Source organism: Notamacropus eugenii, chromosome 2 (genome assembly GCF_028372415.1).
Source record: "Notamacropus eugenii isolate mMacEug1 chromosome 2, mMacEug1.pri_v2, whole genome shotgun sequence".
Taxonomy (NCBI): Eukaryota; Metazoa; Chordata; class Mammalia; order Diprotodontia; family Macropodidae; genus Notamacropus; species Notamacropus eugenii.
In genome coordinates, this window is record NC_092873.1 from 297755475 (window position 1) to 297827563 (window position 72089).

At 40.4% G+C, this 72089-nt stretch overlaps 1 long non-coding RNA gene across 1 annotated transcript; it reads left to right on the forward strand.

Moving 5' to 3' along the window:
* Positions 1-30411: 30411 nt before the first annotated feature.
* Positions 30412-40917, forward strand: LOC140523920 (uncharacterized). Its single transcript, XR_011973510.1, has 3 exons — positions 30412-30588; positions 32175-32229; positions 38978-40917. It is a non-coding gene; the product is annotated as an uncharacterized lncRNA (long non-coding RNA).
* Positions 40918-72089: the final 31172 nt, after the last annotated feature.

The window sequence follows — 72089 nt, forward strand, 5'->3', positions numbered from 1 at the left end:
ATTAAGTGATTTGCCCAGGGGCACGCAGCTAGTGTCTTGAAGGAAGGGGTGAACTCAGGTCTTGGGACTCCATGTCCGTACTCTGAGCCCACCCAGTTGCCTCACAAGTTGCAGAGAAACTACTGACATACTGGGTAGTTTTTCCCTCTGGCAGTTCCCAATCACAGTCCAGTTTATAAGAGGGATAAGAATATAGTAGTAGGTGGACCTGGTGAAGAAGAACATTGGTACCAATTTACTGAGCTTGTTGAGAGTTATTTCTCCCATGTAGTCTGCATGAAGAAAAAGCAATGGCGAATGAGATGGAGATAGAGGGGCCTCATTTTTTCCTCCTTTCTACCCAAGGAGCCCAAACCCCCTATTCATTTGATTAGCTGTGCTCAGAAAGACCTGAGGATAAGGCCTGACATGAGCCAAAGGTAAGAGGGGCCTTTCTGAAGTTTTCTCTCTGTGGCCGGCAGTGATGGAAAGGAAGTTCGTTTCTAGCCCATTAAGCACAGTCTCCGTGTTCAGCTGAAGATTCCCCTCCTCCTTTGGTGCAGATCTCAGCAGATTGGGGACAGTTTAGCCAGGGTTTGTTTCTATTTTAGCTGACAGCAATTTGCGTGCCTACCAGGAAACCAGGGGTGGGATGAAAATAGAGAATTGCTCATGGGCTCTTGCCCTCGTGATCCAACACCTGGCTGTTTCTTGGTGTCCATTCCTGGCTTAAAAACAAGACAACAAAGGTAAAAATGAAAAAAAATGCAGAGCAGAGACTCCCCAGTGTGCCAGTTGCTGTTGAAAAACATGGGGGCAGCTCTGAAGGAGAGACTATGAGCATGATGAAATTCCAGTCCCATCTGGAGAATATTTATAGGTTTACAGCATTATAGACTTAGGTCTGGAAGGGACCTTAAAGGCTCCTCATTTACAGATAAGGAAACTGAGGCATGAAGTGATTTTTTTTTTCTTTTCAGAATCACACAGCAAGATTTGAACACAAAATCTGATATTGACTCAATGCTGCAATTCTTGCTTCATATGAGCTGCTATTTTAGTGGTGTGGGTATTCCTTGAATCAGATCACAGACTCCCTATGCCTTACTGGACAGTGTAATAGACATACCCAACACATCTAAACCTCAGACTACAAGGATGACAGTTTTAGAAGATATATACTCTCAGTTCTAGTTTACATTAGTTTTCTAGAATCAGCAAGTCATAGAACTTAAGGGTGGCCTAAGATATAATCTATTCCATGGGTTCTAACTTTTTTCTGTCATAGATCCCTCTGGCAGTCTGATAAAGACATTCTCTGAATATCGTTTTTACATATATAAAAATTAAATATATGGGATTACAAAGGAAACCAATTGTATTGAAATAATCATCTATAATAGATTGTATATTGGGTATGGCTAAATAAACACAGGTTCATGAGCTCCAGGTTAAGAATCTTGAACTAGTTCAACTCTCTCATTTTATAGATGGGGAAATTGAGACCCAGAGAAGGGAAATTACTTTTCCAAGGTTGACCTAGACCTAAAAACTCAGATCTTCTGCTTCTTATTTCAGTATTCTTTCTCTGATGTTGTAATTCCTTGTTTCTAAAAAAAAAATGAAAACAGAAAACAAGTTTCTAGATTTTAAAACAAAGTAACTTGTGTGTTCTACTTCTTCAACATCTCTTAATATCTGTCTACTTCTCTCTAATCAAGCCACAGCTACCCTAGTTTGGGCCCTAATTATCTCTCACTTTGACTGTTGACTCTGGATTGATCTTCCTGTAATCAATCTTTTTCCTCTCCCATTCATTTTTCACACAGTTTTCAAGTGATGTTCCTAAAATACAGGTCTCTGTCTGTGTCACTACTATGCCCCAGAAATTTTACTCACTCCCTATTCCTATCTGCTGGAGCCTTTTCTGCCAAAAATAGAGCACCTAATAACTTCTTGACCCACTTCAAGACAATTTCATCCTTCAGAAGGTGGAGGAACCAAAAAGAGGGAAATTCAATACAGCATCTTAATGTGATAACTAACAGGGAATAACTAGTTTCTGGGAGAATGAATAATGACAATCATGGGTAAAGACAGAGAGGGAGGGGGTTGGAGAAATGACTATTTTCTCCTGGAATTTATGAAGTGTAAGGAGAAGAAATCTTCAACGTAGACTAGAGGATAGTGTGATTATATGGATTCAAACCTGGTTGGATGGTTAGACTCAAAGGTATTCTTCAAAGGTAGAGTTCAATGTTGACCTAGCAGGAAGTCTCCAGTGGAATGTCCCAGGGATCTGCATTTGTCTCTGTGCCATTGTACATTTTTATTAATTACTTAGACAAAGGAATGGGTAGCATGCTCATTAAATTGACAGATGAGATTCATCTGAGAAAGACAGTTAATGCCCTGGATGACAGAGTCAGGATCCTGAAAGATCTCATCACACACTAATGTTGGAGCTGAAATCTAATAAAATGAAATTCAGTTGGGCTAAAAGGTAAAGTCTTACACTTGGGTTAAAGAAACCAGTCTAAGGAGTGTAGAATAGGGATGAGAGGGCATGTTTAGAAAAGAGTGGGTATGAAAAAAGATTTCAGTCTTTCTCTGCAATCAAATATAGACTGCTCCATGCGGCATTTTATGGAGTTATATGCTCAGTATGAGTCAGTAGTGGGGATGTGGTTGCCAAAAAGAGTCAAGGCAACCTTTGACTGCTTGTTTAGTTCTACTGTTTCCAGAAATGAGATGAAGATTCTGCCACACTCTCCTCTGGTTAGAAAACATATGAAAGTTCTGTTCAGTTCTAAGCAACATAGCTTAGAAAGGACAGCGATAGACTGGATCTCATTTAGAGGAGCTCAGCTAGGATGGTGAAGAATCTCAAATCCACACCTTATTGGGATTTGGTGGAGGAAATGGGCAACAGAAGATTGAAAGGGGGGGAAAGGTAAATGATACCTGCATTCAGATATTTATAAGGCTGTCATGTACAAGATGAAACTGACTTTTCCTTCTTGTCCCCCAACGGGTACCACCAGCAGCAATGAATGGATGTTGTAGAGGCAAATCTTGGCTTGATACTAAGAAAACCTTCCTACCAGTTAGAGTTGACCCAAACTGAGCTGCTGCTGAAGGTGATGGGTTCTCACGAGAGATGTCCTGGTAAATGTTTAACAACTGGCTCTCTCAGAGGAAAAGAAAAAAAAAACTGTACTTTGGTCATACTTTAAATTTATTTTGCATTTTAAGGTTTTCTCCTAAATCTAGATAATCAAGAAAATGACAAAGCAAGCCCTGATTTGTAGTTTGCTGATTTCCAAAGTGTAAATGCTTACAGTGAATATTTAACTTTCTAGAATTGGTAGGAACTACTCTGGAACATCTCTGGTTCCTTCTCACCAGAAGTCTTTAAGGCAAGGCTATATGACCACTACTTGTATACATTAAAATTAGGATTCTTTTCGGGTTTAGGTTGGATTGAATGGTTGCTGAAGTGCCTTGCAACTCTAAGTAAATTCTATGACTGTGAATCTCTAAGACAAAATATAAACTCTCATTTGGCATTTTAAGTGCTTCAGAATCGATTGCAGCCTAACTTATCCCTATGTGCACTCTATACTCCAGTCAATCAGGCCTCCTATGCACAACCTGTTCCTTTAATGACCTCCCTCCTTGAGTCAGTTAAGTCCAAGTATTCTCTTCTTAATGAGAGAAGGAACTTGAGAGATAACCATCCTCCCTCCCCCTCTCGCTTCCCCAGGTCATTTTGTATTTATTCTGTGTATATCCTGTATTTACTTTCCTATGAACATGTATGGCCCTGCAGTGGAATGTAAACTCCTTGAGAGCTATCTTATTTCTGGTGTTTTATTTCCTAATGTCTAGCCCAGTGCCCAACACATAAGAGGTGTTTAATCAGTAAAATTACTTAAATTTAGGTTTAACTTTAGTAAATAAATAAGGCTGTTTTCAATTGGAGTTTAATGATTATTATTATTTTTTGGTCAAGGTCCCACGACCTGAAGTAATAAATAAGATCTCTGTGTCTAAGACCTCAGGGAGTTTATAGAAGAGAATGTCCCACAGTATATCTCCAGCAATCTATGCAATGCAGAAGAGTACAAACTTAGATTTGAAAAAACAATGCAGGTGCCTAGCAAGCCTCACTTCTCTTTGTCATCATGGAGGTGTCTCCTGGAACATGATTTCTGTTATTCTAGTACAATGATCTCTGACTTCAATCCAATAGGGACTGCAGAAACCATCAAGTCCACTACCCCCATTTTACAAATGAGGAAACAGAGGCCCAAAGGAAACAATGAGAATAAATAGCAGTACTCAGATTCAAACCCATATCCTCTAACTCCAGGTTCAGGGCTCTATCTTTTTCATCACTGACAACCTAGCACAGGTGCAATCTTAGAAAATGCTAGTTGCAGCTGCAGCTTTCCTGCTCCCACAGTTCAATAATTTTGCCTCCATAATTGTGGCAAGATGGTTCCAAAGGGCTCCATAGAGGACAATTAGGATCAATAGTTGGGAGTCCCATAGAGGAAGTTATTGACTCAGTATTGAGGAGAACTTCTTAACAATTGGAGCTGTCCAAAGGTAGAATGAACTGTTTCATGAAATAACAATTTCCCTGTCCAATCTGTCAAGCTTTAGAAACTGGACAGCCACTTGATAGGAATTTTATAAGGTAGATCCATGTAGTAGATAAGATAATCTCTAAGACCCCTTGTGGCTCTGGTATTCAATGAGATTCTACCCTAAAGACTAGGGCAGACTATTTTTCTTTAATGACACCGTCGACTTCCTGCTCCCTGAAAGGCTCTCCTGGCCCCCGTGGCACACCATATGAAGAGTAGGTCATGCTCTACCCAGATGTCAAGGGGGGAATATCCATCTTGTCATATGAATGGGGTCTCCAAAAGGAGAACAAGGCCAGCTTCCTTCCAGAGTGAAACAGCCAGCTGTGAACTGAACTTGGGTTTCCCCAGCTGCAGGCTTCTAGGGGTTGCACCTGAGAGTGTCAGCATGACTAATATCTCATCTCTTTCTAAAACTTTCAGACAGACAGGTGTAACTTATTAAATCTTCAATACATATAATGAGTCTCACTAAGAGCAGCTGGCATTTTCTGTCTTGTAATGAAAAAAAAAGTGAGGATAACTAACTCCACCACATGCAGTGTGTTCATGAGACTTCCTTGTGCAGAGTTAGTTATCACTTGGACATCTCTCAGTATCTGATTCTCTCTCATGGGAATGCAAAGAGTGTTTGTAAGGACTGATGACTAAGGAGGGACTGTACTCTCAAGGCAATATGATACACTGGAGAGAGAGAGCTGGATTTGGAGACAGAGGACCTGATGTGAATCTTTCCTCTGTCTTTTGCTACCTATAAAATCCTAAGCAGGATACTTCCTGTCTCTGAGCCTAATTTTTCGTGTCTGTAAAATGAATGGATTATAGCCATTCTGGAGAACAACGTGGAACTAGAACCAGGGTATCACTAAACTGGGCACCCTCTTTGACACAGTAATACTGTTACTAGGCCTTTACCCCAAAGATATCAATGGAAGAGGAAAAGGACCCATAGGTACAAAGATATTTTTATCAGCTCTTTTTATAGTGGCAAACTACTGGAAGCTAAAAAGATGTCCAATTTGGAGAGTGACTGAACACATTATGGCCCTGGAATGTTGTGGAATATTATTGTGCCACTGAAAATGGTAAAAGAGATTGTTTCAAAGAAACCTGAAAAGACTCATATGAACTGATACAGAGCAAAGTATACAGAACCAGAAGAACAATGTATACAATAATAGCAAACTATGGCAAAGTAGCAAATATGTAATAATGGCAAAATAACAGCAAAAATAATAACAAAAATATTTTAAAATTATTGAATAATGGCAAACATTATAATAAAATTATAATTATATAAAATTGACATATTGTTACATTTCAAACAGCTTTGGAAGACTTAAGAACTCCAGTTGATATAATGATTAATCATGATTCCAAAAGATTAATGAGGAAGCATGCTACTCACTTGCTGACAGAGAGGGGATTGGCTAAAATACCGAAGGAGACATATCATATGGTCAATGTAGAAATCTCTTTTAATTGTGCATATTTGCACAAGGATTTTGTTTTTATTTTTTCCCCAGTGGGGGAGGGATGGAAGGGAAACAAAACAAATGCTTGTTAATTAAAAATAAAATAAAATTAACATTTAAAAAACCAAATGGGTTATACTGATGAATTCTAAAAGTATGTTGCAGCAAAAATCTATGATCATACAGGATTTCACTGCTAGAGAGAAGTCCATGATGAACAAATTCTTCCAATGCAGGTCAGCACCTTTTATGCAGTCCATAGTCTTATGGAGTAACCCAGAGCACCGAGTGGTTAAATAACTTGCCCAAAGTTACATAGCCAGTTTGTATCAGAACAATGTCTCCTTAATTCCATGGCCAGATCTTTGTCCTTTATACCACATTGCCTCACATGTATTATTTTATTTATGTTTAGTAATAAAAATTTGTAGTTAGCAATATTTATGTCTTGTTCCTCTATTGGACTGTAAGTTCTCTGAGGGTAGAGACTTTTTTTAAAAATTTAAACTCTTAGAAGGGAAGATATAAACTTCTCTTAAATTCTCTGATTACTTTAAAGGTTTCTTCTTGATAGAAGACTCTGGTCCTATTACCCTATGACTTCACCCAAGGACATATAGTTCGATTGACTTACATCCTCCTCCTCCTCAGACCTCACCAGACTAACTGATCTCCATGGGCACAGCTGGATGGAATGATTTTATGCCCCATAGAACTGACCCAGATTCCTCACAGATACATCTGGTTAGAAGGATCCTGGTGTTCATGCAGACAGACCAGCTCAAGGATATGGACAGACTGCCTCACTCTCCCTTCTCCCTCACAATGGGCATGACGCAATGGACTAACACAATGAAAATGAATCATCTTTGAGGAAAGAGATTGTTTTTGTATCTCTACCCCCGTTATAGTGCTCTGCATATAGTAGACTCTTAGTGAACACATTTAATAAATGAACCAGGAGATTTTATTTTTATTAGACCACCAGAAAGAGAAAACTCAGGAAGAGTTTGTCTGTCTACTTCCTCTGTGATCACAAAGGTGATGTACCTTCCTGACTACCTCTATCTTCTGTGCTACCCCATATTGTGCTTACTTTACAATTTATTTGTAAGAAGCTAAAGGACACATAATATCTTACACTTTCTTGTCTCCTTTACACCCAATGCAATGCCTTGTGCATAGATGATACAGATAATGCTAAGGAAAAAAGACTTCATATAGACACAAATGAAAAAAGGGAGAGACTATGACTTTTCCTCAGATGTTAACTTCACAGAAAATATAACTTTCATAAAACTATGAAGCATAAAATTTTTAATGTCTAATTATTATATGTAAAAAGTGACAAACCACTTAGAACTTAAACATGAACACCCACTCTACACTCTAAGAGTAGAGTCTCTACTCTATCAACTTTCTTACCCTTGATTAAAAATAATCATGACATAATTTAACCTTTGCTGTCCCACAAGTTTAAGACTATATCACTTTTCTAATTTGATCTGAACTTTTTCTTAAGAGATAAAAGTCTTCCTCATTGATTACAGAATTTTGGATCTGGTCTTTTGTGGCATCAGAGATACTTGGAGTTCAAAGGGCTTGGACAAAACTTCTGTTGAGCCTTTCCTTTCATTAGCAAGGACTTTTCCATTAAATTTTTTTACTCTTCGCTTACAACTTATTAGAGTGAAGTTGGTAGGTTACTTTTGTTGGCATTCCCAGGTAGTTTTTTGAGCATCGCCTATTGATTCTGTTTTGAGACTTCCTCCTTGCAAAAGTAGAAAAAGAAAAGAGGAAAATCGAGGTACAGCGTGAAGATCTTTTTACACTCAGAAGAGAATTTAATAATAAATTTACCAAGATATGTTGTCTTCATATAGAAGGAGTGAGTGGAGATGGAGAAGCAAGAAAAAAAGCATTCATTCACCCATGTTTTGGTTATGTGAAGAATGAGGTGGCTTCACTAGCTAAATGAAACATCACCAAGGACTAGATTTCTCAAAGTGTGAGCATCTAGCTCAATCCTTACTGCTGAATGTGCGGCAAGAATGTTGTATGATTTCCCTTCTAAGAAGGGAAAGATGTAAACTCCGTTTAAATTCTCAGTGAAGGGGCCCCTTTCACTGCTGTTTTGTTGTTGTTTAGTCATTTTCAGTTGTATCCAACTCAGTGGCTTTTCTTGGCAAAGATACTAGAGTAGTCTGCCATTTCCTTCTGCAAATCATTTTACAGATGAGGAAACTGAGGCAAACATAGTTGAGTGACTTGCCCATGATAATACAATTAGTTAGTATCTGAAGTCAGTTCTGAACTCAGGAAAATGAGCTTTTCTGACTCCAGACCTGTTGCTCTATCCACTGTGCCACCCACTCATTATTTCTTAGCGCTTCCTCTTTATGATTCAAGAGGGATGATCATCCTAGGTCCTCAGTAATTTGGAAGTTGCTTGTGTTTAGGGCAGTGCTGACAGCTCTCAGAGCAATACAGCTTCTATCATACAACAAGCCCTTTGGCTATAAGCTCCCTGCTGAATTACTGCCTGACAACTTCATTATCGCAGGAGGCTGAGACCCCAGTGGCCAGGCAACAGTACCACAGAGCTCAACATAGCAACAGGGCCAGACTAAACATTCACTGACCTCAAGGTTGTTGGCATTTAGTTATTGAGAAGAGAATCCACGGGTAGTCTCAGGAGGTACTGCCATTCAAAGACTGGTTCAGATTACTATTCCTAGCCGTTTCTGTATGGACTGGCCACTGATGACCCTAATCAAAAGAATTTCTAAGAAGGAGAGATCCCTCCCTGCAGAAACCTCAAGATCCTATAAATAGTAGCCTTATTTTGCTACTTTATGGGTAGAGAATATGCCTGCCCTGGGTCAGTTCTCCTTCCTGAACTCGCTCAGGTCTTCTTGACTCCAAGCCTGGTTGTCAATCCATAATTCTACCTAACTACACAAGCTCAAACGACTAAGGGACCTTGCCTCTCTCCCCTCTACTCTATTTAGACTGAGATTTGCCTGTTCTCTAGCTAAGAGAACAAAGTGGGCAGGAGTGTGAACTCAATTCAATTCAACAGGCCTTTCTAGAGTGCCCACTATGTACTAGGTATTGCGTTAGACCCTGGAGATATAAAGACAAAAATGAAATAGTCTGCCCTCAGGGGGATTGCATTCTGAGGGTAATATAATACAGGCATATCTCAGAGATATTGCTGAGGCTCAAAGACAGCTGTGGTTATTTGCTTTGGATAACTGTCTTTGTCCTGTCTTCCAATTTGCTTATGGGAACAGGCCAAAAGGCAAGGGCATTACTCACTTAGGACTGAGAAGCCCCATGGACTCCTAGTCCCGATCTATTTCCCCCAGATTGAAGCTCTGCTCCATTTTACTAGGATTGGTTGGGGGAGGGGAAGAAGGGGAATAAGGAACAAACAACATATGTTTAGAGAGAATAAAGAAATCAAATCTCTATAAAATATCATCCAAGGAAGGAAAGTTCCATTTCTTGGGGAGTGGGGGTGGGGAAGACTTTGCATGGTATTCATCCAAGAACAATGTGGTAGTGAAGTCATGCCAAGTGGGAACACATTGGGTGGGATGCTCTTCATAAAAGAGAGGGCTGCTTACCCTGAAAGACAATGCTGCTCTTGCTCTCTTTCCCTCTAGCTGACAACTGCTCCCAGCAGTTCTTTTTGTTTCCCCAGATGGCCTGTTCATGACTAGTGACCAATAAAATACTGTGAGCTAAAGGTATGACTCAAGGGCAGTTGCACAATGGATAGAGCCCTGGGCCTGGAGTCACAAAGATGAGTTCTTCCTGAGTTCAAATCTGGCCTCAGACAGTTACTAGTTGTGTGACCTTGGGAAAGCCACTTAACTCTTTTGGCCTCAGTTCCTCATCTGTTAAAAAAAAAAAAAAAAGAGCTAGAGAAGAAAATGGCAAACCACTCCATTATCTTTGCCAAGAAAATGAGGCCAGGGAGAATGACTGAAATTAACTGAACAACAACAATCATGACTCCAAACTCTAAAACCAATGTCAGCATCTGAAATTTGGAGTACTTTTTGAAAGAAAGAAGGAAAGGAAGGAAAGAAGGAAAAGGAAGGAGGAAGGGGAGAAAGAAACAAAGAGAGAGGGAGAGAGGAAGAAAAAGAAAAAAGAAGAAAAAGGAAGGAAAGGAGAAGGAAGAAAGGAAGTAAGGAAAGAAGAAAGGGAAGTTTCATCAGTGCTTAAAACATTTTGTTTAGCACTTCCTAGTGCCTTCCTCCCTCTGCCCCTACCTTCAACCAATGAAACCTCTTGCAATAAGGAAAGTTAAGCAAAACTAGTAAAAACACTCACCATGTCTGAAGATGTATGCCCCACTCTGCACCTATATTCCACCACCTCTTTGCCAAGAGAATGGGGTGTGCTTTACTGTCAGGTCTCAGAAGTCATAACTGGTCCCTGCATTGATCAGAGTTCTAATGTCTTGAATGGTATTTTCCTTGACATCAGTGTGGCCACTGTTCTTATGGCTCTACCTGGCTTCTTTCTGCATCAGCTCATGCAAGTCTTCTCAAGTTTCTCTTAATTCTTCTTATTCAACATTTCTTATGAATAGGATGTTTTATTTCATTCCTATAGCACGATTTGTTCGGTCATTCTCCCGTTGATGAATACCTACTTCCCCACCCTGGTCGCCACTTGTCTGCTACCACATACCACACATACACAGACACACACACAGATACACACACACACACAGACACACACACACGACACACACATTTCACTTTTTTCCTAGGGTGTCTGAAGCATTGTTAGGGACTACACTGCTGCTGCTGCTACTCCTTCTCCTGTTAATAATAACAGTTGATCTTTGTAAATCACTTTAAAGTTTGCAAAATGTTTTACATTCATAAACTCATTGAACCTCACAATAACTGTGCATGATGAGTAGAATGCTGGGACAGCTACATCATATAGAAATTGCTTATGTAGGGTCATGGTCTTGTGGTGGCAATAGGATGGACCTCAGAACAAATCATTTGTGTGTCCTAGGCTAGGTTTGAAAAATGTATTACTCTCCAGTAGAGGCTTTGAATCCCTGGTATTATACATGCAACTTGACTTTTCACAAAATAAATACCTTATTGGTCAGAGAGTAGAATTTTCTAGCATTAAAAAGATATTTACTTACAAATAAAATCATAATGAAAAGATTCCTTTGTTGTACTTTCCACTCTGCCCATGTACAATCCTAGTTTTGGCTCCTCAACTTTTTTTTAATACTTTGATAATATTACAACAGAATTGATTTCCTTTGTAATCCTATGTATTTTATTCATTTAAATATTATTATGAGAGGTGGTTCATAGGCTCCAACACAATAAGGTTAAGAAGCCCTGGTCTTAGATGATCAGGGTACTAAGCCTTGCTGGGCATGATCAGAGTATGCTACACCTCTGAAAGGATAGTGAAAGCCATGGCATGAGTGGATGGGAGGAAGTATGATATATAAAACAGAGAATGGGCTCAGGCAACGATGGATGGATGAATAAATGAATGAATGAAAAAAACATTTGTTTAGTACTTGTTATGAGACAAGCACCATGCTAAGTGCTGAAGACACAAAAATAAGCAAGCAAGATAGTCCTTGTCCTCAATCTAATGAGGAACATGATATATAAAGAAGAGAGTTGGAAACTTGAGGGATGGTAATTGGGTAATGTTGAGGAATTGTCATGGTGGTCTGGTTCCAAGCAAGATAAGTAAAAAGCTCCTCTGTTGGAGCCCAGGGTCTGAGAGGAAATGTTTTGTAAACCATAAAACACTATGCATAAGCTGTTATTATTGAGTTCCTAAATTGGGCCTTAGAGAGAACATTTCCATATATACATGGCATATGGTCATGATTCAAATGAAATGTAACATTCCCTTTTCTTTTCTTGTTTTATGGAAACAGGACAATCTTCAGTGCATGATAGGCATCTGGAAGGGGCTACCCATTTTATATTTTTCTGTAACAGGTTATGTAACCATAACAGACTTCTGACTTCAGCCAAAACTCAGCATTTTGAGATCATATCCTTCATGGATGATTTATCCCTAATGGTCTTTTAAGGAGAACTTAGTGATATTTGGAGCACATTCCTAACCTTTTGAAGTAAATGTCCCAAAGGGCAAATACCACGATCTTCAATTAAACCTTCCTGGGTGCCATTGTCAGGAACAGAATGTTGTGCCAGCTACATCACTGGTCTGCAGCATTTCTTATGTTTCCATGTAATCTAATCCTACTCTGGGCATGAAAGTGAAAAACAAAAAAAACTTTCCCATCAAAAAGAAAAAAGAGGATAGACCTTGTCAGACCCTGCATGAAAAAGGTTAAAAATGTATAGGAATATTTAAAATATATAGAAAACAAACATATCTTATTTTACAGAGTAAAAGTAAACCATTACAATAAACCTATGCCGATGGATCTGTTGACATTAGCATCAACTGTTTTGTTTTTATCTGTATTTATTCTCCTTCTATAGATATGTATATGTAGACACATAGGCACACACCTAAATTATGTATGCGTCTATATATGTGTATGTGTTTGTGTATATGTATGTTTCTCTCATTAGACTTGTAAGTTTCTTGTGAGTAGGGTTTGTAACATTCATTACATTTTTATCCCCAGTGCCTCACACATAGTAAATGCTTAATTTATTCTATCATATAAAAGAGGTCATTTTTGTCTACCTATGTCATAGTCTGTAGAACATTAAATAGAAAAGAATAATAAGTGGAGAGTCACTTGTCTTAGCATCATCTCTAGCTATATTTCATCAGAAAAGATATAGAAAAAAAGAACCAATGATAAAAAATGCTGTCCTCCTGCAGACAGAGATCTGATAAACTTTAAGGAAAGATTGAAGCATACTTTCCCCCACTTTCTTTATGTTTCTTGCTTTTTATCACATGGGGTTTTTTTTGCAACATGGCTAATATAGAAATATATTTTGCATGACTTCACATATCATTTTGCTTGCCTTCTCAACGGGTGGGGAAGCAGGAGGAAGGGAATTTGAAACTCAAATGAAAAAATGAATGTTAAAAGTAAATAAATTCATTGTACTTGCAAAAATCCAAACAAACAAAAATGATAAGCAAAAATTTGAGGAAAATGAGATGATGGTAATAATAAAGGTCACTTGATGTTCACATATAACATCAAATTATATGATTCCACTGGAAAAAAACACACCAAACAGCTTTAGTAACTTTTTCTAGTGGTATAAAGAAATGTCACTTGGACTTGAAAAATGCAAAATCCTTAATGTGTGCCAAGGAAAAATAGAGACTGAAGGCTATGAATTAAGAGGTCAAATTTAACCAATGGAAGAAAATCACACTTACAAATGTTTCCATATTCTCTAGGCAAGATGCATTAAACACAGGACTATCAAGGCTGAAGTGATGCATATTAAGAGCCTGATTGGCAACCTGTAGTCAAAAGTTTGTAGGCAGAATACATTTAGAGTAGTTAACATCTAAGCAACAATGAGTCTAAGACATGTCTAAATAAAACCCATACAATGTTAATGAAACACAGGATTCATCACTTCAAGACAGCCATAAAAAGATCTGAAACTTTTTTCATCAAAAAGAAAAAAGAGGATAGATGTTGTCAGACCCTGCAATAAAAGAGGTTAAAAATGTATAGGAACACTTAAAATATATTAGAAAACAAACATATCTTATTTTACAGGGTAAAAGTAAACAATTACAATAAACCTATGCCAATGAATTTGTTGACCTATAACTGAATCTGGGCAGTATATAAAATGGTTAAGATCCAAGAGTCTAATCAAAAGGGCTTCCAAGATTGACATCCACATGAACTTGATCAACAACTTAGAGTGCCAGATCTGGAATAAGAAATTCTCATCTTTCTAGTTTAAATCCGACCTCAGACACTTACTAGCTGTATGACCCTGGGCAAGTCACTTAACCTCATTTGCCTCAGTTTCCTATCAAATGAGAAAGGAAATGGCAAACCACTGTAGTATCTTTGCCAAGAAAACCCCAAATGGGGTCATGAAGAATTAACAACAAATCCACAGAAGCAATATCATTGTTAATTTCTCTTATTTGTGTCACCCTTTTCTCCTAGGGAGATGAGGGATTGGAATAGATATTAACAACCACATTTATATGGCATTTAATAGTTCACAAAGTATTTTCCTTATCACCCCCTGTAAGGTAAGTAGAACAAGTATTCCCATTTCACAGATGGGAAAATGGAGGCACAGAGAGTCTAAGTGATTCATGCAAGATCACATGGCTAGTAAGTGGCAAGGCTGAATTTGAACCCATGCCTTCTGAGGTCAAACCTAGGTCTCATTCTGTCATGTACCCCTGCTTCTCCAATATTGCACTTCCTTTCTTGACATTAATTCCACATGGAATTTTCCACATTTCCTTTTTTGCCTCTAAGGTTTAAATGAATACCAGGCAAGAAACCATACCATAAGCTCCTCTTGTAGGCATAAGGAAAGGATATCATTATAAATATAAAACTGTTTATAAAGTTTTTACTGTCACTGGAAGAAAGAAGCTGGAAACATAACAGCTAAGTCCCAGATCAGTTTACACTTCATTAAACAATAGCTCAGAAGCGCTTCTCAAATGGATAGAAATAAAACTCAAATCAAGAGCAGGTCTGAAGGCTGCAGATGTCCAGGTATCCGTAAAAGATCCTACAGCTCCAAAGTCAGGTGCATGTTATCATGTCAGGTCATAATCTGGACTCTGTGTCACATCTCTGAACTGAGAAAAACCAAGTATTTAATTATAGCCTTCATAAGTTAACACTGGGACCCCAGCAGGTCCCCTATCAGAGAGAGGAGAATTGGACTGTATCTACCTGCCAACTCCCCCAGGCTGCCAGAAATAAAATGCTTGAAAAAGGCAATTCAGGTTGATTTCGGTTCAGTTTGTGTCAGTTTAATTGAACTAACTGCAACATCTTCTCTCATGTGGTCCTCTGAAAACCGCTCTATTCAAAACCATAGCAACCGAATCCCCACTGGAGCCCTTCCTTTATCAGACAATTGAAGGACGCATCAGCTCAAAGGAAAAGACCTAATTAAACAACACAGCAAAGAGATGCAAGACGCCTCCTGCATCCCGGGATACTCTCCTACTCTAGCGAACCGCCAGCGGGAAGGGGGACGCAGGTCAGGAACAAACTTCTTAGATGACTAAGGGACAATCGGAGGATGATGCAGTCGTGTGGAGATCTGCGCAGCCAGGGTTCTCTGCCTCTGAAGCGGTTGAGGCATTCTGCCTCTCTGGGCAGCCAGTGCCTTTTGGAGATAACGCCCAGGCACCTATCTCTCTTTGGTCTCCATACTCAGCTGGTGTGTCTTGCTCTCTACTACCCTCTGCTGCCCTCTTCTGGTGCAACTGCTGTGTAGCCAATTCCCCCTTAGAGCACAAGTACCTACCTTGAAGCAGTTAAGTGGATGGAATGCTGTACCTGGAGTTAGGAAGTTCAAGAGTTCAAGTCTGACCTCGGACACTTACCAACTGTGTAGCCTGGGCAAGTCACTTACCCTAGTTTGCCTCAGTTTCCTCATCTGTAAGATGAGCTGGAGAAGGACATGGCAAACCACTCCAGTATCTTTGCCAAGAAAACCCCACAAGGGGTCACAAAGAGTCAGACACCACCGAATAACAAGCTGGACCTGTCTAGAAAATGAAGGGGCTGAACCAGATGACCTCTAATGTCCCTTCCAGCTCTAAATCTATGATCCTTTTTACCCATCTAAATAATCTCCTTAATTTCCTCCTCTGTGATTTGTCCTCCCATCAAGATCCAACTCTGGGGGCTTATACAGTTTGTTAGTGATTTGTATGTTGATGGAACCATCCTTTCAAGTCAATATCCAGTTTCCTTTTCCTCTTTACTTCTAAACTTTGAGAAGAAGTAATTTATATTCCAGTTTAGCTCCCATGCCTTCCTTAATTCTCAAAAATCTGGCTTCTCTCCCCATCATTGTTTTCAACCAGCTCTCTCTAAGGTGAGCCAGGATCACCTGTCATTAATGTCCATTAATGACATTTTAAAAAATTGTCATGCTCCTTGTTCTTTCGGAAGCTGTAAATAGAGTTAGCCACTCCCTTCTGTGTAAGACTTTCTTCACAAAATTTGAGGGTTGGAAGGAATATCATCTATTTCAACCAGATGTATCAAAGGCAGATAGGTAGAGCAGTGCATAGTAGACTGAAGCTCAAGTAAGTAAGATCTGAATCCAAATCCAGTCTCAACCACTTACTAGCTAGATGACCTTGAGCAAGTCCCTTAAACTCTATCTGCCTCTATTTTCTCATCTGAAAGGCAGGGATAATAACAGCAGGATTTTGTTGTGAGGATATACTATTTTTAAGATATTGTGTAAGCCTGTTAGCTGTAATTACTATTCAAAGAATAATAATAATTTATTATTCAAGAATAATAAATTTCTAAAGTATTCCCAATAAATGATCGGTAAATTTTTGTTTAAAGACTTTCACTGAGAAATATCCACTGCTTTAGTGGTCAACTTCTTTCACTTCAGGGAATCTGGAATCGTTAAGGTTTTTCTCTTGCATCACTTCCGAATCTGTCTCTCACCAATTTTCATCCATTGCTCCTAGTTCTCTCTGGAGCTATGTAGAACAAATCTAATTCCCCATCTTCCCATCAATACTTTGAATGCTTTAAGATGATTACCCCCTAGGTTTATAGGATCATAACCAAAAGGGACCTTGAAGATACCTCTCCTCCCAAATATCAATAGTTCCTTTAAATGAAATGCATGCCTTCAGTTTTCCCATTATTCCAGTTGCCCTCTTTAGCATATTTCAGCCTTTCTCAAAATGTGGCCCTGAGAACTAAACACAGTCCTTCAGGATTCATTAGTATGGTGGAATTACCACTTGCCTAGTTCCTTCTGGACACATACTCTTAATGCAGCTGAGAGCAGAGTTAGTTGGTTTTTTGGTTTTGGGGGGGTTTTTTTGGCTAATATAGCATACTGATCCATATTGAACTTACAGTCCAGTGACACCCCAGATCTTCTCAAATATTTTTCATGAGGGTTGCTTTTGAGGCATGTTTCTCCTTCTTTTCTTAGAAAATTGCCATTTGGAATCAATATATCAAACACTACATTTGTCCCTATTAAATTTCACCTTATTCAGTTGGACCCATTGTTCTTTACTGATGGCAATTAACTAGAAGAGTATCATGTGTGATATTATGATTTTTTTTAACAGCCACTAAAAAGGCAGAGGGAAAAATTGAGGCAGGAAGAAAGTGGGTGGATTGGTGGAAGTCTAAATCTACAATATGGGATGAATGGAGATTGTACCTATATGAACTCATCTCTTTCTGAAAGCTTAAGTTTCCTGGTTGATACTGATTTCAAGGTTGACTGATGGAAATCTGAGACTACTTTAGGGCTGAATAGAACAAGTTTGCCATGCAGGAGAAAAAGTATACCCTATGTCCTATGGGAGAAAAAAAAAAGAAAAACAAAAAAATGACACTTTGTGTAGTTTCCATATTTCCAAGGATTATAGAGTAGATAATACCATTGTGCCTATCCCTCTAATATGGTAGGACTAGCCATTTTCAAGAGTAGCTAAGTGGAGCAGTGCATGGATAGAGCAATTAGGCTTAGAGTCAGGAATAATTCAAATCTGACTTCAGATACTTACAAACTGTGTGACCCTGGACACATAAATGCAGTTTACTCATTTGTAGATGGAGATAAAAATGTCATGTGACTCAGAGGGTTCTTGTAAGGATCAAATTAAGAGCAGCTAGGTGGCACAGTAGATAGAGTGCTGGGCCTGGAGTCAGGTAGACTCATCTTCCTGAGTTCAAATCTGGCCTCAGATGCTAGCTGTTTGACCCTGGGTGAGTCACATAACTCTTTGCCTCAGTTTCCTCATCTGTAAAATGAGCTGGACAAGGAAATGGCAAGCCACTTGGGTATCTTTGCCAAGAAAACCCCAAATGGGGTCAAAAAAGAGTGACAAGAGGTACCTTCCATCATGGAATAAGTGAAGGAATGACTGAGAAGCAGCTTAGTATTCACTGACTTTGGAGTCTGAGGATGGGGTTTAGATCCCAGCTCTGCTATTTACTACCTGAGGAACTGCAGAGGAGTCACTTTTCTGAGTCTCAGTTTCCTTATTTGTAAAATGAAGGAATTAGAACAGTTACCAAACAACTGCAACAAGGATGTAAAATGTCAGTTATGAGGACGATGATGGTGATGACAACCATGTGGTGGCAGAGGGATTTGGCTTGTTCTGCTTAGTTCCAGAGGGTGCCAGTATTCTCCTCATTTTATATTTGAGGTCTGAGTGCCTCCTCTTCAATGGAAGCTCTGGGAAGAATTCTTTGCTCTGCCCTCCAGTCTGATGGGTCCCAGGGCAGAGGCCACTGACAAGGTTGAGTATCAAGGCTAAAGCCATCTTGTAGAATGGCTGGGGCCATAATGGAATGGTGGTAATGAAAAGAAAGTCCACTATTACATACTCCACAAGTAATCTTCTGGCTTCTGCTTGAAGACCTCCAAGGAAGGGGCACCCACTGACTCTCCTTTGGACAACTGTGTTTGTTAAATAGTGTTTCCTGACCAACCCACATTGGCCTTCCTACATCTTCCATTCATTGCTTCTGGTTCTGACTTCTAGTCCCTCTATCCTCACTCCACTTGACATCTTTTCAAACACTTGAAGACAACTATCATGTCCTCTTCTCTTCTCCAGGCTAAACATTATTTATTTATAAAATGAATACTTACTGAACATCTAGGATATGCAGAGCCTTGTGCAAGGGCTATGGATGAAACCAAAATGAATAAAAATCATATGATTGTGCTAGTGAAAGTTAGAAATCACCTGTTCTAAGAAGTTCTTCATTTTACAGATGAGGCAACTGAGATTCAGAAAAGTGACTCATCTGGGGTCCTTCAGATAGTGAATAGCTGAGCTGAGATCCAAACCCCATCCTCAGACTCCAAAGCCAGTGGATGCTGAGTTGCTTCTCAGTCATTCATTCACTGATTCCCCGAGGGCAGGTGCCCTCATATTTCAATCTCTTTGTCAGTTCCTAATTCAGGAATGGAGTAGGAACCTAATAAATGACTCACAAAATCATCATTCTCTCAGAGCTTTGAGGAACTTACAATCTAACTAGGAAAAGAAGGTATTAGAAGTATCCACATGGGATGTTTCTCCTGGCAGTAGCTACAACTAGGGCTTTACACAACCAATGAGTTTCCTGCAAAGTCATCCTTAAAACTAGATTTTGGAATTGACCACATTTGCCTTACTTTGAAATCCCAGAATTTTTTTCTTTGCCTTTGATTATTCTTCACTTGGCAGTGGCTCCTGATACTCAACTATAAAATTTCTCTGCCAGTCCTTAATTTCTCTGGCCAGTAATAAACAAGCTGTAGATAAATACTTAAATGCCTGTGGGACATTTAAAGGAACTCTACAAAATTCAGAAGTCCTTTTAGAGTGTGAATTATCACTGTCAACTCCTATTGATCTTTGGTAAATAAAGGGGAACTGCAGGATACTTGTGGGGTGTTTCAGAGGAGTTTTTAGTTCTTACCCCACTGGGACTGGAAGTGGGGTGTCTCTATCCTCAGCCTTGGGACTCTGATGACTTCTTCATAAAGAAGTTTATGAAGCTTCTTGGGTTTGGAGTGAGCAAGAGATAGAGAATGGAAGAGGAAGTTAGGGTAGATCTGTCCAACACTGCAGTGTGGTCCAAGGGAAAGAATATTGAACTAGGAAGCTCCCAAGACTGAGGCCAAGGTGCAGCTCTTTCATTTTCATAAAGCTTAGAATGTTGGAGCTAGAAGAGTTCTTGGAGATCATCCTGCTCAACTTTTACCAATTGAACCTCTCTGAGACCTAATTTCCTAAAGAAAAATATTTGTATCACATAGTGTAAGGGAAGCACTTTGTAAACTGTAGAAATGTGAGCTGAGGATGATGATGATAACAAGCATGATAATAACAATGGTGATGATACTGGCCACTCTAAGGGCCAAATGTGGAACTGGATGACATATTCATTGAATAAATAAATGAGCAATTATTGTTCTGTAACAACTTTGTATAATTTTGTGGCTGTTGTTTGTATCATTCCAGTCATGTCCAATGCTTTGTGACCCCATTTTGGGTTTTCTTGGCAAAGATACTGGAGGATTCTGCCATTTCCATCTCCAACTTATTTGACAGATGGGGAAACTGAGGCACACTAGGTTAAGTGACTTGCCCAGAATTACACAGCTATGTCTGAAGCTGGATTTGAACTCATGAAGATGAGTCTTCCTGATTCCAAGACCAGTGCCACCTAGCTGCCCTAATAAAAACAAAACACAATACTAGACTTTTGGGAAGCCCCGCTAAAGGAAAACCTCCATGTGAGTTTCATTCTGTTAGAAAGAACACCGATTTTGATGTCAGCGAAGATGAGTTCAAATTTGACTCCTAATACTTTCTACCTATGTGGTCTTGGATCATGAAACTCTCTATGATTTTTGGTTTCCCCATCAGCAAAATGAGGAGTTGAGTTAGATAATGTCTCTTCTAATCAAAATCCTATGACTCAGTGATCCTGCTTGACGTCACTAGTGTATCTTGGATTGAATTAGGAATTCCACTTGTGAGTGAAATAAACCTCCAAGGAGGACCACTCAAATATCCTTGGACAGGAACCACATTGGCCTGCAACAGACTAGAGATGTTTATTTAGCTGTTTTCAGTTGTGCCCAACCCTTTGTGATCTCTTTTGGGGTTTTCCTGGGGAAAGATATTGGAGTGGTTTGCCATTTCTTTTTTCAACTCATTTGACAGATGAGGAAAATAGGGTTAAGTGACTTGCCCAAGGTCACACAGCTAGTGCCTGAGGCCACATTTGAACTCAAGTCTTCTTGACTTTAGGCCCAGTGCTCTGTCCATCACATAGTGTCACCTAGCTGACCCGGCAGACTGGAGGTGGGGGGGGGGGGCAGAATTACTCCCTAGAGCAAATCCTCAGAGCCTGGCCCATATATTCAGGTGGGCATTGCTTCCCAGAACTCCATGGTCAGCTTCATACTCTCAGAATACAGGCTTGGGGTCCACCCACCCCCCACTTTCCACCTCCATCCAACTTAGCTGTATCTTCATCTGTGAAATGAGCAAGTTGCATCAGACAATCTTACAGGTTTCTTCTAGTGCTAAATCCTATGATGCTATTAACCTGTTCTGAAGGGTCTGGAACACTCAACTCTGAAGGGGTGGGTTGAGAATTGTCCAGTGGGATAAGACCACCATTCTTTATTTTATCTGAAGTTTATTTAGAATCCTTTCTGAGTTTTAGATAGCATGGGTGCAATACCTTTAGTGGCGGGTTCATGAATCTTTGTGCATTTTCTTGCCTTTCCTTCAGTATTGTCTGGGTCTTTCCCAGCTGAGGGAGACTCATGTTTAGGAAGGATTCTCAGCACTTTCACAGCCTACTTCACCACCTTGACTCTAGGTGTGGGACTTGATCTTGACACAGATATCTCTTCACTTGGTCCCTGCCATGGTGTATAACCTCTCAGGTTCCAAGGTCTAAACAACAGAATCCTCTTCTTCTCTTTGTTGTTGTTCAGTTGCTTTTCAATTGTGTCTGATTCTTTGTGGCTCCATTTGGGGTTTTCTTGGCAAAGATGCATGAGTAGTTTGCCATTTCTTTCTCCAGCTCATTTTATAGATTAGGAAACTGAGACAAACAGGGTTAGGTGACTTGTTCAAACTAACAGTCAGTAAATGTCTGAATCCAGATTTGAACTCAGAAAAATGAGTGTTTCTGGTTCCAGGCCCAGAGCTCTATGTACTATGGTGCCCTCTAGCTGCCCCACTCTTTTCTTACAGAAACCAGTAAGAGGTGAGGGCAAAGGGGGGAGACAGGAATAACAGGTCGAAGGTGGAAGAGGCATAGGAAAAAGAAGAAAGGTGGGGGAGAGGAGAAATATGAGATTGTGGTGTATGGATGTCACACCTTTCCTTCTATTTCCCCTCTGGCTACCATTTTTTTCTATCATTGAACCCCATCCTTAGCTAGACAGTTCCTTCTTCTGGTTTTACATAACCACCATTTCCTCCTTCTGGTACCAGCTGCTAGTGCCTTTCCCTCAGAAACCTCCTTCTGTTCATTCTATATATATTTGGTATGTGCCTAGTTATTTACATTTGTCTTCCCGTTAGGATATGAGCTCCGTGTGCTTAATGTTTATTGACTTACCAGCTGATGGTAAGTGCTTAATAAATGCTTGTTGACCGATATGTTCCTCATTATTCAGTTTTGCTTAAGGGAAGACGTAGGTGTTAACTTTTCTACCTAGCTGTCTCTCCAAGCAGTACAGGGATCTTTGGTCTTTTAAAGGTTTTGTTTGTTTGTTTTTATTTCTACTCAATACAAGAAATCATTCAGCATCTTGAAATAGCCAATGAAGCCCTAAGCTGCAAAGTGGTAGTTTTTCAAAGTCGTAACATCTCTCCTGAATCTTTAGGGCACATGCAATGCAGTAGGTCAACATCTGTCTTGGTTTGAAATCCTTTATACCAGAGTTTATCCTGAGAGTCAGCTGACTCATCTAATCAAGGATTAGATGCTAGCTGGCAGGATTGAGGTTGCTGCTAAAGGAGATTGAGTTTGGCAAGTGTGCTGGCTTCCTTAGCCTTTTCAGAAATTGCTTTCTCAACTTGGTTCCAGGTGTGGGACCCCTCTAGAGGCATTTATTTTTTTTTTTTACCCAACCACAAAGATTGTTCCCTTGATCTCTTGCCCAGGCAGATTCACTCAGAACTAGCTCCCTTTCCCTCACTGAAGGTCTCAGGGCTTCCAGCTTTTGCTAAATCCTACTTTGCTCTGGTCCCCTACACAAAAAGACTTTTTTCTATATGGTCCCCCAAATTTCTTTACTGGTCTTTGGATCATCTTGTACTTACTCCAAAGTCACTTTCACTCTCCTAAACATTTTGATGGTCCCTAGAAACTCTCCAACAGGTATCGAAGTGACACTGTGGATACCATTGAACTTGGAGTGAGGAAGGACTGAATTTAAATCCTGACACAAGGCAAGTCACTTCCCCCCTCAACCTCAGTTACCACATGTATATAGTGGGAGTAATAGTAGTACTTAACTTACAAGAGGATCAGTGTAGGCGAAGCTATTTGCAAATCTATACAAATGTTAGCTCCTATTATTAACTCACCCTGGACTTTTCCCATTGTGTCTTCCCTGGTTTTCCTGAAGCAGATTTGTTAGCCAGTTCTTGTGACTGAGTCCATCCTGTAGATAAAACTTGTCTTCCAACAACTCTCTTACTCTAGATTGTAATCTCTGCCCCATTTCTTTCCAGAAAGTTGTGATGTGGTTCCAGGGCAATTGAGACTGTGGTAGAACCACAGATTCAGAACTTGAAGGGACAGTAGAAGTAACCTTGTCCAAACTCCTTATTTCACAGATGAGGAAACTGAGGGCTACAGAGGGCTATCCTCGCCCTATGGCCCTCAGCAAGAGTCCTTGACAAGATCCACTTTTGTTCTTCTGTTCAAAAGCATCTGTTGGATTTGCAAATATTTCTGGTTTTAGTTCCAGCTTTGATTTGTCAGAGCTGAGAAAACTGACAGGTCCTCTGCATGGCTCAGGTGACTCTTTCTACAGCTTCTCAAGTGCTGGAAGTGACAAATTATCCAGGAAAAATGAGAACAAGAAATAATTAGTGCTCTTGGTGGTTCACTGCTGAAGGTGTACTGAAGCAACTTTTGTAACCAAACATTAAGAGAGTGCTTCCAGTGAACCACCCCACTCCCCACCCCAACTAACACTGAAGTATCAGGGGGATGACTACTCCAAATTCAAGGTGTTCTGTGGATTTGTTTTCCTAAGATTATATCCCAAAAGCCCCCTCTAATATGTTTACTATTATTAGTCAGCCTGAGCACACAATTAACATGAAACAAAGGCATTTACTGAAACATCATAGCAAGGAAGCATTGCCCCTACAAATTTGGGGTACATGCACTACCAGTGTATATACCATCAGGGGCACATTCATAAAATACATTAGCAGAAGGAGAACACTTATAACCAAGGGGGCCCTGCAAAGATGTCTGTGGTTTTCATGGTATCTGTATGCTGCCCCTCCCAGTACAGTGAATCTGTTGGCCAGGTTATTCCACTGGGACCCTCTTTTCTCCTCTCCTAATCTCATACTAGTTCTGCAGCTGGACTCTCTGCTAAGCCCAGTATCTCCTCTCTCCTCATGCACAAATTGTCCTCTGAAAAATACCAATCCTGCTGGGGGATGAGGGAAGGAAAAAGGAGGGGAAAGGAAAGACAGGAATAAGCATTTCTACAGCACCAACTATGTGTCAGGCACTGTGCTAAGTGGTTTACAAATATTATCTCATTTGATTGTTACAAAAACTCTTTGAGGTAGGTACTGTTATTATTCTGATTTTATTGCTGGGGAAACTGAGGCAAACAGAGGTTAAGTGACTTGCCCAGGGTCACACAGCTGGCTAGTAGGTATCTGAGGCCAGATTTGAACTTGGGTCTTCCTGAATCTAGGCACAGCACTGATCTAATGAGCCACTTAATTGCCTCTAAATTCCCCCTCTTCCCCATGCTCCACTCTGGGAGAGGCACAAGGGAACAGGCAAATTCTCTGGGTTCTTCCTGCATAACTGACTCTTTTCTACTCTGCCGGGGTTGGCTCACTCTCAATTGATATTAGAGCTGGCTGACTTGTTTTTGTTTTTTAAAGGCCAAGGGACCTTTGGTCTGATACCCCTCAGACAACTTCTAACACTGAAGCTACCTGTGCTGTCTGCAGCTAATGGTCTAGGATTCCATCATAAACATGAAATTTTTCATACCTTTTAGAGCAGTAAAGAAATGTGAACATTCCTTTCACTTTCTTTACAAGCTGTGAATTTGCCACCCTTTACGGAGGCCACCAAGCATGTAAACTGACAGGCAAGGTTTCATACCCTTATAAGTCAAGACTTCAGACATTAAAAGTCCTAAAGAGGCAAAACCACATTTCTTTTCGCCTTTGTTATCTGCCCCTTAACTTCTCATAATCTCATCAAGTGGGTTGGGGGTGGGGGGAGGAAGGACTCAAATGATCAGGTGTCTCTTGATGTAACTACCACTTCATATTCACATTAAAAATAGAAATGTCTTCTGTATTCTGGGGCATATAGTCAGGATGTGTTGGAGAATCTCCCAAGACTTGTGAAAGTTGATGACTACCCACTTCTGGTCATCCATGTGGGCAGAAATGTTATTGCCTGAAAGTTGTCTAGAAGTCATCATTGAGGATTATGAAATATTCAGTGGGGTATGTGGTAGTGGTGGAAAGATACAATGGCTACACAGATATGTAAACATAAGATAATTTAAGGAGAAAAGAAATACTTAACCTTGGAGAAACCAAGGAAGATTTAATGCAGGATATCACAACTGACATTTGAGATTTGAAAATAAAAGAGTACATTCCAGGCATGAGGATAAAGGGGAATATGTCTGAAGATTCAATAAAAGACTGTTTTGGATATACAACTGCATTGTAACAAAATTCCATGCTGAGTTAGGTAATAGTCACACTATTTTCTTTTTTTCTTTATATGCTTTTCTTCTGAGTCTGGGATAATGATGATCTGAAAAGAGAGACTGACAAAGCAGTTTCTGATAATTCTGGTGCAAATGAGAAAATGAATGCTCTCCCAGTTTCTCACCAGAGGTCTCCAGGAAGTGGACACTCACAGCAAGAAGAAAACCATATGATAGGAGAGAGGGAGCCCAAAGAATGTTCTCTAGTGTGGAGGGTTGCTGGCTTCTTTTTCTTTCCATTGCCTTTGAGAGTTGGACTTCCAATTTCTCTTCAAATGATGGGACAAGAACAGGCGTTGCCTTGGGTTTTTGGTCTTTGGGGCTTCCATAAGATAGACTGGAAAATTCCAGGGTGTGGCTACTGGAGATCAGTTGTGAAGAGATGATCATATTTTGGAGTTGAGAAGACCACTGCACCAAGAGGAAAGATCTTGAGTCTCAAGACCTGTTCTGTTGGGGAACTGGACAGAAAGACTGATTTCTTTCGCTGTTCTTCCCTCTGCTTTTTCCTGGTATAAGCTGTGATTCTGAAGCAAGGACTCAGTACTCCACCCTTTCCTCTCTTATTCCTTTCCCATAAACTATAGACATGAATCAGGGGTGCGTTGTTTGAAGATTTGGGAGGTTAAGTGGGAAAAGGTTTAGGAGATGGCTGGAGGAAAATCGCTCTCTATAGGAGTGAATGATTTATTTCCATATTTTTTTTTCTGAGTTCAACAATTGATGGAGTCCCCTGGAGAGGGGAATTTGTTGTTGTTGTTGTGTTTGTCCTTCATTTTTGAAGAAGATCATGACATCAGGAAAATGATGACATGACTTGCACTTGACTTTGAGTGAGGGAGGGCTGTGCAAGGTCACCAATGTCATTTTCTTCTCCACAGTCATCTGAGTTCAGTGACCAGATATTCATCAGGATGACTGAAGATGGGCCAGGATGCAATGGGAAGCCCTGGCCATTTTAGGCTAAGTTCTTATCAGACTCTCACTTTGAGTGAGATACACACATTCAATGAAAAGGCCTCTTTAAGAAGTTACTCCAGGGATGGCCCGTTTTAATACAAACAAACAAACAAATAAGCAAATGAATGAATGGATAGATAGATAGAAATAGATAGAAAGATAGATAAAAATGTTAAAAATCAAACTGGGAGGGGAATACCCTCAGGGTTCCTGGATAAAAAAGTTAATACTTAGTGTTTACATTTGCTCTGTGCTAAGTGGGTGGGACTTGTTGTCCAGTGTTTGAGCTCCAGAGTGAATTAGGCTTAAGGTTTGATCTTTGAGCAGTAGTGTATCTTCCCCTAGGTAGAGCACCCTAGGCAAGGTTGGAGAGGAGAGGAGAGGAGAGGAGAGGAGAGGAGAGGAGAGGAGAGGAGAGGAGGGGAGAGGAGAGGAGGGGAGGGGAGAGGAGAGGAGGGGAGGGGAGGGGAGGGGAGGGGAGGGGAGGGGAGGGGAGGGGAGGGGAGAGGAGGAGCTGCTATTCGCTCATAGGTTGTGTTTGTTCTTTGTTCTTGAAGAGGACCATGACATAAAAATGATGACATTACTTACGGTTGACTTTGATTTGAGTGAGGGAGGTCTGTGCAAGGTCACCAGCCTCACTTTCTCCTCTAGTTTAATATTTTGAATAATATTTACTCCGTTTTATCCACTAGAATAATTATAGACCTGGAGAGCCCCAGGTTCTGTAGAAAGTGGAACCAGTGTAGGCATTTGTAGACTGAGTACCCTCTGGTGGTCAGTGGTGATACTGTATCATTTTCAATCTAAGCCCTGTATTTTCCAGAGACTGAGTCTGGAGGTGTTGAGCGAACAATTAGCTGGTAACTAAAATAGAATGCTACCTGGTGGGCAGTTTTTATCCCTTACTGAATAATTAATGCAGTGACACATTGTTTTTCTGTAGGCTTGGGGAAGGCAACACAAGCTATATGAGCCAAGGATAAAAAGAAAAGTGCCTGAAAGATTATAGGTGTCACAATAGTATAGAATCTGAGAGACTGTTCAAGGGTCAGATTCATGCATTCTCTATGGATCTGACCAAGAGGGAGTGATTTGCCATTTAAAGATGAAATTTTAAATGGAGGAATATAAAAAGTTTAAAAGAAAGGGAAAAAATCTACAAACAGTAACTAAAGATTATGAAAAGGGGGATACTATAAAAACAACAACAAAAGGTCTTTCAGGAACAATCAAAGAGCTTCTGTAGTCATGGAAAATTTAGCACTGGGGAAGATGTCAATAATCTTGTCAGAGAGTAGCCAGAATATCATCATGTTCCTAGGATGGGGATTAGTCCATGACAAAATCCAGTATTACTATGGTCCAGGGACAGAGGGGACTCAACAGAGTTGCCACAGTTGGAGTCTGTATAATGAGGAAAAAGCTTGGAACTTGAAGTCAACAGAAATTTGGGATCAAATCCTATTACTAGCTGAGTGACATGGAACACATATGTGCATATGTGTGTTTAGAAAAATATAGATTATGCACAAAATAAATAGAAGATGGTCTGGGAAGAGAGGACACTAGCAGCTAGAAGAACTAAGAAAGGCTTCATCTAGAAGGTAGAATTTGAGTTGAATCTTGAAAGGAAACCAGGGATTCTCAGATGCGGAGATGGGAGTGCATTTCAGATAAAAGGAATGGCCAGTGAAAAGGCATAAAGATGGGAAATGGCGCATTAGAAGTGAGAAATAGCAAGTTGGCCAATGTGTCTAGAACACAGAGTTCATGGAGAAGAATGATGTGTAAGAAGACTGGAAAGATGGAATGAACCAGTTATAACACCAGTTATATTTAAGTCTAGGGTAACACAAACCATGCCTGAGGAAAGTGACGGCACATTAAATTAACTTTTTTAGCCAGGACAACATGGTACAGACATTGCTGGGGTGATTCAGATGACAGAAGAGCTTGCCTGAAGTAGAACCACAAGTGGATAGAAGAGGGCCAACTGGTAGCTTCCTATTTTAAGCAATTTTGTTGTTTCTGCACTGTTGGAGGATGGCGAGAACTTTCAATGCCTTCTAAACTGGGCTAAGTCCCAGTTTCCTCACTCTAGTTATGTCTTTGTGTAACATGCTCTGAACCAAAGCCAAAGTTTCACATTCACCACCTTTTGCCTCATAGCAGCAATCTGCCTGCTTCCTGATGTCCATAACTATTTGTACAGAATTGTCATCTATCATTTCCCTCCCTAGCTCCTCTGCAGCAGTGAGAATCATGAAGTAATTTTTTTTCACAAAAATATCACTGTCTGTATGGTTTTCTTTTTCCCAACTCCACTACATCTGGACATCCTGGCATCATCCATCACTCAACAGATGGAGATGGTACATTGACTGACTGGATCCAAAAACACAGATCCATGATCATCTTATGCCACTCTTGACAGAATGCAGCAAATGTGTCTCAAGTACCCGTGAAGTGCCAGACTCTGTCATGCGTGATGGGAGCACAAAGACAGGATACAAGTCCTGCCCTCAAGGGACTGAAAATCCAATAGGAGGGGTATGAAACATGCAAAAATATAGAGAAAAGCAGAATGTGATTAAGGACAAAGGAAGTATCAGGATAAGGTACTCTTGAAAAATGTGAGGAGGCTTAGCTCACTTGCATCCAGGGTAGGGGGAGTAAGGAGCAGGGAAGGTTTAAGGAAGAGGTGGCAATAAAGCTGGGTTTCCACTTTCATGTCATCATTTAATAAAAATCTAAAGTTTCTGTAATGAAAGAACATTTCTCTTAATGCTAGTGCAAATCATATGTTCTTATTTGGGGGATCATAGAATCTGAGCTGGAAGGGACCTTTGTTCAACTACTGTTGTCGAACCTTCTCACTTTCCAGATGAGGATAATGATGCCCAGAGTTCAATGACTCTCCCAAGGTAACAAAGTTTATAAGCATCAGAAGCAAGATTTGAACTTAATTCTAAGGCAGAGGGCATCCAATAGAATGTAAGCTGTTGTATGGTAGAGACTATTTTCTGTCCCCAGCACTTAGAATGATACTTTGGCCATGGTGAACAATCAATGAATGTTTGTTGAATTGAATCTATACCTAAGTCAGGAGTTTAGAGATGGGAGTGGGGGCAGGAAAGAATAGAGGGAGGGAGAGATGAATTTTACCTTCTGGAAAATGCCTTCATAGTAAGTATAGAGCTGTTGTTTGTCCTTCTTGAAGTGGACCATAATATTGAGAAGGTGATGTCATGACTTGCAAGTCCTTAAATCCAATTGAATTTAAGTGGAGGAGGGCTGTGCAAAGTCACCAGCCTCACTTTCTCCTCTGGAGTTATTGAGTCCAGTGGCAAGATATAGATCAGGATGACTGGAGATGCCCGGGATGCAATGGGAGACCTTGACTTTTTTAAGCTCAGGTCTTTTCTGGGTCTCAGTTTGTTTGAGACAGTGCCCACTCAGTGGGCATTTAGTGATTAAAGATAGGTAAGAAATGAAGCAAAGAATGGCCTCTTTTACCTAGTAAAAAAAAAAAAAATCAATGTGGGAGGGGAAGACCTGCAGGGTTTCTGGCCCAAACAGAAACAGTTGCTATTTACACTAACTCTGAACCATCAGAGCCCAAACAGTAACCAAGTGAGGCTAGGACTGGGACCTATTGTTGACCAGTCAATGACAGTCAGAGTGCTTTGCATTTAAACAAAGCATGGTCCTTAAAAAGAAACCTAGTGTGTTAAAACTCCATAATACGTTGCGAGGTTTCAGTAATCAAAATTTATGTTCCTTTGGACAGAGAACCTGCAGGTAAGGGTATGATTCCCTATGTGGATAGAGGGAAAGGAGGGAGGGAGAGGAAAAGGGAAGGAGAAAAGGAAGGAAGGGAAGGAGGGAGGAGTGCGGTACCTGGAATCAGAAAGACCTGTGTTCAAATCTACTTTCAAATTACAAGCTATGCGATCCTGGGCAAGTCACTTAACCACTGTCTGCCTCAGTTTCTTCATTTATAATATGGATTGTTGCCTTGCAGGATTGTTGAAAAGATCAAAATCAAATGAGATAATATTTGTCAAGTGTATTACAATTCTTACAATGTTATACACATGTCAGCTATTATAAATTGTACCTCCCTTCTGACCTTGTATGTACATAATTTATTTGCATGTTGTTCTTCCCTTTGGTATGTAAGTTTCTTAAGGAAAAGAGAGTCAAGTTTTTGCCTTTCTTTGTAACCTCAGCACTTAGCATAGTGTCTAAAGTAAATGCTTAACAAATGTTTGTTGACTGATTGATAGAAGTGGTGCAAATCAGAGTAGACTTGAGGCCAAATAAAGACCAGCCACAACATTAGGGACACAGCAGGATTATAGGATTTGAACTGGAGAGGAACTTAAAAATGTTTGTTTATTCCTGAACTCCTCTTGTTAGAGATGAGGAAGTCCCCAGAAGACTTAGACACCTTGCTCTTTCAGCTCGGGATCAGAACCTGTGTCCTTTGACTCCAAATCATTTTATCTTTCTACTCTACTACCCTACCTTTCCTAGGGTAAGGCACTTTATAGATGAAGGCCCTTAGCTAGAATTGTTTCCAATCCTGGTTTCTTGCTGCCTAGGCATTAGACTCATTAATGAAGCTGAAACTTTGAGGTCAAACTTGTTCTGGATTCTAATATGGTGGCCAGAGATAAGTAAGATAATAAACATAGTGACCTGTTTTATGCCTCGTGAAGTGGGAATAGCCATTAACGTGACAAATCTAGCTCTTCCAAGAGGAAGACAAAGACCCATCTGAGATCACAGCTGCCAAGTCTACAGAACAGGTATAAACAGCCATGTGAAGCTTGTGATTGTAGACATAACACAGTGGCTTCCATTACATCAAATTTGCTGTCACTTTCATTCACTATTTTTTTCTCTCAAATACCTAAAGCCTAGCCATGGTATAAAGACTGCCAAAGAAGCAAAATTCACTGGAGATTATGTAATCAGTTGAGGCCTACATCACTGGGATGCCAAGACTGTTATTTAATCCACAAACTGTGATTTTGACAGGCATAGGCATTATTTAGCATGTGGGCTCTGGGGAATGCCTATTCACCCCCACCACCTTGGGGCTCCCTTTCCTATTGGTCCTTTAGTGTGAATTCATGTGTCTGATGCTTGGCATTGCTGGTTTTGCTCCCAGAATAGATTCTCATATAACCAAGTAGACAGGGACAATGAAAGTCCACTGGTCAAGGTCCATTGTCAGTTTTATCTTCATACATGGGAAAGGGGAAGAAGCTAGGAGCCATTTAGGGTTTGTCTATGATGCCATTTATTCTGCTTGTAGACTCTGCTAATGAATAATCTAATAACATGTTTCTGAGGCTTCCTCCTATTCCTTTTCTTAGATTTATACCTGAAGAAGTGAGCTTTCTCTCACAGAGTGTGCTGGAAAGGAGCCAGGTATGTTCCAAAGGGGATTTTAGTGTACCAAATGAAAGGAACAAGGTAAAGTAGGGCAGATCTCAGAGAATATCAGTTTTAATACTTGAAATTGAGGTCATTCTTTATGATGCAGGACATATTGTCCCCATAGGTATAGATCTCTACCCAAATGTTTTCTCATTCAGTCATCCATACAGTCAACAAGCATTTTTTAAAATATCTACTAGCTTTAATGCCTTGTCATCAGACTCTGGTCCTGCCCTCAAAGATCTTATAATCTAATAGGAAAAATAAATAGGTATAAGAGTACATTGTAATAAAACCCTTTCAAGTTGGTTTCCCTGCTTCTAGTCTCTACCTTTGAAAATCAACCCTCTACCTCAGAGGTGTTAAATAGGCATCATTCTACCTATACCTCTCTTTGGTGCCAAAAAAAAAAAAATGTGATTGGAAAATTTTAACAAAATAAGTAAAAATACAATAGAATATAGATAATATTTTCTAAGTCAATATGAAATCTTCAGGGATCCATTTGTGTATTTAGTGGCCCCCAATTCTATTTGAATTTGACAATAGTGCTTTACATAGATACTAAAATAATCTCCCTAAGGATTGGATCTAAGTGTATTATAATTTGAGGGGTTAAATTCAAAGGTCTCTGAGGTCCTTTATGGCTCTAAGTCTACGATTCTATAATCCTTCAGTGGCTCCCTTATTACCTCTAAAGTACAAACTCCCAGCTTGGATCATAAGGCCCTCTACAGTAAAGCTCTGACTTACCTTTCCAAATTTATCTGATATTATTCTCATTCATATATTCTATGTTCCTGTCAAACTGGTCCAGTAGCTATTGCCTGAACTCAATACTCCATCTTTTTTCCACTTTAGATTTATACAGGCCATTCCCACATGCCTGGAAAGACTGGAAGAGACGAAATTGGTATATGTTTGGCACAGTGATTGATTACTGAACTTTGGGGCAGCTAGGTGGTGCAGTGGATAGAACACCAGTGCAGGAGTCAGGAGGACATGAGTTCAAATCTCACCTCAAACACTTGACGCTCACTAGCTGTGTGACCTTGGGCAAGTCACTTAACTCCAGTTGCCTCATCTTGGGTCATCTCCAGTCATCCTGATGAGTATCTGGTTGCTGGATTTGGATGGCTCTGGAGGAGAAGTGAGGCTGGTGACCTGCACAGCCCTCACTCAAAACAAAGTCAAGTTCAAGTCATGTCATTATTTCTCTGATGGCGTGGTCTTCAGCAATGAAGGACAAACACATACACATAGATTGCTGAACTTAGAGTCATGGAACTTGAGCTTAAATCTCAGCTCCTGCCACTTATTTCTTATGTAACTACAGCAAGTCATTGAATACCTCTTGGTCCTCAGTTTCCCCATGTATAAAATGAAGGGGTTGGACTAGGTGAGTTCCAAGGTCTCTTCCAGCTCTAGATTCATGACCTGATGAAGAATTTCCCCCAAAGGCACATGTAATGGGGACTTGTCACATGCCTATACCTTCTAAGATGGTGGCACCCCATTGAAGATGCTAGGGGACCTGCTTCAGGGATACAGGCAATTTGGTGCATGCATGGATAGTCTGCATTGGTCTACTATGGGGTTGGGAACAGCCTTTTTCCATTGGTTTGTGTAGACTGACCTTAGCCAGAACTGTCTGCATCTTCAAAACTGCCTGATAAGACAGTGAGGCTTTTTTTTCCCTCCTGTATTTCCATGTGAGGTTGAAAGATTTTTTCTCTCATACTATGATATACAAGAGGGCCTGTGAGTTTCTTCCACCCATTCTTAGGGAATGTGGCTCAGAGCAAAAGACCTGAGGCTTTGACCCTTCCCTTTATGTCCTTGTCAGTTCTAGGTGTAAGCAGTGGAGTCTCCTACTTGGGACCTCTAGTCATGGGGATCTAGGAGTCCAGGAAACTAAACCAGATATTGTAGTGAACTCAACAGCAAAGACCTGGGGACCAAGGGCTCAGGAATACTTACTCAGCAGAGTTTGGGACTGGAAATTGGTAGGACTAATGATATGGAGAACTGAGCTAAATTGTGAACCTAATTCTCCCTCACTGGCCCCTGAATTGAGGAACTATGTGCTGGTGCTTTAAAGTATATATACCTTTCTAAAATTGAATCTGATGTTAAGTGGTTAAATGGAATTGCTAGTTACAGATCCCCTGAAATGAAAGGAACACAATGAGAAGGGTCTTGAGCTAGTGGCAGAGAAGAGAGAATCCCCAATCCTGGAGTATAGGTGATGGTGGTATAAAATTTAACAGACCTGGCCCTCAGTGTGTGGGTTCTGAGAAATCCCTGTAACACACAGAAGTGAAATACAGGACTATGCCCTGCTAAGTGGCAAACAACCTTACGATCGGACTGCTTGCAATGGTGAGGACAAGAAAGGAGGATGCTCTGCACACTATGCTATCTCAGCCTTATGGCATTTGGTTAGTCCAAGGATCCTGAAATTTTACTGGAGGATACAAAATTGACTCTGGTGTGAAAGACCCTCGGAAGCTACATTTCCTTCTTTTTTTGCTCCAGAAGCTGTTTAGAGGAGGGACAATGTCATGTTTGTTGAATTGAACCAGAAGCTGGGTGTGGAGGGTGGGCACGGAGAGATGAAAGCATGATTGTGAACTGCAATGGAACTTGATATTGGAACTGCTAGTGGAACGTAAAAGCTCCTACAAGGGTGGAAGACATGGGTCTGCCATTGCTGCTAACCAAGTAGTCTTGGGACGAGCTGTTTGTTGTTGTTCCAACTTTTGAATGATGATGCTTGCTGTGTGTGTGTGTGTGTGTGTGTGTGTGTGTGTGTGTGTGTGTGTTTGTGTATGTGGTCACAGGCTATGATTTAAATTGCTGCCTGTAAACTTTGTTTTTGCCTTTGGAAGGAGTTTAAATTTTTAAATTATTAGTTTTTAAATTAGTATTTTTTTCTCTAGAAGTTATTTTAAAACTTGTTTTATAGCAAAAGGTCACAAGGACCCAATTTAGACTAAAGAGCTGCTTCATGCTTTGTATGGAAAAGGAAGCCCACTCATTAACGGCACTCATCAGCTTCCTGGACAGTTGAAATACAATGCCAAAAACTTTTAACTTTGCTATCTAGAGAGAATATGGTATTAAAATGAATTCTTTCTTGGAATCTTAATTTTCTCATTTGTACAATGGGAACGATGATAGTCTTGTTTCACGCTCTACTTGTGTGACAGTGGCCAAGTCACCTAACCTTTTTGGGTCTCAGTTTTTTCTTCTGTAAAATGACAGGGACAAGGGAGCTGGGCTCAATGACCTCTGAGATCTCTTCTCAAAGATCTCTTCTGAGATCTTCCCCCAAACCACAGCTCTTTCAGACTTTCCTACTTCTGACAATGGCTTTCAACCCTCAACCCACACATCCAATCTATGGTCTTTAATGACAAATTCACTGGATTGTTTTGAAGAAAGTACTTTACAAACTGAAAAATACAATTCCAGTGGGAATTATTATTATTGCAGCCCTCATATCATTCAGCTCCAATAAACACATTAAGCACGTAATAAGTATAAAGTGTTGTGCAGGGTGCAGGGCAGTACAAAGACAAAATTCCTTGAGGAATGCACGTTATGTTTAGGGAGAAAGGATGCAATATCCACAGACAGTTGTATATCTAACAATTAGAGGAGAGAACTGACTCCCTGCTGGCCCATCCAGTGGGACCCTTGTATCATGAAGTCACTAAAGGAAGGAGAAAGGTAGAAAGGGTGAAAAGGTGGTGGGGGAGGGAGATTCTTACTATTGCTGTATCATATTTAAAATGGAACTCATTATCTACCCCAATCCCACCTGTGTTTCTTTCAAATTTCCTTATTTCCCTCAAGGGCTTGCAACCTTGGAATCTTTCTCTATTCAATCTCTCTCACTCCACCTATCAAATCGGTTGCCAAGTCTTGTCATCTCTAAAACATTTTCTCATATTAATACCTTTCTCTACGTTTACACAGTCTTCAGTCTAGTTCAAGCCTTCATCAAGGCATTACATATGACAAAACTGAGACCTAGAGAGTTCAGATGATTTGTTCAAGGTCCCATAGATAGTAAGTAGAAGAACGTAGATTTGAACACAGGTCCTCTGCATTAGTGTGCCAGGTCTAGACTCAGGAAGACCCATCTTCATGAGTTCAAATCTGGTATCAGACACTTACTAGCTATGTGACCCCAGGCAAATGACTTAACCATTTTTGCCTCAGTTCCTCATCTGTAAAGTGAGCTAGAGAGGGAAAAGGCAAACCCCTCCAGTATATTTACCAGGAAAACCCCAGATAGGGTCAACAAAGATTTGGACATGACTGAAACAATTATGCAACAACCACTGACTCCAAATCCAGTGCCTTTTCCATTATATCTTGCTCTCTCCAGTGATGGTTACCACAGCAACCTCCTAGGGGCTATATGTAGTTAGAATCTAGGCTACCAGTGTGGCAGAAGGAAAACCAAAGGAAAAAACCTGAGGGAAAGTTGTAATCCTGGAAAGTCAGATGTCAAGTTCTGGAAGCTTTTCCTGGTCAATGGTCATCAGTTATGAAACAGACCTGAAAAGCCAGGTTCTGATTTTCCCCTTCTGAGGCAACAGCTGCTTGACTTCTCTTGAGAACTGGGTATTATTTAGTTTGGGCAAACAAGATCTTGAAAGGATTGGGCACTCTCCTAATTTTCCATGCTCAGTTGCCTAGTTTTATTTAACCACAAGGCCAAGGGGAAATTTTCCATTGGTTTACAAATTTTGCTCAGTAAATATTATAATACTCACTGTCAGTCAAGAAGAGGCCTTTTAAAAAGAAAAGTCACCCATGAAAACTCAAATTTATGAAACAGTCTAATAGGGGGAGAAGGGGTATGATGGTTAACTTTACAAAAAAGAGTATTATCTTTTAATTAGAGCTCCTTTAAATACAAGGTCTTTCATTGCATTCAAGTATTTGTTTACATGAGAATTAATTATTTGGAGATAAGTCTAGAGGAGAAACTTAACAAACTGTTCAAATGAAGATCAAGCATTTCTGAATTGAATCCATGAGAAGATTACTAGTCCTGTAACTTTGAACAAAGTACTTCTCCTCTCAGGGTCTTGGTTTTCCCATATGAAAAATGAGGAGGCAGTATTCCATACCTGCTGAGGCTCCCTTGACTTGGTGAGCCATGGTACTTTCTGCTTGCTCATTCCTGGGATTTGTAATCTGGGCAAGCCATTTCCCTGACCCCCAGGCTTCAGGCTAGTGGGGAGGTCAACAAGAAGGAGCTTTCTTATTTAGTGTTAGGTAGCCCAATCATTGCCATATAATAACAACAGGAAAAATTATAAAGGTCCTCACAACCCTGAAAGAATGAGGACAGAAGCTTTATTATCTCAGTTTTGCAGATAAGGAAAGTGAATGTCACCCCAATCCAAAGCTCATTGATATGAGATTCTGTCTTTATTGGTAGAAATCATAGAAAAGGTCTGTGTTGGTGAAATGCAAGTGTGGATGTTGAAGGATTGATTTACAAGGTATCAGAAGGAGGAAAAGATATAGAAAAAATCTTAAATCTTATCAGTACCAAAATTTTAAAATGGCAACCAAGAAAACCTCAACTACTGATCTACATGCCTACTTTCTCATCTGTATACAGATATTTATGTGAATAAACTACATATATAACAGTCATTTTCAGTAGGAGTGTTCACAGGCAACAGACAGGCTTTTGTAAGTGATATTTCACAGCAGACCACATCTCTACTTTCATATAGCTTATGAAAAGATGCAGAGAATACAAGAACCCACTGTCCTTATGTTTATTAAAAAAATGCATTTGACTCCATAAAGCATAAAGGCACCTTTAATGTTCTTGTCTAATAATGTGTCTTTTATCCCTCCATCAAATAATGAAAGATTCCTTGAAAAATCATCAACATTAAGAGAGGCACAAAAAGAGGGGATGTATGATCATCAAATGCTGTTCACGTTGTCATTGAGTGGATCAAGTGTAGAATTGAAGGTTTAAAAGTTGTTTCGGCTGTTGAGGCTCAGTAGGTTTATGGGCTTAGTGACTTAGGTTAAAGATGTTTTCCCTCCAGAAGCTCCTGTTTGCATAGCACATTATACAGGCTGTATCCAGCCCTGGAATATTGATTGCATAGACTCCACAATATCTTTAGCCACTCAGGTGAGTTTGCCTTAACTATCTTCCGGGTGGATGAAGAATGACTTGTTCAAATTTTGACGTGTACTTAGGTAAACAATTTATGGAACTCATCCATCAGAATGTATCTTTCTTGTACAGACAGGATAATTAGACAACAATTGAGGACCAAGCTTAAACAGTAGGAGGAGAATAGTCTAAATTGCCTTCGGAAAATTACAAAACTCCTTTAATAACCCTAAACTTTTTGCCAGAAACAAAGGCCTACTTTAAAAATATTATCTACTAGTGGTAAAGCACAACTGTGATTCACAGAATGCTGTACTTTCTGAAAAAAGAAAAAAAAATTCATTGCATTGGCAATGGAGAGTAACATGGTGGGCAAATATAACAAATAAGGAACTATGAAAAAGGACTAGAGTGAAGATTTATCCTCCAAGAAATATGTGTGTTCATCCTTCGTTGCCAAAGAAGACCATGCCATCACAGAAATAATGACATGAGTTGCCCTTGACTTTGTTTTGAGTGAGGGAGGGCTGTATAATCCTCACCAACCAACCAACCTCACTTCTCCTCCAGAGCCATCTGAATCCAGTGACCAGATATTCATCAGGATGACTGGAGATGACCCAGGAAGAGGCAATTGGAGTTAAGTGACTTGCCCAAGGTCACACAGCTAAGTGAGTGTCAAGTATCTGAGGTGAGATTTGAACTCAGGTCCTCCTGGCTTTTGCACTGGTGCTCTGTCCACTTTACCACCTAGCTGCTAGGCAGGCATGAACTAGTCTTGAACTACTTCATTGGAAGGAACACCCATATTGATTGGATCACAGAACCAATTCAATTCATGCCAAAATTCTCATTTAAGAAACTTGCACATTGAGAAGGGCTCTTGGCTTTATAAGGAGAATATGTGAATGCCTTAAGGCATGAACCCTTCTCATATATTTAAAATACAATTTAGTTGACAGAAGTACAGTTTTTGTTTAGTTTTCTAATAACCTTTGTCCACTTCTAGTATAGTCCTTTTTTTTTTTTTAATTAAACGTATCCAAAATGGCCAAAGGGGTTGTGTTAAGGTTTTTCTTCATGGAATCTCCTAAGGAGATAGCATGAATAAGTGGATTGAGGATGTGTCCCAGAGCCAAACCGTCCTGGGCTAAAGACCCACCTCTGACATATACTGGTTGGGCAACCCTTGGTAGATCATTTAATCTCTTAGTACTATAGACAACTCTCTCAAACTATAAATTGCAGAAAAGGTGCTGACCTGCTTTGGGAGGGAATTTTCTCACCTGGGAGTTTACTATACCAATGAAATTCAGGTCCAGTCTCTCCCTTTTTCTCAGAGGCCATCTAATCTAACCGATATGGGAAAAATGAATCTTCTCTAGCATATACTTGACAAGCTGTCATCCAAGCTTGGCTTAAAGTCTTCATCAACGTGGACATGATTCGCTACTTCCTGAAGCAGCTCCTTCCATCCTTGCATAGGTCTAAATGTAAGGAAGTTTGTCCTGCCATGAAGCTCAAATTTGATTCTTTATAACTTCTATCTATTCTCCTGGTTTTGCCCAAAAGGGGACAAATAAAAAAGTTGAATCCTTCTTACTCATGTTAAGTCTTTAAATACTTGAAGAGAGCTATCTCTAAACTTCTCTAGTGACTTAAATGGAACTTCATATGACAAGTACTCAAGGTCCTATACCATTCTGGTGACCCTCCTTTGGACATATTTCAGCTTATCACTGTGCTTTCTAAAATGTGGTTCTCAGAATTGAACATGATACTCCTGATACAATTTGACCAGGGCAAAGTACAGCAAGATTCTTATCTGCTTCTTGGCAGCTCTGCCCCACTTAGTGCAGTTCAAGATTCCATTAGCTTGTAAGGGTGCCATATCACACTGCTGACATTTATTGAGCTTATGGATCACTAAATCTCCCAGATTTCTGTCAGAGAAATTGCTCCCCTAACTATTGTTCCCCCTTCTTGTATGTGTAAAATTGATCTTGATTTAATCCAACTTCCTATTAAATTTCATTCAGATTAAACCCAATGTTCTATCTTGTCAAGCAGAACCTAGAGTTTCTCTCAGGCAGATCAATAATGATTCGGGGGATTGTAGGTGGGGTGTGATTGCTTGCCTTGGGGCCCTTTAACATACTCATAATAACTTGGTCTTCTAGGGGATGGGCATTTGAGGTCCCTGACCAGGGATCTTCACATTTGTGCTTTCACATAGAGCTTTGCAGCCAATTTACTTTTCCTGACCTCTCTCCTCATTGGGATTGTTGGTCTTTGTGTGAAAATTTTTTTCTTGAGAGATTCCCATCACTCCTGGGCTGACTTTTTTTTTTTTATATCAGATTTTAGTTAGTGGTATCCTACCTATTTGTCTTATAAACCCTCAGATAGTTGCTCTCTACAAATCCAGGGTGCATGTCACCCTATGCCTGGCCTTCCTCTCTTCCTTCACAAATTTTATGAGGGGTGTGGTTCCTATCCTTCAACATTCTAATAATTTATCTCCCTGTTAATGAGAAGTGGATCTAGAACAGAATTTCCATTTGTAGATACTTAACTTTGGAAAGAGGAAATAATTTTTAAGGCAGAAGGAAAGTCTACATTATTGAAGTCCTCTATCACTTAAATATTATCCCTCAGATTTAGATTTGTGATGTTTCCTGAACTCATTTATTTCTTCTTTCTGACCTAGTGGTATGTTGCATATTCTGATGCTTCCAAGCTACTTTCCAACCTGGACAAGTTCACAGCTCCACCAGCAGTGCATTAAGGTTCCTGTTCTCCCAAAGTCCTTCCGGCATTTGACATTTTCTTATTTTGTAATCTTTTGAGGTGGAACTTCAGATTTGCTTTAATTTATATTTCCTTCATTATTGGTGATGTAGAGAACTTTTTCTTATAGCTATTAAAAGATTGATTTGTTACTTTGAAAACTGCTTCTTCATATCCTTTGATGATATATCAATTGGAAATTATTCTTATTCTTATAAATTTGAATTAATTCCTTATTTATCTTAGGAATGGGAACTTTATCAGAGAAATTTCTTGCAAATTTTTTTCTAGTTTTCTGTTTTCTTCTTCTTTTTGCTACATTGTTTGTGCAAAAACTTTTAAATTTTATGTTATCAAATTTGTCCCTTTACTCTCCCATCATCCTCTTTAACTTTATTTGGTCATGAACTCTTCCTTTAGCCATAGATCAGGAAAGTAATTTCTTTTTGGGTTCACTAACTTGTTGTCAGTGTGGCCACACAAACATACATATACATATAACTATATACATAGGTGTATATGTATAAAATCTATATATATAAATATATTTCTCTCTCTCTCTCTGTATATATATGTCTGCCTTGTATGTATTTGGAGCTCATCTTGGTATATGGTATGAGGTACCAGTTTAAACCTAGTTTCTGCCAAACTGCTTTCCAGTTTTCCCTGTGGTTTCTGTCAGATAAGGAGTCCTTACCCTGGTGATTGAGATTTTTGGCTTTATTAAATACTAGGTTACTAGTATTCACTAGTTCATTTGCTGTACAATGTTTCTGTTTCACTGATTGATCTGTTTTTTAATCTATATCAAATCTGGTCATGTTCTTTGATCTTGGAGTAGTTGCATCTTCTTACTCCACCAATGTTGCTAACTTAATAATATGCTTTCCTCTCTTTCCCTATCTGAGCAATCTCTCACTGTATCTCAGCAGAAGCCCGAAATGATCCCCTGTAAGACCTTGAGACTGGTGTTGGCATTGGACCCACAAACACTTTTGTTCCTATGTTCTAGTGGCAGAGGAAGTAAAGGTAGGAATTTATAGGAATATTCCTACTAAAAATTTATGCCTGACCCACAGTTTCCAAATAGTTTATAGAAAAGATCCTTTTGAGCCAGTGACATGAAGCATGAGTGAATATGGGGTGGGGAATTTTCTTCTGAATACCTCCTTTTAGAGTTCTGACCAAGCTAGGCTCCCAGGAGAAACACCCTGCCTCCATTGTGGAATCCTCCTCCAACAACTGCCCCTCCCTGTTTATTACTTTTGCAAATTTGGAGCAGGGCAACTTGGCTCCATATCTAAGCCCTGAAGATCTGGTTATAACAGTCTGGGAGGGAGGAGGGGGCTGCTTCTGATTAGGGGCTGTTGCCTTTGCCAAGAGATGTCCTCTGTCTGTGGACAATTAAGTTATTCTCACGGACCAGCCACATGGGCACAGACGACCTCTTTCTCTACCTTGTCCCCTCCTCTTGTTCCTTCCACTGACTCAGACCTCTAAAGATCTGGGAAATCCCATGAGGTCCCTGTCTTCCATGAAAGCCTTGAAATCTAGCAGGTGTTGAGTAGCTCTCAAATCAAACCCAGACCAAGCCTGCTTGGCTGGAATAGAATGAGGTACAGCCAAGGGTAGTGGTGGTGCTGGGAGTATTGGCAAGTGGGTGATTTTTTTTGACCCCAGGAATAGTCTGGTGGTTGGGGGTATTGCCAACAGGGCAGGATTGGTAGCCAAAGAAGGACAAACTATTTGGTAAGGGACTTGGAAACTATCCTTTGTAGGGATTCATTGAAGAACCCAAGTCAGGACCTGGAAAACGCCCATAAAACATGACTTCAGGAATGTCAGGAAGATCCCCTGGCACCCATCTTTCCTTCCAGCTTGCTAATTCTTGAAATTCTTCAGTTAGATATTCTTTCCTTTGGTTAAGATTTTGTTGCTTAGGAAATGCAATAAATGAAGAGAGGGAAAGAGGGAAGTCATACAATAAGTCCTATCAGTTATTTATATCTTAGCGAGAATAAGTCTTAAACCCTTTCCTGAAAGCACATGTCAATAGTGATGGGGAAGGGGAAAAGGAGAGGAGAAAGGAGGGAGAAATGGAGAAACCATGAAGACAGTGAATGCTTTGGGAAGGGAAAGATATGCCTTGTCTGAGGAGAAAGACACAGAAAGCAGGAGACCACAGGATGTAAGAAACAAATATTAATCACTTTACAAGTGGCATTGCTTAACCCTTTCCAGAACTCTTTAAATTTTAATAGGATTCGCTTGAGAATCAAAGTCAGCAAGATCCAAAAGAATAAATCTCTTGGACAGTATTTCTCAAGATGCTCTAGATTTATAGAGTGCTGTGGCTGAAAGGGCCCTTAGAGATCATCTAGTCTCATTCTTAAATTTTATTTTTAAAATGTGTTTTATATGTCTATTGATGGCCTTTATTTTTTTAAAAAAATCAGTTACTTCCCATGATTCTCTGCACCCTTCCCCATCCCACTATCCAATAGAACCCTCGCTTATAAAACATAAGTATAATTAGGTCTAATAAATCAACACTTGGTCACATCTGAAAATTTATGCCTCATTCCACACTTACTGTCCATGACTTCTCTGCCAAGATGAAAGACCTATTGGCCCTGTGAGGTCACCGATAGTCACTGTGTTCACTAGTTCTGAATCTTTTCGATGTATTATTTTATTGCAGCTATACATTGTATTGTAGTTATCATATATTGATCTTTTTGCTCTCATTTTACAATTGAGAGCATTAAATACTAGAAGGAGAAGGGGCTTTCCCAAGAGTTATAGTGCCAGAAATTCTTCCATTAGCTCTGAAAGATTTTCCGTTTTCACTGTCCACTACTGCAAGGCAAACACCTCCTTCCTTCCACATTATGTCATTATTAACTAATACCTAGGTGGAATTAGTTGGTAGTCAGATGAGAGTAAAACAATGGTAATAGAAATAGAAATAAAAATTATGATAAAAACATGTAATAAATATTATAATAGCAACAATAAAATTATAATAACAATACACATTTACACAGGATACCCTTTAAACTGCTTTAATGTTTGCAAAGAAGTTTTCCCCACAACAACTCTGAGATGTAGGTTAACTGAGTCTCGAGAGTAAAATTATTTATCTACAATCACACAAGTAAGCATCAGAGAGGGGATGTGAAATCATTTCCTGCCCAAAAGTTCAGTGATTTTGGTACAAAAGCAACCGGGAAGCAGTGAGCAAGTAGAAAAGGGCACTGGGAGTGTGGGCAAAAATTAAGGGCACATTTTGTCTCTGTAATTCCACACAGGGTGTAGGGTATGTTCAGGGAGGACCAGTACCTTGGTGTGACAGCTGCCGAACCTATTTCGGGGCTCTTTCTGCCTTTGGTGTTCACCTATTCCACCCAACTCTCACTTGTGGCTCCAAGAAGCGGCATCATGTGCAGAGACCACAGCCTGGTAAACCATTTCAACAGATGGGCCAAACCAGGTTGAAGGTAACCAAAGGAACTCAAACCTGTTGGTGAGTTAGGGGGGTGTCTACCTCAAGCATGTAAAGACTTCCTCTGGTGTAATGGACGGATGAAAACAATTTGTTCCAACAGCCATGAAGGCAGCTGAAGCAGGTGATGTGGAGAGCTTAGAGCTTGGATAGACACCGAAGATACCAAGGTGATCCAATGCAGCCTGAGCCATCACCAGCCATTTTGACTCTCTCCTGCCACTGGACTGGGATGGCTCTGGAGGAGAGAGTGATGCTGATGACTTTGTGCAGCTCTGCCTCACTTAAGTCCAATTTATGCACGAATCAAAAGACATCACCTATACCATTTTGCTATTATACCTCAAAGTCCTGGGGCAAAAGGCAAGTGATGAAGCAGCAGGTGCAGATACACTGGGAGTTGTAGTCATAACCTTGTACACAAGGCAGCCCAGACCATAGGGTCATTTCTCACTGGAAGCAGCAGTGGGACTCAGCAGCCCCCTGGGTGTCTGAGAAGTCTTTTAAGGATCGCACTGCTCACCTCCTGGGGTGAAGAAGGGGCTAGAAAAGGTGCCCTAAACATTGTCTATTTACCCAACCCTGGTCTGATTACTGCGACAGAGAGGTAATCCCACTATGTGGTAGAAACACACAAAAAAATGTACAAAATGTACAAAAACATCTGCAAAAATGATTCCACTCACCATTGGCACATGGAACGTACACACACTTACAGATGTCACAAAATCCAGTAGACCTGAAAGAACTGTTTTGTTGCAAGAGAACTCAACAGGCTTATCCAAATAGCAGCCCTGAGTGAAACAAGGGTGGAAAATGAAGGCCAGTTTACTGAAGTTGGAACTGGATACACATTTCTCTGGAGGGGGCATGGTGAAAGGGAGTGCCATGAGACTAGGGTGGTTTTTGCAATCACAACTAATCTAGTCAGCAAGCTGGCATGCCTGCCAAAAGGAGTGAATGATAGGCTCATGACAATGTGATTGCCACTAGCATGAAAATGCCATGCCACCATCATCAGTGCCTATGCTCCCACCATGACAAACCCTCATGAGGTTAAAGAAAAATTTTATGAAGACCTAATGTGCCAAAAGAGGACAAGCTTATAATTCTGGGAGACTTTAATGCTAGGGTAAGCTCAGACTACCAGACTTGGCAGGGAGTCCTAGGGAGGAATGGAGTTGGAAAAAGCAACATCAATGGTCATTTACTGCTGAAGACTTGTGCATTGCCTGACCTCCTCATCACCAGCACTGTCTTCCATTTACCTAAATGCAGTAAAATTTCATGGATGCATCCTCACAGCAAACATTGGCATCTAATAAACTGTGTTATTGTAAGGAGAAGAGACAGACGAGATGTGAGAGTGACAATGGCAATGTGTAGTGCAGAGTGATGGACCAATCATAGACTTAGCCTTTCCAAGATAAATATTCACATTCATCAAAAGCACCACCCCCAAGGCAAAATAATTCCCAGAAGAATCAATGTCAACAAATTAGAGCACTTCTCTGAGAATGAACAGTTTGTTGCTGACTCGGAGGAAAAGTTGAGCCAACACACAGTTGGCAACAATGGAGCAGAAAAGGAGTGGGCAGCTCTCAGAGATTTAGTGTACAACACTGTATTTTCTCATCTGGGTGAGAACACTCACAAACACCAAGACTGATTTGATGAAAATGATGGGGAAATGCAGAAGCTGCTAAATGAAAAACGAGAACTCCACAGGATTTACTAGCAGGATAGTTCATCCACCTCTAAGAAGGTAGCATTTATCAAAAGCAAAATACAAATAAAGCTTAGAGAGATGCAGGATTCCTGGCTCAGTGAGAAGGCAGATGAAATTCAGTTTTATGCTGATAGTAACAATCCAAAAACCCATGATGCATCACCACAACTCAGTGTTGATGGAGTCACGTTGATTAGTGATAGGGACATGATCCTAGAAAGATGGGCTGAACACTTCCATAGTGTTCTCAACAGACCATCATCAATCAATGCTGAGGCCATTGACCATTTATCTCAGGTTTCAGTCAGTCCCTCTTCAGCTAAACTTCCAACTGATGAAGAAGTTTTGAATGCCATTAGGTTTCTTTCATGTGGCAAAGCACCTGGTGCTGATTCTATTCCAGCTGAGATTTATAAGGTAGGGGGACCATTGCTCATGCAAAAACTGACTGAAATTTTCCAGGTTATATAGCAAGAGGAAGTTATCCCCCAAGAGTTCAAGGATGCCTCCATTGTCCATCTCTATAAAGGTAAAGGGAATAGATTGTCTCATGACCATCAGAGGGATGTCTCTCTCTCTCTTAATCAGTGTTGGAAAAATTCTTGCTAGAGTCCTCCTTAATAGGCTTATCCTTCACCTGGAAGACAGTCATATACCTGAGAGCCAGTGTGTCTTCAGAAAGGGCCAAGGAATAGTCAATATGCTCCCTGACAACTCCAGGAGAAACATCAGGAGCAGAACAGAGGTCTGTACACAATGTTTGTAGATCTGACCAAGGCCTTTGACATTGTTAGTCATGAGGGCTTATGGAGAATTATGTCAAGATTTGGCTGCCTGGAGAAGTTCATCAGTATTGTACATCAATTTCACGATGGCATGTTTGCCCGGGTTTTGGATAGTGGATAATGCTCTTGTGCCTTCCCAGTGACTCATGGAGTGTAACAGGGCTGTGTGCTTGCTCCCATGCTTTTTAGAATGATGTCCTTAGTCATGTTGTCAAATGCTTTCAGTGAGGGTGAACATGGCATCAAGGTCAATTACTGTACTTACGGTAAGTTCTTCAGTTTGAAAAGGCTACAAGCCAAGACCAAAGTGGAAGAAGTGCTGGTGCATGATTTTCTGTTTGCAGATGATTGTGCACTCAATGTAGCCTCTGAAGCTGAGATGCAACACAGTATGGATCAGTTCTCTGCTGCCTGTGCTAATTTTAGCCTAACACCAAGAAAACACAGGTGCTCTATCAGCCACCACTACACCATCCATGTGTGGAACCATCCATTACAACAAATGGAGAAGTTTTGAATGCTGTGGATAAGTTCACCTACCTAGGTAGTGTACTTTCCAGGGATGTACACATTAACAATGAGGTTGATGCAAGCATTGCCAGAGCTAGCTTAGTGATTGGAAGGCTCTGAAGAAAAGTCTGGGAACGAAGTACTAGACTGACTACCCAACTGAAGTTCTACAGAGCTGTTGTGTTGACTTCATTGTTGTATGCCTATGAAACATGGACAGTCTACCAGCGCCATGCCAAGAACCTGAATCACTTCCATTTGAACTGTCTTAGGAAGATTCTGAAGATCACCTGGCAGGATAAGGTACCAGACACTGAAGTCTTTGCTTGAGCTGAACTGTGAAGCATTCAAACTATGCTTCAGAGAGCACAACTCCAATGGACTGGCCACGTTGTTTGAATGCAAAATGTGCGCTTGTCAAAAAGATTATATTATGGAGAACTCTCATGCGGCAGGCAATCACATGGTGGTCAGACAAAGTGATAGAAGGACACTCTCAAGGTTTCTCTCTCGAGAACTTTGGATTTGACTGTGCAACATGAGAGACACTGGCACAGGACTGTTCAGCATGGCATGCCCACATCAGAAAGGGTGCTGTGCTCTTTGAGCAAAGCAGAGTTGAGTCAGTACAAAGTAAACTTAGGATGTACAAATTTAGGATATCCACCCAAATATTCACACGGACTATCTGTGCCCAACCTGTGGTAGAGCATTCTGAACTCATATTGGTCTGATTAGCCACAGTCGCACACACTGAAACTTCACTTTATCATGGTGATGTTATTTTGGTCCTCTTTGAAAATGAAGGAAAACAACCAACCAATTTCCCACACTGTGTCCTTCCCTGTCCTCCAACAATGCTGATGGATACCCTCCACAATCCAAATAAATCCAATCTAATAAGTATTTAATTTTAAAAATAGTTTATTTTTAGTTTTTAATGTTCACTTCCATAAGATTTTGAGTTTTGAATTTTCTCCTCCACCCTATCCTTCCCTCTCCCCAAGACAGCATGCAATCTGATATAGCCTCTATACATACATTCTTATTAAACATATTTTCACATTTGTCATGATGTAAAGAAGAATTAGAACTAATGGAAGGGACCATGAGAAAGAAGAAACAAAACAAAAGAACAAAAGAAAAGGAGAGCAAATAGTATGCTTCCATCTGAATTCAGATTCCAAAGTTCTTTCTCTGGATGTGGATAGCATTTTCCATTGTGAGTCTTTTGGAGTTGTCTTAGGTCCTTGCATTGCTGAGAAGAGCTAAGTCTACCAAGGTCAGTCATTGCACAATGTGGATGTTACTGTGTACCATGTTCTCCTGGTTCTGCTCATTTCAACTTTGCATCAGTTCATATAAGGTTTTTTTTAGGTTTTTTTTTAAGGTCATCATTTCTTATGGCACAATAGTATTCCTCCAATTAGTATTTATCAAGCATCTACTGTGAGAAAGGAGGGTGCTGTGCTCTTTGAGCAAAGCAGAATTGAGACAGCACAAAGTAAACACAGGATGCAAAAATTTGGGACATCTTCCCCTTATATTCACATGGACTAACTGTGCCCAACCTGTGGTAGAGTATTCCGAACTCATATTGGTCTGATCAGCCACAGTTGGACACACTGAAATTTCACTTTATCATGGTGATGTCATTTTGGTCCTCTTTGAACACGGACAACAACCAACCAACCAACCAACCAACCAGGAGGAAGGCACTGAGCTAGGCAATAGAAACTGTAAAGAACAAAACAGTTCCTGTCCTCAAGAAGCTTTCATTGGGAGATAGAACAATTATACAATTATACTTGCCAGGTGTGAACATTAACAACTAAGGGGATGAAGAAAGGCTTCCTCAAGGAGATGTAACATTGAGCCTTGAAGAAAGCTAGGGTTTCTAAAAGGTAGAGGAAAGGATAGAGTATGTTTCAGGGACAAGACACCCTGTTCAAAGGTGGTAAGGCACTGAAATGGAGTGTTGAGTAGGAAGGACAACAAAATAGACCAGTATAGGTAGAATTAGGGTAGTGGGGTGGCACCATAGTGGTTGAAGTGCTCAGCATGGAGTCAGGAAGATTCATTTTTCTGAGTTCAAATCTAGCCTCAGATACTTACTAGCTGGGTAAGTAACTTAAACCCTGTTTAAGTTAAGCCTCAGTTTCATCATCTGTTAAATTGAACCGGAAAAAGAAATTGCAAACTACTCCAGTTATCTTTGCCAAGAAAACCCCAAATGGGGTCACAAAGTTGGACGTTACTGAAATAAGTGAACAACAACAAATGGTATAGTGTGATGTGTGTGTGTGTGTGTGTGTGTGTGTGTGTGTGTGTGTGTGTAAAGAAAAGGAATACAAAGTAAGGTTAGAAAGGTAGGTGGAAATTACACAAAGAAGGTCTCTGAAATAAGGAGTATGGATTTTATGCTTTATATATATATATGTATGTATGTATGTATGTATGTATGTATGTATGTATGTATGTATGTATGTATGTATGTATAGGGTTATATTTCCCTTTCCCACCATAGCACCATTTGGTCAAATACAGCCCTAAAGGGCAAAGCTACGTCCATTGTTCCTTAAACCATGCCATGTTAGCAAAGGCTTCAATAAAAGGGAGGAGGGTAGAGCCAGAGGTGGGGACTTGGGGTGGGAGCAGCATACGGAATGCTTCAGTGACTCCAGAGGACTGGGCGAAGCAATGTTCAGGAAGGACCTCCTCTCCACACTGCAATGGAGACTCCAGGGAGTGGAGGCGGCATTTATCTAAAAGTATCTGGGTCCAAACACTTTAAATGGTTGCATGATTTGCCTTCAGTAATAGTGCCTAATTAAATCCTTTGATAGCATAGCCAGTGTGCTTGTTAAAAGGGAATTGGTGCCAAGCCTTTTCTCTTCCTTGGCAATCTCATTCACTCTCACAGCTTCAAATACCACCTCTATGCAGATGACTCCCTAATCTTTGTCTCCTGCTCAGGCTGTACTTCCAAGCTCGATATTCACATCTTTAACTGCCTACAGGGTTTCTCACCTTGGATGACCCTTTGCTTATAGTGCCACAAATTCACAAGTTGAAAACTGCATATTGATTTTCCTCCTGAGCCTGTCTTTCCTTTTGATTTTAGGATTTTTGATTGTGGCACCCTGATTCACCTTGTCACTCCATGTTTTCCCAAAGCTTTCCTGATTTCTCCAACCCTCTCACATATAAAACTTTCCCACAAAAAGTTTTTTTTGTTCAGTCATTCAGTGGTGTAGAGCTCTTTGTGATTCCATGACTATAGTACATCATGTCCTTTTATACTCTACTATCTTGTGAAGTCTAAGTTCACATTCCTTCCAAGACACTATCTATGCATTTCATTCTTTGCCATCCCCTTCTCCTTTTGCCATCAATCTTTCCCAACATCAGAGGCTTTCCCAATGAGTACCATGTATATATTCCACCCTTCCTTTTCATTCTCTCATTTCCATCCTCTTCCACCTTGCCTTTCTAATGTTCCACTCCAGCTCTGTCTGCCTCTTCTACTGTGCCCTCTGGAACTCCTGTTCCATAACTAATAAACCTCTTTTCATTGTGGATCTCTTCCTATCATGCTCCTTCCAGCTTCTGGTATTCATAGAGACCTGGTTTCACCTAGATGACACTGTATCCCTGATGATCCTCTTCAGAGTTGCCACTACCTTCTCTCATACCCCAAATCACATTGATTTCAGAGCAAAGTTGGAATGCTCTTTGCTTTGTGCTGCTATTTCTAGTCTCTCCCTTTGCTGCTGTCACTCAACAACCTCTCCTTTGAAGTGTAACCTAACAGAATCTATCAGCCAATCTAGATTATTGAGAGAGTTTCTTGATAGTTCCAAGGTTATTCTTCCTTCTTTCTCAAGGTATATAGTATTTGGATCACTGTCCTCACATCTTTCCCAATTTCTGCCTTTATAATAACCCAAACTTCAAACATCCCAACCAGCCAGTTCCTCAGTATCCTCATATTCTTTGACCTCTTCCCCCACTCTATCTCAACCAGACACAGAAAAGGCCATGACCCAGATCACATTATTACTCACAAGTTCTTTTTCCATGATCAAAAACTCCAACATTTCTCTATCTGTTCATAACCTCTCATCATTCTAACTCTCCCAATGTTTTACCTTCCTACATTAATTTTTTTGTCCTCATCATGACTTAGCACAGTGCCTGACACTTAATAGGTTCTTAATAAATGCATGTTGGTTTGATTTGATTCAATCACTCCATTTCTCAGCATTTTCTTGGGCTCATGTGCCCTGATTATACTTTCCTCCTTTTCCAATCCCAGCCCAAGTTCAACTCCATTCTGTCATCTATTTCTGAATCCCTCTTGTTCTTATACCATTTATTGCTACTTAGGAGTTACCAAACTAACCTTGAATTATTCTCACCATTTTCTTTCTTTGCCCCTATTCATGTGTTGCTGAGCAGAGCTGATGAGGTCCATTACAAATTTAGACTCAAATGGGTACTCACTTCAGTAAGGCGAATTTGTTTTTCAGCCATTTAGTCATGTCTGACTCTGTGGGACCCCATGGACCATAGCATCCTAGGTCCTTTTATCCTCCATTTCTCCCAAAATCTGTCCGGGCATATGTTCCTTGTTTCCAAGATGCTATCTATCCATCTCATCCTCTGCTGTCCCCTTTTCCTTTTGCCTTCAGTTGTTACCAACATCAGAGTCCTTTTCAATGAATCCTGTCTTCTCATGTAACTAAAGTATTTAAGCTTCAGCTTCAGTATGTCTTTCCGATGAATAGTTTGAATTAATTTCTTTAGGTCAAATTACTACTCCCTAATTGATTTTCTATCCCACAGAGAAATGAAAAGGTTATTCCAAACAGAGGTCCTTATCTATTATCATTTTAGTTCAAATTATTTTTGCAGAATTGAGAGGTTGGAAGGGACTTCAGGGGCATTTATCCAAAATATATCTGAATAAGAATTCCCTCTACAATAACATTATCCAGACTGTTTTTGAAGACCTTCAGTAAAAGGAAGTCCATCACATGTAAACCCAAGGCAGTACCATCCAGAGATTATTTCAAACCTCTTCTCTCCTTGAAATTCCCATACTTCCTGTCTTCTCAGCTGAGGACCTCTTCAGAGAAAATAGAATAATAACAATTGCTAACATTTACTATGTGCCACACTCTGTGTTACAATTATCTCCTTTACAACCCTTATTTTCTTCATTTTACAGATGAACAAACTGAGGCAGGTGGAAATTAGGTGATTTTTCTCGGGGTCAAATAACCAGTACATGTCTGAGGCTGGATCTGAACTCTATCTTCCTGACTTCTTGACTCAAACCATTGTGCCACGTAGCTGCAATTTGCTGAGATGATTTGCTCAGGTCTCCCTTTTCTCCATGTATCTTTAGCTTAGAACACCTTGACCTTATCACCTTCTTTCTCTTTATATCATTTTATGATAATAAGATGGTTTGTCTTGCCAAGGCCAATCCTTCAACATGTACCTTTGATCCCATTCCCTCCAGCCTTCTTCAGGAGATGACCCTGTATCATCCCTATCCTTTCTTTAATTCCCTCCTCCTTCCCAACTCCCAATAATCATTCCTTCAAGATTGAAGGAAATGCTTCTCTTCCCTCCATGTAGAAAGAGAATGGAAGTTTCAGAGGCACATTTAGACTTACTGTATGGAAAATTTTCCTGACAACTAGACCCGACTAAATATGGATGGTGCTGCCTTGAGAGATGATGGGTTTTCTTTTACTGCAGGTCTTCAAGCCAAATCTGGATAACTATATTACGAAGTGAAATCTTATTTGGGTATGTTTTGGATAGATGCCAATGAAGTCTCTTCTAATTATTCAACTCTGTGAAAATAATTTGAACTAAAATGCTAATAAATAAGAATGGCCCAATTCCTAAATGGGTTATCTTTGTCAGGTAACATTTGCATTTTGTTGTGGGTTTTCATCCAATTGGGTCTTTAACTCACAGACCTGAGTGATATGGAAACTTCATCTCTACCAGTGGGGTCTGGTTTTTGGCTTCTTGGATCACAGGGGAAATTTCCTAATTCAGGCAGGTACGGAAGTGGGCAGATTGCTGAGTGTGTCACACATCCAAGAGCTTTAGTTGTCTGGAATCCATGGGTCAATTGCCCTCCTTTTCTTATTAAAATACTCATCAGCCTCATCTCCTTGGAAACTGAAGCCAAGATAGCCATGTCTGAAGAGAAATGATCTGTTGTAGGCTAATCTTTGGGAGCTTGGAGTCTATTCTGCTGAATAAGAAGGAGCAGGTGCTGTTAATATGCAATTAGGATCTGGTTCAATTTCCTGACCTAGGATTTTCTAGAGTAGGACTTCTTAAACTTTTTTCACTCAAGACCCCTTCAGTGCTTCTTAAACTGTATTGTGACCCCACACAGAAGCACTGCTCTAGAGCAAGAGTTCTTAACCTGAGGTCTATAGACCACTTCCCCTCACCGTCAGAGTTCTACTAATAGATTTCAGGAGGGTCTATGGACTTTGGTGGGAAAAATTCCATCTTTATTTTCACATTTAGCATTTCCATCAATTTTTAATTAAAAAATAATAACCTTCTGGAATGTCTATCTACTTTACCAGGTTGCCAAAGGGGAACTTGACAGAAAAAGATTAAGAACTTCTGGTCTAGAGGTAGGTCTATTGGCAAGGCAATGAAGACACCTGCAGCCTCCTCGTTTTGCTCCCAACTCCATTTTTCCTGATCAGGAGTCCTTCTTCTTTCTCCCCCATCCTCTCCTCATCTCAGACCCAATGTCACTGTCTGTCCATCAAGACAAGCTCCCAGGAGATGATTTGATATCGGTTATGGTTGCTGAGGAGGTGGGGGGTCAGTCTCTGCCCAGAAAGTTGCTTGGTTTTATCTCTAAAAGTTTGCTTCTCTAGAGGATGGCTGAAGGGATATAGGTGGGGATATAGGTTAGAAGCAGGGCTGGTGGTTTGGGAGGTGCTGTTATCACTGAGAGTTCTTGGGCTTATATGCTTATCCATGGCAACTGGTCAATCATTCAGTCAACCAGTAGGTGTTGCTAGTGCCAGGGATTGTGGGTCCCTTCTCCAGGGTTGCTCTCCTGGAATGGGGTTTTTAAGGTCTAGGCCAGAAACAGGGCTGGTGGTATGGGAGGATGGGGAATCCTATTCCCCATACTCTTGGGCTCAAGGTCCTGGACTATCTCCACTGTAATATAGAGGCAGATGATAGTGGTCTGACCTGCCTGCCTTCTGTTTCTCCCTCAGGGTATCTTGTTGCTTCAGCTAGGCTGGCTTGACTATCCTGTCAGTGGCAATTGATGTTGGTCTCTTAAATGCCAAATCTAACAGCTTCTTTTCAATACTCATTCTTTTTGACTTCTGTGCAACCTTTGAAATTGTTGACCTATCTTCTTCTCCAGAATATTTTCTCCTTTCTGGGTTTTTGTGACACCTCTTTTTCCTGGTTCTCTTCCTACATGTCTGACTATTCCTTCTCAGTCTCCTTTGTTGGAGCTTCATTCATATCATGACCTCTAACTATAAGTGTTCCCCAAAGCTCTGTTCTTGGCCCTTTTTGTCCTCTGTCCACATTCTCTCACTTGGTGATCTTATTGGCTCCTGTGGATTCAATGATCATTTCTATGCTAATGATTTATAGGTCTATATTATATATAGCTCTAGTCTCTCTCTTGAAGTCCAGTCTTGAATCACCAACAGCCTACTGAACATTTCAAAATACATACATCCCTTCAGGGTTTCAAACTCAACATATACAAAAATGAACTCATTATCTTTCTTCCCAAAGCCATTCATTTCCCAAACTTCCCTATTACTGCTGAGGGTACCATCATTGTTCCAGTCACCCACATCTGCAACCTCAGTTTCATCAAGCATTATCACTTATCTCATATATTTAATCAGTTGCTACAGACTGTCATTTCTACTTCCATAGAATTTCTCATATATATCTTTTTCTCTGCATTCAAAGTCACCATGCTAGTTCACTCACCAACTAGTCCTTAGTCTCCTTAACTCATCTCTTTCTACTCCAAATAATTTTCCATACAACAGGTAGGTGTTTCAATGGTTAGAGCACTGGGCCTTGAGTCAGGAAGACCTAAGTTCAAATCCAGCCTCAGATGCTCACTAGCTGTGTGACCATGAGCACCTAACCTCTGTTTGCTTCAATTGCTCCCTATGCAAAATGGAGATGATAATAGCGCCGATATCACAGGATTGTGATGAGGATCAAATGAGGTAATAATTGGAAATCACTCAGCACAGTGTCTGGCACATAGTAAGTATTCTATAAATGTTGTGGTTATTATTTCCTTACAGTATAGGTGGAATCTTCATCCCCCTATTCAATATTTATCTTTATTTATAATAATTTATTATATTTATAGGAACTCCTGTATTCATTTTTTTTAAAGCCCTTGGCTCCTGGAACTTGGCCATGAAAGTGACAGAGAAGGAAGTCTAACAAGGTGGGTAAAAGAGTGGAGCAAAGGCAGGAACAAAAGCAGGAGAGGTACAGAGGAGAGGAGAGTTCTGGGCATGTCATAATGATTAAGAGAAAGACCCACCATTGACCCACCAGCTCCCCTGAAAGAAAAGTCCTTCCTCTGTCCCCTACATACACATACACTCTACCAGCTTTCAAGCTGACTTTCATTGTCTTTGGCAGATCCTGAAATGTCTCAAATCTGGCTCATTCATGACTGGTCAGTTGCTTTAATGCCAGAATGTGAGGAGTTGGCCTGTAGCCTTGCATAGCATGGGCTTTTGGGTTGGTCTCCAGGTTACTGAGCATCTTTTAGCAATAAAAGAGATAATTATCCTGAGGAGCTCAACATCTGTGTCTTAAGTGGGATAGCTTATGCTCCTTTGGGGCTTATAAATGCAAGTATGCTTTCCGATTAAGGAAGGGCATGGGCTGATTTTCCCTATGAAGCAGCATAAGATTCCTTTATAGAGCCGCCTCTCATTGCTCTTCTCCAACAGTGTGTTTATGCTTCCAGAAACTAAGGCCACTAGCTTGCACATGCCCAACATTCATGGTGTTGGCTATCTCCTGAGCCCAGCAGAAAATAACCAGAATTAACTTGCTTTGCTTCCTTACTATTAGCTTCTACATGGAATTTCTGATGGAGCCTATGCCAACAGTTTGGGGTCCATAGACCACCTTGGGAACCAAATGATTCTGAAGTTCAAGTGTTTGAACCACATCTCTTCAGTACAAGGAACAGTACAACTCATTAGGATTAGAAACAAAGAACCATGTTGTTGGGGATGGAAGCTCAATTCCATGTGGACAGTCTCGGGCGGGTAAAGGTGGGAACTTCTAAATCTTAGAGTTCTCATGAGGCCCCCCATGAAACACCAGGGAATCGAGGAGTGAGACCGAGCTATCTCATGTATTTCCACCTCTTCCCGTGAGAAACGTGATGGGAGGAGCATCCCCCTCGAGACTGTCCCAGATCTGGGCACACCTATTGTTATCTAACAGGCACGGTATTCAGGTGCAAACTACACGGCCTGAGAGCTTAATTAGGGTCAGGAAAGCCTGAAGGCGCTCTTAGCACGGAGGGGCCCTGACAGGACAGAAGGCTCCGTTTTTCCTCTCTTCGCTCTCCCCTCCCCCTCTCTCCCCACTTACACTTCTGCTTCCAATCTCTTACTGTAAGATCTTTGCCTCCTTGGGAGATTTCTCTCTCCCTCCTAAGGAAGAGCTTCCCCTGCACATGTAACCAGGACCCTGAATAAAGCCTAACCCTTGTTCGACTCCGGAAAGTCTCTTCTCTCATACGTTTATCCGGTTTGGCCAACCGAAGACCTGGGACAGGTAAGGTAAGACTCGGGTAGCCCTCAGGCCTCTAGGCCTGGCACCATGCAGTTTAAACAGGGAGTTTAAATTTTATCTAGCCCAGGAGACCTTAATCTGGGATTTGTGATTTAAAATTTTTTTTTAACATGTTGATTGCTGTATTTCAATATAACTGGTTTCCTTTGTAATCTTAAGTACTTTATTTTATGCATTTAAAAATATGTTTCTGAGATGGTTTCATAGGCTTCATGAAACTACATAAAAGGGGGCTAAGAATTGGTCAGATGAGGTTACGAGAGAAATAAATACGCACACACAGAAACAGAAAGAGTCAGAGAGAGAGAGAGAGAAAGAGAGAGAGAGAGAGAGAGAGAGAGAGAGAGAGAGAGAGAGAGAGAGAAATTTGCTCAAGATCATGTAAGTAGTACAAACCTCAGATTCAATGTCCTTTTGACTATATCATAAAGTCTGACCAAAAAGGAACTTCTTGATCAACAAGGAGTTGCATGCTCAGGAAAGGAAAGCCAGCATGATGGTCTAGAGTTCATGCAATATGAGGGCTGTTTGTAAGAAAAGGGGATATTTAACCTGAAAAAGGGAAGACTTGGGGCTGCCATATTAGCTGTCCTGTTCAAGAGAGGTCAGTCTTGTTTCCCTTGGCCTCAGGTGGCAGAACTAGAAACCAAGGAGGGGGCCGCATAAGGGGCTTGTGCAATGAGGTTAATTTGGGACTTACATAAAAAATGCTTTCTAAGAATTAGAGCTATGGGCTACTTCAGTTGTTAGTAGGTTCTTTCTTCCTTGAGATCAAGTCAAGATGACCATTTCCCAAGCAAAGGAGATTCCTTTCTCAGGTACTAGTTGCAGTATATGGCCTCTGGGATCCCTCCCAGCTCTGACATGGCGCCATTCTATGATTCTGGACCTTCCAGCTAAGGAGTAGAACCCTAGCCCCTGCCCTATACGTGACTGGTAGGGAAACTCACCACTCTACCGAAGGGAAGGTGGAGATACTATGATGTCTAGTTTTTACGAGTAAATAATTACGAGGTATCCCAGAAATGTGTTGATTGTTACACAATGAATGTGTAAGTTTCTCAGAGCTGGTCCATAGATCACCTGGTGAGGCATTAGTGGTTCATTGATTCACTCTTTGAGAACCCTTTTCTTATATATAATTTATTTATTTTCCGTTTTCAACATTCACTTCCACATGATTTTGAATTCCAATTTTTGCTCCATCTCTCCCCTTCCTCTACCCCAGGATGCCGTGTACCCCAACCACCCCAGTCTGTTTTCCCTTCTATCACACATCCCCCCTTCTCCCATTCCCCTCCCCTCTACTTTCCTGTAGGGCAAGATAGATTTCTATACCCCATTGCCTGTACATCTGGAGAACTCTTTTCTATCACCTTCTTTTCGATTTATTGCCTTTACTGCTCTTATGACAAGGAATCATCTACCACCTGGAGACATTTTCTCTGCTGTTGTTTCATATTATTCTTTAACTCTTAGATTGCTGTTAAGAATTTTCTCTTGGGGAAAGCAACTATGGCTGGTGGGGTAAAAAAAAAAACAAACCCAAACACTGGTCTGGGAATCAAAGAGACCCGGGTTCAAATGCTGACTCTGCTCCTAATTTCTTGTGGGATTCCAGTTATTCTAACTTCCTTCTAGGGGGATCAGTTTTCTTGTCAATAAAATGAAGATGTTGGATTATAGGATAGCCTCTTTCTAACTTTAATAGTCTAGGATTACACATTCTGTGTCCCCTTTTGTTGCTACCAACGATGCTCTGGGAAAATGTTTTAGGGTACAATTTTAGGGCACAGGCAGCCAAGAGGTACAAAGGATAGAGCAGAACTCTGGGCCTGGAATGAAGAAGACCTGAATTCAAATCCAGCTTCCCACACTTGTTATCTGTGTGACTCTGGGCAAGTCACTTCACCTCTGCCTCTGTTTCCCCAACTACAAAATAGTGATCATAATGGCATCCCCCTTGCAGGATTGTTGTGAAAATCAAATGTTATTATTCTTCATCCTTCATTTTTAAAAAGATCTAGGGACAACACGGGGTGATATCTTGACTTGTACATGGATTAGATTTAAGTGAGGCAGAGTTGCACAAATTCATTAGCCTCACTCTCTTCCAGAGTCATGGAAGTCCAGTGATAAGACAAAAAGTCAAGATGACTGGCTCTGGCCTAGGATACAGTGGATGACATTGGTATCTTCAGTGTCTGGCCAAGCACTAAACTCCACAAGGCCTTTATGCCAGCTGGAACAAATCGTTCTCATCCACCCATTAGACTGGAGAAAGTCTTCACATGCATGGGGGTAGACATCCTAACTCATCCTACCTCACCAACACGCTTGAGCCCTGTCAGTTACCTTCCAACTGGTTTAGGCTGTCTGCCAAGATAGTTTACTGAGTGTGGTTGTTGCACATGCTATAATTCCTTAGAGACACAGGTAAGAGTTGGGGGTCAGGTGGACATCAGAGGTGGATGAGCAGCCCTGAGAAGGGTTTGGTGAGCCATAGGTACTATTCTTTCCCAAATACTCCCTATACTCCAGGATCAAGTGAGATAATATTTGTAAAGTGTTCAGCACAGGGCCTGGACTATAGCATATAAATGCTTATTCCCTTCCCTTCCATATAGTTGTTTTAGGAGAAGAGTTTAGGGCAAGAGTTTAGATCTATGATTTCATCAGTATGAGGAGTTCCCAGTATAAAAACTCCCTCTACCAATGCAGATTCAGTAACTCTTTTGCATTCATTCACTCCCCTCTGCTCATACCACAGTCACTCTAGTTCAGGCCCTGAAAAGGTCATGAGTGGAAAAAGTTTAAGAAGCCCTGGTCTAGGCTGCCAAGGGTCTGAAGCAGTGGGAGAGAGGGAAATTCTATCCTTCAGTCATAATGGAGAATCAAAATGGAGCATCCTCCTGACATCTTTATTCCAAGGTGTGGACAAAGTTGCTTCACAATTTCTAGGCCTTTAACATTATGTGGGATGGGAGGTAGGAGCAGTGGACTTTAAATTGGGAAGACCTTGGTTCAGATCCTCCCTCAGACTTTACCCATTCTGATCCTCAGGTAGCTCCCAGAGACTCATCTACTAAATTATTGATAGTTGTTTTGATAGAGGAAACTCTATCCAAACTTCCAAAAATCATAGATCCCATAGGTCAACATGAATCACATAGGAAATAGAATCAATTTTCTGTGTTTTTAGTCAAGACCATCAGCCAGGCTGCTGGATACAGCTGTCTTCAGCTTCTTTTTCATTATAGGCCTTAGGTGACAGTAGGCAATCAGGTGTCTGTGATCCAAGATATAATATATAGTAGTAATACATAAGATATAATATATAATATGTATTCTGTCTGATATACATATATATAACATACACACATATGTATATGCATAGATGTATACATACATACACATATGTACAAATAAAACACACATACATATATACAATACACATATATGTGTATACATGTATGTATGTGTATGTGTGTATATGTGCATGCATATATATGTATATATACACACACACACATACACATATGCATATACACATATACACATATTTCTTCACTGATGAAATCCAGGTTCTTCCTGTTTTTTTACCTAGACATCTTCCCTTGGTCTCCTTGTCCAAACCAGAGGCAGACAAAGGCCCTCTCCTTGCATTTGCACTCTGTCCTGAAAAAGCTATGGGTACTTGCTGGATCTACAGGAGTACACTTTCTGGATTCTACCCTAAGATCTGCCCTGGTCAGGAGAGGCTGGATTATGAAGCAAAGAGATCTATATCACCAACCTGGTCTTGTCTGTGGTCTGTCCATTTCCATACCTGCTTCCCAGTTTCCCAAACTTTGAGAGTTGGCTGTAAAGGATTCCTTATATTGGAACCTAGCCTCATTTGAGGACTGGTCTTGCCTTACTCATTTGTTTGCCTGCATAAGGACAGAATTGTCAGGTGATCCTAAAGGTAACCTAGAGTCAAATGATACCATAGGGAGGACACAGGATAGGGCAGGGAAAGCTTCTCTTTACTTTTACATTTAGGAAGAATCTACTCACTGACACAGAGGAGGAAGGCTTGAACAGATTGCTAGTAATTGCTAGGTTCAAGTTTGCATTGTTTTTTGCTGTGCTAGGAAGATGGAAGGGCAGAGGAGGGAGGAAGGCATGGCTACCATGCTGTCTTGGGCTGGTGGTTCTTTGCAAGAAGCAGTGTTACTCTTCGAAGCACTATTCTCCCTTTTCCCTGTTGATTTCCTGACCTACTTCTAAACAGGATACTCTCTCCATGGTACTTAAACCAGTTATGCCCAAACACCAATGATGCTGACCTGTTTGTCACCTGTGTATCTGTTGATCTCAGCACCCTTTTCCCTCTGATTGGAGGAGGGCTGCAGGGTGAAGCAATAAATTTCTCCCAAGGCCTTCCTTTATAGAAGGCTCAGACTTTTCTAATTAGCTTCATTTAATATTAGCAACTTTATCTTGATCTTAATTATACAAACATCACATCTTCCAACCCAGGTACCATTTGGTGCCACCCTGTCCTTTTCAGCTTTTTTTTTGTATTTTGTATTTCCCCCATTAGATTGTAAGCTCCTTTAGGGCATAGACTCTCTTTTTATTATTTGTATCCCTGATGATTATGTGCCTGGAACATAGTAGGTGCTTAATTAACATTCATCATCTTCTCTTTCCATCCCTGCTTGGCATAACCTCTGGCTAAGCCCTCCCATTTCCTAAGGAAAATCCTAAAGACTGCTGGAGTTTATAAAAAAGAAGCATTGTCTCTTTTCTTTTGATGGGTTCCTCACCTCTCACTCATGGATTCAATAAAGTCATTTTCTCCTAATGCCTGGCAACTGGACTCCAACAGCCTCCCTGCCCCCTCCCTTTTTTGTAGAACTTCATTCCCACATCTCCCAAAACTCTGATTGGGCAAAATTAATTCCAGAGTAGCAGTTGCCTTCTCTGCTTCCTGAGCAATGAAATTTTCAGCAAATTGAGCCAAGAATTTATCCAATGGCATGCTTATAAATGATATATCCAACAAATGCCTAGATAAATGTGGTGCAGCATTAGCACCTTATGCTTCTAGGCTAGTGTTGTAATTAGTTAGGAAAGCATTGCCCTTATCCTCCGGTTGTCTTGGAGGTCTCTAGAAACTCCCACAATTGTAATGTTCTTGTTTTTCTTATGCTCATCAAAATGTTCTTCATTATACTAATGCACCCAGGCAGGGGTGTGCTGCGGCCAGCCCATACCTGCATTTTAGAGCCAATACTTAAATTTTCAGTGTGAGCATTTACATCTTAGACATTATCAAGGGCTACAAATCAGGGCTTGATTTATTGTTTTGTTGTAAAGACTTAAGACAGCAATGGAGAAAATGTTAATAATGCAGATTAAATTTACAAAAAGTCATAAATACTTTCCCCTCCCTCTCCCCTGCAGTGGGTAAATATTTGCCAGTACTTCCATGCCTTCAGGTGGATAGATTTACACAGGTATAAATTATATATAAATATATATTTATATGTATTATATTTATATATTTATTATAATATATATTATATATGAATCATATATAAATATATAAATCTTAATAGATTTCCACTGGTATAAATTATCTTAACATAAACATCACTTCTATTACCTTTCTATTATACCTGTTTCTATTCTTTCACTATATTCCAGTCACAAGTCTCATCTGACAAAGCTTCAGTCATCTAAACCAGGGCTTCTTAAATTTTTTCCACTCAGGAACCTTTTTTTGCATTTTAGCAGAGTCCTGGCATTGCATGGCCTTGGGGCATGTGCAGTGCAAAATGCACATGCTTTGTGTTCAGAAGCAAGGCTGCAGTGAAGTTATGTGACAATATGTGCAAGTGCTTCCAGGAACACCTTAGATTCATTATGAGTTTGATTTTGTTGTTGTGCATTCGGAAACCTCTTACTGTTGCCAAATTTTTCACAACCCCATATGGGGTCACAACCCACACTTTAAGAAGTGATGACCTAAACAATCCCTATTTCTTCAACCAGTCCTCATATGGACTTAACAATTCTCTGGACACTCTCCAGAGCATCAGCATCCTTGTGGGCTGTTTTTTGATTCTTTTTGTGTCCCTAGTACTTAGCACTGACCTGGCACATAGTACGTGCTTAATAAATGTTTATTGACTGATTATTTGTATCTCCAATCCTTAGCACAGTGCCTGGCAAAACTTAACAAGTTTTTATTGAATTGAATACTTAAAAGATCATATTTACCTCCTTGGGTTAATATTTCAAGTCTGCATAAAGACTCTAACTTTGTAATCCTCTTCCCTGTTATTTTCTTCTGCGATTTACTGGGCAGTTCCTTGACTATGGTTATTATTCCTAGGTCCTAAGAACAAAGATTATTGGACCTAAAAGGTGCCTTAAATTATCATCTCATTTTACAAATAAAGCTTAGGAGTCAAGTGAGTTTCCTGAGGTCACACAGTGTGCAAGAAGAAAACCTGGGATTTGCACCCATGTCTTATGACTCCAAATTTGTTGCTGCTTGTCCTTTGTTCTCAAGGAGGATCAGTTCTCTTTTCACTGTACTATGTTGTTGGTGAATCATGTCCTACTCTTCATGACCTCATTTGGCGTTTTCTTGGCAAAGATACTGGAGCAGTGTGACATTTCCTTCTCTAGCTCATTTGACAAATGAAGAAAATAAAGCAAAAAAGGATTAAGTGACTCGTTCAGGGTCACACAGTAAGTGTTTAAGGCCAGATTTGAACTCATAAAGATGAATCTTCCTGAATCCAAGCCTGGTGCTCTATGCACTATGGTGCCACCTAGCTGCCCTTCCACTATAGCAGGACTTCTTAAACTTTCCATTCACCACCCCTTTTTGCTTGAGAAATTTTTATGCAACTTCAGATATATAGGTATATAAAAGAGGTATACACATCAAACATTTCCTGATAATAAATCATAATGAAATTTATTTTAAAACAATTCTTTGATATACATATAATTCTACCATTTATTAACGACAAGAGCAAATCTGCATATTAATGAGATGGATGCGCTTGTTTATTTTTACATAAAGAATTAAATCTTGGTAGAATATTTGATACTGCAGGACATAAAATATCTTCAGTGTTTTTCAGAGTTGATCGATAAATTGATTTTATAGTTGTCAATGCTGAGAATGCTGCTCTGCATAAATATACAGTACAAAGTGGTAGGTGTATGTTTAGGGTCATTTTAGAAATTGTTGGAAATTCTTTCCTAATTCCAAGACAAAATTCATTTAATGATTTTTTACGTGCAGTAAAAACACTGCAATTCATAACATACAATAAGTCTCAAACCTGAGCGGAGGGGTTTCTGGCAGCGGTCATTGGAGTTCTGTGGCACAGTGGCATCGCAGTGCAAAGTGTGCATGTTGTGTGTTCAGAACCACAGTTGCAGTAAAGTTGCACGATGCAGCATGGGCAAGGGCTTCCAAAAACACCTCAGATTTATTACAAGTTGGATTTTGAATTAATTTTTGGTTGTTGCATGTTCAGAAGACTTTTACTGTTGCCAAATATTTCCTGACTCCCACATTCAGTTATGTGACCCCATATGGGGTTACAACCCTCAGTTTAAGAAGTGCTGCACTATAGGATGGTCTCCATTGTATCTGGCTTTCTAGTTTCTAGGACATATTCCCTCTCCCCTTCAAATTTCAATTGTAAAAGCTTGTTGGTGCCTTTGTTATCAATTCTATGCAGAGAGCACACTATTGGACACATAGTTCAGTGAGATCAATTGCTTGGCTGCTCTAAGAAGACAAAATCCCTTTGAGTGCCAGTTGGGAGAGTCTATGTATCCATCTTGGTATTTTGAGTGTGAGTTGCTAGTTCTTCTTCAGAAAGTCTGAAATGTCAGTTCCTCAATCATTTATTTCCTAAGTGCTGACTAGGTGCTAAGCACTCTGCTAAGTAATAGAAGAGTATACAAATACAAACAGAAAGAAAGACCATCCCTCTTCTTAAAGAGCTTATATTCTAAAGGGGAAGACAACACATAAAAAGAAGCTGAAAATTTTAGGTAATAAAATTTATTCTCAGTACAGAAGGAGTGTATGTACACCTGGGTGTGATATATGTTTGTGTTGGAGGGAGAACAATGAAGGTACTGTAGTGTAACCCAGAGGAATGAAGAAATGGTTGGCCTGGGCATCCTCCTTAAATAAAATCTCTGAGAGGAATCATTCAGTCAGAAGGGAGGGTCCTTCCAGTGTGTGAATTCAGATTGGGAGTGAGCTTCCATGAAGAAGTGGTTCCTGGGGCAAGGTAGAAAAGGTCCTGGTGCAGCCTGGAGGGGGATGAGGATGGAATGGAAAATGAAGGATGGAGGTCAGTAAGCAAACTGTGGTGCATGAATATAATGGAATATTACTGTACTGTAAGAAACAAGACTATGAATGCTGAGAAGTTCTGACACACAAAAAGATGTAGAAGTAATGAGAGTCAAGAAAACAATGTAACTAGTGTAACTACAATAATGTAAATGGAAGCAGCAGTAACAACAAAGTAATCATAAGTGAATGTTGCAAAATTATAAAGAACAAGCTTGGCTCCAAAGATTGGTTGGGTGATGTCCTTCATCTTTGAAGAGGACCAAAATGATATCACTGTGATAAAGTGAAATTTCAGTGTGTCTGACTGTGGCTGATTAGACCAATATGAGCTCAGAATGCTCTACCACAGGTTGGGCACAGATAGTCCATGTGAATATTTGGGGTGGATATCCCAAATTTGCGCATCCTGCATTTACTTTGTACTGACTGAATTCAGCTTTGCTCAAAGAGCGCCACATCCTTTCTGATGTGGGCATGCCATGCTGAGTGGTCCTGCGTTAGTGTCTCCCATGTTGCATTGTCAAGTCCAAAGTTCTTGAGAGAGACCTTGTATCATTTCTTCTAGCCACCATGTGATCATCTGTGCCATGCGAGTTCTCCATAATATACTCTTTTTGGCAAGCGTACATTTTGCATTCGAACAACACGACCAGCCCATCAGAGTTGTCCTCTGAAGCATAGTCTGAATACTTGGCAGCTGAGCTCGAGCAAGGACTTCAGTGTCTGGTACCTTATCCTGCCAGGTGATCCTCAGAATCTTCCTAAGACAGTTCAAATGGAAGTGATTCAGTTTCTTGGCATGGCGCTGGTAGACTGTCCATGTTTCACAAGCATATAGCAATGAAGCCAGCACAACGGCTCTGTTTCAGTTTGGTAGTCAATCCAATACCTCTTCTCTCCCAAACCTTTCTTCAGAGCCTCCCAAACACTGAGTTAGCTGTGGCAATGCTTGCATCAACCTCATTGTTAATGTGTACATCCCTGGAAAGTACACTACCAAGGTAAGTGAACTTATTCACAGCATTCAAAACTTTTCCATTTATTGTAATGGATGGTTCCACATATGGATGGTGTAGTGGTGGCTGATGGAGCACCTGTGTTTTCTTGGTGTTAATTATTAGGCTAAAATTAGCACAGAAAGCAGAGAATTGATCCATACTTTGTTGCATCTCAGCTTCAGAGGCTGCATTGAGTGCACAATCATCTGCAAACAGAAAATCATGCATCAACACTTCTTCCACTTTGGTCTTGGTTTGTAACCTTTTCAAATTGAAGAACTTACCATCAGTACACTAGTTGACCTTGATGCCATGTTCATCCTCATTGAAAGCGTTTGTCAACATGGCTGAAAACATCTTGCTAAAAAGCATGGGAGCAAGCACACAGCCCTGTTACACTCCATGAGTCACTGGGAAGGCACAAGAGCATTGTCCACTATCCAAAACCCGGGCAAACATGTCATCATGAAATTGATGTACAATACTGATGAACTTCTCCAGGCAGCCAAATCTTGACATAATTTTCCATAAGCCCTCATGACTAACAGTGTCAAAGGCCTTGGTCAGATCTACAAACATTGTGTACAGACCTCTGTTCTGCTCCTGATGTTTCTCCTGGAGTTGTCAGGGAGCATATTGACTATTCCTTGGCCCTTTCTGAAGACACACTGGCTCTCAGGTATATGACTGTCTTCCAGGTGAAGGATAAGCCTATTAAGGAGGACTCTAGCAAGAATTTTTCCAACACTGATTAAGAGAGAGAGAGAGACATCCCTCTGATGGTCATGAGACAATCTATTCCCTTTACCTTTATAGAGATGGACAATGGAGGCATCCTTGAACTCTTGGGGGATAACTTCCTCTTGCTATATAACCTGGAAAATTTCAGTCAGCTTTTGCATGAGCAATGGTCCCCCTACCTTATAAATCTCAGCTGGAATAGAATCAGCACCAGGTGCTTTGCCACATGAAAGAAACCTAATGGCATTCAAAACTTCTTCATCAGTTGGAAGTTTAGCTGAAGAGGGACTGACTGAAACCTGAAGTTAATGGTCAATGGCCTCAGCATTGATTGATGATGGTCTGTTGAGAACACTATGGAAGTGTTCAGCCCATCTTTCTAGGATCATGTCCCTATCACTAATCAATGTGACTCCATCAGCACTGAGTTGTGGTGATGCATCATGGGTTTTTGGATTGTTACTATTAGCATAAAACTGAATTTCATCTGCCTTCTCATTGAGCCAGGAATCCTGCATCTCTCTAAGCTTTGTTTGTACTTTGCTTTTGATGGAATTAAATGCTGCCTTCTTAGAGGTTTATGAACTATCCTGCTGGTAAATCCTGTGGAGTTCTTGTTTTTTCATTTAGCAGCTTCTACATTTCCCCATCAATTTCATCAAATCAGTCTTGGTGTTTGTGAGCATTCTGACCCAGATGAGTGAATGCAGTGCTGTACAACAAATCTCTGAGAGCTGCCCACTCCTTTTCTGCTCCATTGTTGCCAACTGTGTGTTGGCTCAATTTTTCCTCCGAGTCAGCAACAAACTGTTCACTCTCAGAGAAATGCTCTAATTTGTTGACATTAATTCCTCTGTTGCCTTGGGGGCAGTGCTTTTGATGAATGAGAATATTTAGCTTGGAAAGGATAAGTCTATGATCAGTCCAGCACCGTGCATCACACATTGCCTTTGTCACTCTCACATCCTTTCTGTCTCTTCTCCTTACAATCACATAGTCTATTAGATGCCAATGTTTGTTGTGAGGGTGCATCCATGAAGTTTTATTGCATTTAGGTAAATGGAAGACAGTGTTGGTGATGAGGTCATGAGATGCACAAGTCTTCAGCAGTAAATGACCATTGCTGTTGCTGTTTCTAATTCCATTCCTCTGTAGGACTTGCTACCAAGTCTGGTAGTCTGAGCCTACTCTAGCATTAAAGTCACTCAGTATTATAAGCTTGTCCTCTTTTGGCACATTGACAGTAAGGGCCTCTAGGTCTTCATAAATTTTTTCTTTGACTTCCTCACAGTTTGTCATGGTGGGAACATAGTCACTGATGGTAGTGGCATGGTGTTTTCCTGCAAGTACCAATCACATTGTTGTGATCCTGTCATTCACTCCTTTTGGCAGGAATACCATCTTGCTGATTAGATTAGTTCTGATTGCAAAACTCACCCCAACTTCACGGTGCTACCCTTCACTGCACCCACTCCAGGAAAAGGTGTATCCAGCTTCAACTTCAGTAAGCTGGCCTTCATTTTCCACCCTTATTTTACTCAGGGCTGCTGTTTGGATGGGATATCTGTTGAATTCTCTTGCAACAAGAGCAGTACATCTTTCAGGTCTACTGGATTTTGTATTGTCTATTAGAGTGAGCACATTCCATGTGCTGATGGTGAGTGGAGTTATCTTTGCAGATGTTTTCGTACATTTTGTACATTTTTTTTTTTTTTGTATTTTGACTGCATAGTGGGATTCCCTGCCTGCTGTGGTAATTAGGCCAGGGTTGGGTAAACATACAATGGTTATAGCACCTTTTCTAGCCCCCTTCTTCACATCAGGAGGTGAGAAGTGCGATCATTAAAAGGCTGCTCACACACCCAGGGGGCTGCCAATCCCTACTGCTGCTTCCAGTGAGAAACAGCTCTATGGTCTGGGCTGCCTGTGTGCAGGGTTGTGACTACAACTCCCAGTGTATTCGCATCTGCTGCTTCATCACTTGTCTGTCACCACGGGACTTTGAGGCATAATAGTGAAATAGTATGGGTGATGTCTTTTGATTTGTGTGTAAATTGCATTTAAGTGAGGCAGAGTTACATGAAGTTATCAGCCTCACTCTCTCCTCCAGAGTCATCATAGTCGAGTGGCAGGACCGAGTCAAGATGGCTGGTGATGACTGAGGATGCAGTGAATGACCTTGGCATCTTTGATGTCTAACCAGACTCTAGGCACTCCACATCGCCTGCTTCATCTACCTTCATGGCTGTTGGAACTAATTGCTCTCATCCTCCCATTCCACCAGAGGAAGTCTTCACATGCTTTGGGTATACACCCTCCTGACTCACCAATGGGTTTGAGAACCCTTAGTTACCCTCAACCTGGTTTGACCCATGTGCCAAAATGGTTTACTAGGGTGTGGCCTCTGTGCATGCTACAGCTTCTTGGAGCCATTGGTTACAGTTAGGTGGAACAGATGGATACCAAAGATGGAAAGAACCCCAAAAGGACTCAGTAGCCATCACACCAAAGGTACTGGTCCTCCCTGAACACACCCTATACCCCCAAAGAAGAGATTATAAGAAGTACCCCCACCACACTTCTTGGCAAAGGTGGGAGGTTCACGGGTATCGGACAATGCATATATTTTCAGATTTTTATGTTGTATTGATTAATTTTGTTGATTATCTCCTTTTTATAATAAAATATTATTTGTTATATGGGATGGTTCTCTGGGAGAGAGGAAAGTGGGGATACTGGGGGAAAATGTGGCAAAGTAAGAACAAAAAGTATTGTATTTCACTGCATAATTGTCAGATTTTGTGCCAATTTTTTTTTGCAAAAAAGTGGGGTGAGATAATTATGTGAAATGTTTTAAAATTAAAAAATATGCCAATATTATTTAAAAATCATTTATTACTAAATTGTCTTTGGTGCAAGATTAAGATGCATGGAATACTTGTGAATATAACTTAAAATTGAATACTGACAATGGGTGTGTACTGAGAATTCTAGACTTGGGCTTCCAATGCACCAGAGATAAAAACATGTCCACATGCCACTCATAAAGATATTGTTGCTCTGTTTACCTTTTGAGCAGCACGACAAATAGAATTATGCCATGTGACGATTTCATGATGAAAGGGTATCAACCAACGTTTTAGACTGGAAAAAATAAATACCAAAAACAGGGTGTGATGATTATGAGTTGGCAATGATTATGCAGCAAAATGTGGTATCATTAAATTTTATTTGAAAGTTTCTTCTCTCCCTCCCCCTCCTTACAAAGGTCTGGAGTTATTCTCTGTGGGCAGAGAACCTCCTACCTACTGCAAAGCCTCAAAGGTATTGCTTCCTTTCTCCTATTTCTACGTCACACTTTCTTGTTCACCAACCTTGGGATGCTTTCTTGCTCTGATTCTTCTTAGTCCTGCTAAAATCTTTTTGTGGCTGCCTTTCTTCCCAGATGATTCATTTCATGCCATTTAGGAATTCTTTATTTTCTGTGACTTTCCAGATGACAGAATAGCATTCCTCAGGCCAACCCCTTCTAGAGGAGAAACCACTCTCCACATAAAGCAAGTCTGCCTAAGTCAAGAAGACGCACATAATAGAAACTTTTCAGCGGCTGACACAGATCTTGGAGTCCATATTTTGAGAGTATCAAGATGAGCTATAATCCTTTGTGGCTCTGTCCTGTAAACTTCACCTGTAAAAATTACTATTGAAAATAACTTCATTTCTGCAAACTGGTCCTTGGGTCCCAGATGTCTAGTGCTGCTTTTCTGACTCTTTAGGACCACTCCTCCCCTACAGGCTAATCTTCCAACCTACCTTAGCACAGTTAGTAATGAAGAGGGTGGTAATGATGAATCTTCTGATACAAATTCATGAACTTATGTGGCCACCCAAGAAGATCCCCCTACTTAGGCTTTTAAACAGAATCTCTCTTGTATCTCACTGGCACATGGTTCCTGCAGGGACAAACAATACTTTGTTCACCTGCCCCATCTGAGTGTGTCTGGGGGATTTATTTGTTTTCCCTCCTTTGAAGAAATGTTTATTGAGACAATAAACATTTATTAAATGCTTACTATATGCCAAGAACTGTAATACATGTTGAGGACGCAGAGAAAGGCAAAAATGAAAACTAAACAAAACATAGAAACAAAAACAAACAAAAACAACCCCAGTGCCCGACCTCAAAGAATGTACGTTCTAATGCCCTAATCATTGCTGGTGTCCAGAAAGCTAAGAGTACTGGGATATGCCTGGCAGAAAAGGATAATAAGTCAGAGCCATTGAGACCTCTTGCTGCTAGGAAAGAGTCAAAAACTAGAAGCAGTGAGAGTGGTCATGGATGAGTCAGTG